Source organism: Bos taurus, chromosome 11, assembly GCF_002263795.3.
Source record: "Bos taurus isolate L1 Dominette 01449 registration number 42190680 breed Hereford chromosome 11, ARS-UCD2.0, whole genome shotgun sequence".
In the NCBI taxonomy this organism is placed as follows: domain Eukaryota; kingdom Metazoa; phylum Chordata; class Mammalia; order Artiodactyla; family Bovidae; genus Bos; species Bos taurus.
Genome location: NC_037338.1, coordinates 64514306 through 64586394, shown reverse-complemented (window position 1 = coordinate 64586394; position 72089 = coordinate 64514306). Strand labels below are relative to the sequence as shown.

The 72089-nt window shown below is 41.6% G+C and overlaps 2 long non-coding RNA genes across 4 annotated transcripts; one reads left to right on the top strand and one right to left on the bottom strand.

The window, feature by feature from the left end:
• Positions 1-7966: 7966 nt before the first annotated feature.
• On the top strand, positions 7967-19988 carry LOC104973403 (uncharacterized). Its single transcript, XR_809815.4, has 3 exons — positions 7967-8135; positions 9451-9555; positions 10372-19988. It is a non-coding gene; the product is annotated as an uncharacterized lncRNA (long non-coding RNA).
• Positions 19989-25950: 5962 nt separating this feature from the next.
• LOC112448878 (uncharacterized) lies at positions 25951-67952 on the bottom strand. 3 transcript variants are annotated; one of them, XR_009496472.1, is made up of 6 exons: positions 67892-67952; positions 63534-63631; positions 60391-60503; positions 40840-40921; positions 33632-33792; positions 25951-26624 (listed from the first exon to the last, which is right to left on the bottom strand). It is a non-coding gene; the product is annotated as an uncharacterized lncRNA (long non-coding RNA). The 3 variants fall into 3 exon arrangements; XR_009496471.1 differs by lacking the exon at positions 60391-60503; XR_009496473.1 differs by lacking the exons at positions 25951-26624; positions 33632-33792 and adding an exon at positions 35960-38343.
• Positions 67953-72089: the final 4137 nt, after the last annotated feature.

Below are 72089 nucleotides of genomic sequence, written 5' to 3'. Positions count from 1 at the left end.
TCTCTCTTCTATAATTCCCTTTGATTGCCTAAATCTTTCAGGTGCTCCCAAAGTCCTGTTAAGAAGGAGGGTGGCATTGCCCTAAGAAGCAAGTGGGCACTGCTTGGGCCCTTTTGAGCAATCTCTACCTTTTGTACTTTTCCAGGCAAGAGAGAAGATAAGAGGCTACCTTACCTACTATCTGGCCTCTAGGATGATTCTAAACATAATATATAAATACTGAATACAAACAACTGAGACCTTTATTGACCACTCGTTTAAGGGATAGCAGATTAGTAAACCAAGGATGAGGAGGCTAAGTGATGGATTTGATATTCAGAGTTTGATTTCCTTCAAAGGTCCCAGGCCTTTGCCTGTCCAGTCCTCTGTAGTCCCTCTACACTCCCTTATTCTTCTCTGAGATGCCCACAACTAGGGCATCTTGAAAAAGGGAAGTCCTCCCAGACTTTGTACAGCACTGCATGGGAGACCACAGCTTCATCCACTACAGTCATGACCTTCTTGTGAATTCGATTTATGTGACCCATAACCAGAGTTCTTTCTGCCCTGAAGAGGGAAACCAACACTACCTATTTCTCATGTGATTTTGGATGTGTCCTTGAACCCTGGGGACTTAGCGTTTGCTTGTTTCTGAGAGTTGAGGTGATTGACAGGATTTGATGACATCATGTATGATAGGGCTTTAGAAATTGTAAAATGCTAAGGGAAGGCCTGACCCTAAACTGAATGGCCTCTGAGGCAAAAGCACTACTAGAGGCCATATTCTACGTGTCTACATGTTTGAAAGTCATAGAAACTGGTAAGTAAAAAGTTCCATCTTTCTGCTTTCATATAAATTAGAGAAGCATGGTTTACACTGATAATTTTAGGATTCCTTGGACTTCTTTACCCCTTCCCACATTCCCTCCCTCTTTCTTTCCACCCCACTGTTACCCTACAACAAAAGACTTTGTGTCAGCCTCTTAGTTCACCGGTTCAAAGCCCTTAACTTCCCCTCCAAGCAGCTGCTTCTTGGCTAACTCCATGGCTTAGAGGTGTGCTAAGGCTCAGAAGAAGGAATTCACAGCAGTTCTGTGTATCATGCCTGTGATGAGCCATGGGGCCTCTTCTTTTCTTTATTTCTGTCCCTTCCCCTTCCCTCTCCACAGCCCACCCCTCCTCTTCTCCCATCTCCCCTGCTTCCCTTCCCTTTGATCATGATCTAAATTTGTCAAAATACAAGGGCCATTGCTCTGAGTCCCAAGAAGTCAATTTATTGAAATCATTATAGCATTTTCCTAGCACAGATAATCATATACCAAAAATATTTAATGGCTGAAGAATGAATGTTGTCTTTGTGATTTTATTTTTTCATACTTCTGGAATTCCCCAAACAAGTTTATATTCTCTGACCTTTCTTTCTTTTCCTAGTTTTTGTTTCAATTTTAAACAAGCTGTTGTTGAGTAATACAACTGAGACCTCTTATAGTCTCAATGCAAAATACTAACCACTGATGTGTGAGTAATAGTACTATTGCTATCAGTTATTATGTTGAGTTAATAAAGTGCCCTGAGAATACACACAAGGTTTGGGGGATGCAATTTTAAATACACCTGGAGACTACTTATTCCCTTATCAAATATTTAAGTGGCTTCCTCTGCACAGCATGATGGTTTAAGATCCAAAAGATACAGGAAGATATTAATATAAGAAAGTATTGATCTGATAAAGTGAATCTTTGACTTTTACACAGGAAATTAACACCACAGTGAGCAAAAGTTGGAAGGCTGGTTTTAAACTAGAGGTCATAACTTTGAATATGAAAAAAGATCATTTGGAATTGATATTTTTAGATGCTTTGACTTAGTAATATTAGTCCCTTGCCTACTTACATTGGAGAAGGCAGTGGCACCCCACTCCAGTACTCTTGTCTAGAAAATCCCATGGATGGAGGAGCCTGGTGGGCTGCAATCCATGGGGTCGCTAAGAGTTGGACACAACTGAGCAACTTCACTTTCACTTCTCACTTTCATGCATTGGAGAAGGAAATGGCAACCCACTCATGTTCTTGCCTGGGGAATCCCAGGGACGGGGGAGCCTGGTGGGTTACTGTCTATGGGGTCCCACAGAGTCGGACATGACTGAAGCGACTTAGCAGCAGCAGCAGGAGCAGCAGCCTACTTACATGGTATCTGGATGCTTACTATAAAAATAAGGCCTAACTTGGAATAGCAGAGGCCATGGCATGACTCACAAAGTCTCCCTTTGGAAGCCTTGTGGCAAATTCACAACCCTGGTTTTGAGTGGGTGAGCATGGAGAATTGTGGGTCTAAGGAGGAGCATCAAGGACAAATCCACCCAGGACTAGAGGAAACCCTGTATGAGAGCCACTGGATACCAAGCAGATGACTTTTAAAGGAAAAAGTTGTAGTATCTCTCAGCAAATATTGTCATCCAGCCTTGTAAGAGTCAGTCAAGGCTGAAATGAAACCAGAAATGGCTTGGTGGGTTACCACCCAGGCTCCCCACCAACTGACTGATATTAAAAATTCCATCAATAGGACTCAAGGTTTTAATATCTGTTAATTCCATTTATCTTTTCTGGTCAAAAGTCTTGAAACCAAGATGGACATTTTGATGCCACTACTTTGTTACAGCTGTATTGTCAACAAGAACCTCTCAAGACACCAGTAAGAATAGCCAACTCTTGTAGAATAACTATTTTATTTGGCCCTATGCTGTTCAGATCAGATCAGATCAGATCAATCGCTCAGTCGTGTCCGACTCTTTGCGACCCCATGAATCGCAGCACGCCAGGCCTCCCTGTCCATCACCAACTCCCAGAGTTCACTCAGACTGACGTCCATCGAGTCAGTGATGCCATCCAGCCATCTCATCCTCTGTCGTCCCCTTCTCCTCCTGTCCCCAATCCCTCCCAGCATCAGAGTCTTTTCCAATGAGTCAACTCTTCGCATGAGGTGGCCAAAGTACTGGAGCTTCAGCTTTAGCATCATTCCTTCCAAAGAACACCCAGGGCTGATCTCCTTCAGAATGGACTGGTTGTATCTCCTTGCAGTCCAAGGGACTCTCAAGAGTCTTCTCCAACACCACACTTCAAAAGCATCAGTTCTTCGGTGCTCAGCCTTCTTCACAGTCCAACTCTCACATCCATACATGACCACAGGAAAAACCATAGCCTTGACTAGACGAACCTTTGTTGGCAAAGTAATGTCTCTGCTTTTCAATATGCTATCTAGGTTGGTCATAACTTTCCTTCCAAAGAGTAAGCGTCTTTTAATTTCATGGCTGCAGTCACCATTTGTAGTGATTTTGGAGCCCAGAAAAATAAAGTCTGACACTGTTTCCACTGTTTCCCCATCTATTTCCCATGAAGTGATGGGACCGGATGCCATGATCTTACTTTTCTGAATGTTGAGCTAAAGCTAAAGCCAACTTTTTCACTCTCCACTTTCACTTTCATCAAGAGGCTTTTGAGTTCCTCTTCACTTTCTGCCATTAAGGGTGGTGTCATCTGCATATCTGAGGTTATTGATATTTCTCCTGGCAATCTTGATTCCAGCTTGTGTTTCTTCCAGTCCAGTGTTTCTCATGGTGTACTCTGCATATAAGTTAAATAAACAGGGTGACAATATACAGCCTTGATGTACTCCTTTTCCTATTTGGAACCAGGCTGTTGTTCCATGTCCAGTTCTAACTGTTGCTTCCTGACCTGCATACAAATTTCTCAAGAGGCAGGTTAGGTGGTCTGGTATTTCCATCTCTTTCAGAATTTTCCACAGTTTATTGTGATCCACACAGTCAAAGGCTTTGGCATAGTCGATAAAGCAGAAATAGATGTTTTCCTGGAACTCTCTTGCTTTTTCCATGATCCAGCGGATGTTGGCAATTTGATCTCTGGTTCCTCTGCCTTTTCTAAAACCAGCTTGAACATCAGGAAGTTCACGGTTCACATATTGCTGAAGCCTGGCTTGGAGAATTTTGAGCATTACTTTACTAGCGTGTGAGATTAAGGGCTTTAACTTCGATGGGGTTTGGAATGTAGATTTGAGCTGATTTCCTGTGGACCCTATGGGATCGGAGACCCAGCTAACATCAGTTCTACACTTGTTAATAAGGAGAAAGGAAAGAGTGAAATTTGATTGATTTCTAGGAAGCAATATAATAGAGTTCTAGGGGCCCTGAGTTTGAGATCCAAGGGAACAAAAGGATCCCCCAAAGTGTCTGCAATCCCAAGAGTGCAAGAGAAGGAAATGATTGTTTCGTCTAAGGATTCAGAATGCTGTTCCTGGTCTGGCAAAAGGAAGTGATGGATGCAGACAGAACAGCAGACATGTCTGTCCTTTACCAAAGCCATGGTTGTTGGTTGCATCATGGGCTGGAAGAGCTCCAGAAGCAGGCTAGTCTCTGCCACTGATTCGCCAGCTCACCCCACCTCCCCCATGACCTGGAGCTTTCGGATTGTATGTCCAGGGAACCTCGTCATATGGGCCTGAAGTTTTCAGTTCTACAAATCTGATCTCTCCCCAAGGCTTACCTTGATGTTGAGTCCAAGTCTAGAGTACAGGGCTATCGATGATGTAAGAGACAAATGCTTGCAAGCTGAACTTGAATCCTTTGGGAGACTGTGGCAGAGGTCTAGGGGGCTGAGTGGATGGTGAGGGGAAAAGTCTCTGGGATGTGTTCCTGCAGACCTGAAAGCATGTGTTGGTTGCTTTTCAAGATCGCCTCTTAATGCAAAATGTGTTTCCTCAAATGCAAAATGTGGGATAACAGTCATGGGTGCTTACAGAGATGCAGACAGTGAACAGACATGTGGACAGAGTTGAGGAAGGAGAGAGTGAGACAAATTGGGAGAGTAGCATTGGAACATAGACCTTACCATATGTAAAATAGTTAGCTAGTGGGAATTTGCTGTATGACACAGGGAGCCCAAACCTGGTGCTCTGTGACAACTTAGAGGGGTGGGATGGGGTGGGAGGTAGAAGGGAGGTTCAAGAGGGAGGGGATATATATATACCTATGGCTGATTCATGTTGATGTATGGCATAAACCAACATGGTATTTTCAAGCAATTATCCTCCAATTAAAGATAAACAGATTAAAAAAATAATCTTAGGTGCTAGAGGGCCAAAAAGAAACTTAGAGGGCCAGTGGTAACAAATAAATTTTCAGACTCTTACTATACATGGTATATTGTAACACTAAATTTCAAAGAATTAAAATTCAATTCATTTAAATAATGTAAGTAAAAGTCATTGTGTTGCACTTAAAATACTGAAAATAGTCTTTACACTATCTTTTAAAAATGTACGATTATTATGGTGATACTTATTAAAAATGACCATTTTTGTGCACTTAATGATGTTGACTGACTATCTGCCTTGATTCAGCCTTAGCACAGTGATGCCCAGAGTTTTACTTTCACAGGCTGGCAAAATTAAATATGAATAACAGCAACAACAGAGCCAAAAACAACAGTTGGTAAATATGCTGCTGCTTAGTCACTTCAATTGTGTGCAACTCTTTGTGACCCTATGAATGTAGCCCTCCAGGCTCCTCTGTCCATGGAATTCTCCAGGTAAGAGTACTGGAGTGGGTTGCCATGCCCTCCCGGAGGGGATCTTCCCAATCCAGGGGTTGAATCCAGGTCCCTTGGATTGCAGGCAGATTCCTTACCACTGAGCAACCAGGGAAGCCCATGGTAAATGTAGTAATAATAAAAGGGGACTGACATCAGATTTGGAACTTGAAAACTTAATTTATTTTCTAATTGCATAAGGAGTAGCTAAACACATTCTTCTCATTAAAAATTGTCTAATAATATGTTAATTTCAGGTGTACAGCAAAGTGATTCAGTTATTATAAATCAACTATACTTCAACTTTAAAAAGTCAAACAATATAGATAAAGCAAATGTCTCTTGTGACGTCTAGCTAAAGCTCAGCATCTTCCACAAAGGCAACCATTGTTGTCAGCTTGCTATGGACTCTTCTAAATCTTTCTCTATACATTACATATATAAATAGGTCCACATAAAGTACATATTTTGGATGCTTTATCTAGATAGATGGTGCTCTACAGTACACTTATTTTCTTTCAGCTTTCTTATCTTAACTTTGGTGATTTCCCTATCTCAGTGTAGCACTATTTCTTTTTTATATTGTTGCACCTAATTCTGTAACGGGAATGGACATTCCTTTCCTGTGCCTCTTTTTGCCCCTGTGTACTTCCCGGTGGCTCAGAGGTTAAAGCGTCTGCCTGCAATGTGGGAGACCTAGGTTCGATCCCTGGGTCGGGAAGATCCCCTGGAGAAGGAAATGGCAACCCACTCCAGTATTCTCGCCTGGAGAATCCCATGGACGGAGGAGCCACTACAGTCCATGGGGTCGCAAAGAGTCCGGCACGACTGAACGACTTCACTTTCACTTTTCAGGCATACTAGACTATTTCAGTTTCACATACCCACAAAGATATGTTGGCAGCTTACCATGATTTTCTAAGTAAAGGTTTCAACAGAAAGCAAATTTTAAAAGACGCAAAATTACAGGTTAAGAAAAATGAAAGTCTCCAAGAAAAGACAAAAGGGACCTTAACATGTTCTCAGTCTAGATCAGGGATGAGCCTAGTGCCAGAGTGTGATCTGGAGGACTTCTGGTTGAGTCTAACCTTAAAAACAAATGAGTCTTTTTCCATCGAGTAACTCTTCCAAAGAAAACAGGGAACGACGACAGCTGAGGATGTCGGGGTATGGTGACTGATTTCCCTTGTCTACGGAGTCGCTTGCTGGGCCCACCTCCCATTCCCGTAGGAGACACCCAAGGGGAGAATGAATTATGGACCAGTCTTCATGTGTGACCGGGGAGGGCTTGCTCATGCCAACGAGTTCTGATCTCTTCTTGCTCTCAAGAACTATTGACTTCTAAGTGTGAGGTGTCTTCCTAAATTGTGGTTGGTGTTCCTAGAAGTCTGGCAGATGAACTTAGGAGGCAGCAAACAGATAAACTTTCTTCACAGTCCATGGGGTCACAAAGAGTCAGACATGACTGAGTGACTTTTCACTTTCACTATATATATATGTATATATAGCACAAGACACATGGGGTGATTGAAAGAAAAATATTTGAAATTGGATCTGCATGTGTTGACATAAAAATAAATCAACAACATTAAGTAAGGTAAGTTCTCTGGTAATCTCCTTAGCATTTTTTGAATCCCAGTCTCATCTTTCAAACGGATTCAGTAACACCTACCTGTCTGTAGGGGCTTCCCTGGTGGCTCAGACGGTAAAGCGTCTGCCTGCAATGTGGGAAACCCCAGTTTGATTCCTGGGTCAGGAAGATCCCCTGGAGAAGGAAATGGCAGTCCACTCCAGCACTCTTGCCTGGAAAATCCCATGGACGGAGGAGCCTGGTAGGCTACAGTCCATGGGGTCACAAAGAGTCGGACACGACTGAGCGACTTCACTTTCACCTGTCTGTAGGCCTTAGGAAGTGCCTGGCACATACAGGATGTGAGTAAATGAGACTTGGTTTCCCTTTTTTCACTTTCTTCTCTATCACCCCTAAGATTCCCTTCTCTGGGTCCTAATCTGGAGTCTCATTCTGACAGAGTTTAAAACTTCTGTTCATCAGAGTCTGACTAAGGTGTTACCTGTCAACAATTCCATCTGCTTTCAGACTGTGCACATTCTTGAAACTCTCAAATCTTCTACACATAAAGGAATGGATCTCTTAGTGATAAAACTGTAGTCCCAGAGATGAAATTCTCAAGGAGGGAGATACTTATAGGCAGGAAAAGAATACCATGCAGATTTCCGGGCCTGAATGGGGTACGTATTTGGCAATATATTTGCCATATTCCAGTGAAGAGTTGTCAATTCCTCTGGGCCACGGTGTTTGCTTTCTGACATACCAGGCCAAGATAAAAATCTATAAAAATCTGAAAAGAAATGTTTGTTGTGCAAAAAAGAAAAATGAAACCAGCTATAGCTACTCATCTAGAAATAATCTAAGGGAAGTAAAAGCTCCCGGTTCAGTTTTGAAACTGGGTTTTATTTTCCAGTGGACTGGAATGCACAAAGAATCCTGGCTTGCAGGAATCTCCCACGGGCCTCCCCAGGATCCTTTGTGAAAATGTAAGTTATACTCATTCTCACTCAGAGTGAGAGCGTTGTGTATTGTCTGGAAACAATTAGAGGTATTTTTCCATCTTGATCTGACAACCTCAGACACATAGGCGATTGGGGGGTGGGGTGGGGAATGGCGGTGGTTTGAAATCCAAGTTCTACTATTAACTATTTCAACAGTTAAAGTATTAAAACTAATTAAGTTGCATGTGCTTGGAGCCTGAAAGGGTGGCCGCTGATGGAACAGGGAGCCTCAGAAAGGTTTAAAAGTCACCAGGAAGAAAAATCCTGGAGCTCTGGAAAATATTTTGTCACTGATAATGATTTTCCAAGAACTTTCAGGAAAATAGTGTGACAATAAAAGGCCATTCAGGGGAACACATGAACTTACATCTGAGGCTGCCTGGGGACCTGAGTGACTGCAGGTGAGCCTGGCATAGCCTGGTTTAAGGTATGACAGCAGAGCAGTGCCCCCTGACCAGGCTGGACAGGGGGATGCCAGAGAAGGAGGCTGCAGAGTGATAGGTCTTTTTTTTTTTTTTTAGTGATAGGTCTTTTTGTCCAGATGTGCCAGTCTCCTTGAGACTGTATTTGGATTATTAGAAAGAGAAATCATGCTGGTTTACCTGTTGGTTTGTTTTGAAAGAAGGCTGGAGTAGAAAGAGTTCAGGGAGGGGTCAGGGCAGTTGGAGAAGGGGCTGGGGGGACGGGGCCAGTGTGGATAAGAGGTCCGTTAGAACCTGGGGCTGCCTCAGCCAGCCAGTTTTGTGAAACACCTTTTAAACCTATTTTAAAACTGAAGCTAGAGGCAAATGTTCCCACCTTCCCCCTGTTTGTCAGCAAAGTCCAAATTGCCAAGCGCTGTGGAGGACAATTGTGTCAACAGCACAAGGCTCTGCATCTGCCAAATGGTAATCAGCAAAGAGGCCTCACATTTGTGTAGAGATCTCACACTCTGCAGCGTGTTTTCACAGCTCTGGTTTAGTGGATCCTTATGGCAAACTCGAAGGGACGCAGGAGGGTGTCGCCATTTCAAAGATGGGAACCTGGGGGCTGGGAGAGGGGAGGATCTCGTACAGTACTGCAGAGCTAGCGAGTGGTGGGGTGAGCGTTCACACATGGTACTCCAGTTGCACTTGGTCCCCCACCATCCCCACGCCAGGTGTGTCTGCCGGGCTGCCTCCAGCCCAGAGCTGGGGATACGCAGTGAGCTCAGGGAGGCGGGGGCAGGCGGAGGTGGAACAGTATCCTGTTAGCACACAGCCGTCTATTTATTTTCCTACATTTCCTCCCCTTCCCTTTCCTCCTCTGCATGTGCCTGCAGCCTCCAGGTGGAACAGAGCAAGAAGGACATGCCTTCAGCCCCGGGGCCGAAGCAGAATATACAAGTGATGATGTGAGATGCCTGGGATCCTGAGGCTAGTCCTGGGTAAGGCAGCATGTTTCAACTGGGCTTCAGAATTACCTTTCTAAAGTATAAAATTCAATAGAAAATCTCTGCAGATCCATAAGAAGGCATCTCATTGTCTCCACTGAGACAGTGACTTAAGACAATCACTTAAGACCTTAAGAATCCTTGAGAATATACCCTCTTCTTTAAAAATACCAGCTTCTTGTTTTCAAGGATAGAATGAATATTTTTCTTGTGCAATAAGAAGCAAAGTAGCAATAAAGAGTCAACCTAGTAATGACATTGATTCTATGCCGAAGAAAGCTAGTCAGTCTTTTCTTAGAAGATGGATTTATATCTAGTCACAGAATCTCTTAAGTTTGACTAGAGGTGAACCTTGAAATTCATAATATTTGTGCCTGTGATTTGGGGTCAGGTTGATAATAGACCCAGGTCTCTGTTATCCACAATTCTGGAACTGGCAACACTGCCCATGTTGGCCCCATGGATATCTGGATGATGGTAAGCAGAGCAGGCTTCTGAGAAGAGAAATGCAGGAGTGCCCAGACCAGGTTCTGAAGCTGAAGTGAGGGAATTCCCTGGCCGTCCAGTGGTTAGGATTCTGCGCTTTCACTGCAGCAGGCACAGGTTCGATCTCTGGTTGGGGAACTAAGATCCCTCAAGTCGCATGGCATGCCCAAAAGAGAAAAGAAACTATTGAAGCTCAAGTGATTAGCACATTTTTTGTTCCTGATCCTTGATTCTGCACATTTTTATGCTCATTTTATGTAGAACTGAATTAATGTTTCTAACACATTTTCTCATTTCCTTGACAAATTTGGGATTGGCCCACAGAAAAGAAAGCAGAGTTCGGAGATTGACAACAAAACCAGCGTAAAACCCACAAGACACAGGCATGGGAACCACAGATATTCATCATTCCTGAGCCATTTGTCTAGTGGCAAGTAGACAAAGGCTTTGAAGTCAACACCACTCTGCTACCCTTTGTAAAATTTGAACTTCCAAAGGAGTCAGTCAAATTAGATTTGGCACACACTTCTTGGGAAAATAGGAAATGTTTAATATTACTGAAAAATTATTTTTATCTAAATGACAATAAATCTGTCAGACTCTCTTTAGTTTTTTCATTGTGAAAAATAGATAACATGAAATGTACCAGCATAACCATTCTTAAGTATACAGTTCAGTTGTTGCTGTTGTTCAGTCACTCAGTCATGTCCATGTCTTTGCAACCCCAAGGACTGCAGCATACCAGGCTTCCTTGTCCTTCACCATCTCCTGGAACTTGCTCAAACTCATGTCCATTGAGGTGGTGATGCCATTCAAGTATATTCATATTATTTTGCAACAAGTGTCAGAACTCTTTCCTTTTGCACAAATGAAACTCTTATGGCCCACAACTCCTCATCTTCCCCTCTCCCCAGCTTCTGGTAACCACCATTCTACTTTCTATTTCTATGTATTGGACTACTCTCAGTGTCTCACGCAAGCAGAATCACACTATGTTTGTCTTTGGGGACTAATATTTCACTTAGCAGAGTGTCCTCAAGGTTCATCCATGCTATGGCATGGAACAGGATTGCCTTCCTATTTTGTGCGTGGGTGCTCAGTTGTGTCCGACTCTCTTGATACCCCATGGACTGTAGCCTGCCAGGCTCCTCTGTCCATAGGATTTTCCAGGCAAAAATATTGGAGTGAGTTGCCATTTCCTTTTCCAGGGGATCTTCCCAACCCAGGGATTGAATCTGAGTCTCCTGAATTGGTAGGCGGATTCTTTACCACTGAGCCATCATGTATATAAACCACATTTTGTTTATCCATTTATCCCCTGATGGACACTTGGGTTGCTTCCACCTCTTGGCTGTTGTGGATAGTGGTGCTATGAATGTGGGTGTGCAAGTGTCTCTTTGAGACTCTACTTTTGTTGTTTTTTAAAGAGGTAATTCTTCTCCTAGTCAGAAAACATAACTATCAAAAATAACTAAAATGAGCCTCTTTGTATTTGTTTTATTTAACTTTTATTTAATATATTTACAGAGATCTAAGTTTTCTATAGAATAAATGCTTTTGTGCAGGTGCCCAATAGGTGGGTTGTGGATATCCCAGGACTGCCAATCTTAATCTCCGTCTCTGAACAAGGATCTCATTCTTAGCCATGACTGACTTGTCTTTTTTTTTCCTGTGCAGAAGTTTTAAGCATGACCACTTCATTCTTTCCTTTCCACGTGCCTCCGCTTCCACCCTATGACCTTCTTTTCCCTAAACAGAGAGAAGTCCTGACCTGTCCAGGGCCCACCCCCATCCTTACCTGGAGGGGACCACCCCCCACCTCACCTCATTGGTTATCATTATTATGTCACCCAGATCAATCACTGGGCACTCGCACTGTTGTAACTGTCGCTTTGATCATTCGTTACGCTTTGTTAGTCCTCATCAGATCCAGGCCCCTCTAATCGGAAACAGCGGCCTTCCAAAAGCCAGGCAACCGGGTGACCAGGGGCAATTACCACATTGTTTGGTTTTTAAATTAGTCCCTTCTTGGTGCTCTGATCACCATCAGGAGGCTGGTGATTCAGAAAACCAGGGGGTGCCCATTGCTCGTGCCGCCCCAGCTGGCCTGGATTCCCAAGTCCTGCTGGCGGTTCCAAGTTAAGGGTGACCCCAGTGAGCTGAAAAACAGTCCATGACCCAGAGGCACAGCCCCCTCATGAAAGGGAGTCCTTGCCGGGTATACTCACCCATGGGCGTTTACACAGAAGACAGTCCCCGCGGTAATGTACTTCCTCTGTCAGGAGCTAGGGGACCCTACCAGGGGAACCAAGACCCACAGCAGCAGAGCTCAGGGCTCAGCAGAATTCTGTTCTCTTTTTGCCTCCACCCAGGAAGCTGCCTGACTTGGCAGTGAGGTGGATGGAGGCAGGTATCTCTTGGGTTTCCATATAACTGAGTAGGAGCTCCAGCCTCCAACTCAAACGCCTGGGGCTGACACTACAGAAAGGTGTGAGGAGGGTCATTTGGCAAGAAATTAAAGGTCAACCTATGTATATTTTAGTGCATCATTTTCCTTAATGCCAATTAAGTTTAATTCCCCAAACTTCAGGCACTTATGTACTACTTTCATGATTTATTGCCATGCACAAGATTTTAAAAATAAAATCTTTTTATTTTAAATAATTATTTCAAAGGAACTATTTTATACTTTGAATGGAAAGCAAGTATTTCTTGTCTTCCTTTCAGCAATGACCTTTAAAAATGTCATTTATTCCCCCTCCTGCTCTCTCTATGGGACATCAGCCCCACCGGTTAGCCCACAGGTGAATACTCTTCTTCCCCTTGCTGATCCCAGTATAGCGTCTGTCATGATTATGGTGGGACAGCTTGGTGGCCTTTGAATAGTACAGATTGGGTGTGGTGGATTACTATTGTTAGTGGGAAACTGTAGTGTATTCCTGGCAAAGATTTCTCATAGGTAGGTGTAGTAATGCCTTGTCTTGGAGAAATGACTCTGATGGCTCACTGACAGGCTGTGTGGAATAATAGGGGTCTTTGGAGTCAGGGCATTTCCTTAGCTCTCCTTGGCTCATCTTGGACCATATCTTTCTTGTGCCTGATGGGCACTCAGCAGAGCTAATGTCCATCCTGCTCATCCTCTCTCTACAGACTGTGCCCACTCTCTCCTGGGACATTCATCAGCTCTCATATTTTATTAGCCAGAAGAGTGGCATTCTTCTATAACAAAGCTTTTACTCCCAAGGTGTCCACTTGAGGACCTTCACAGTGTGTCCCTACCACATCTCTTAGATTTCACATGGTGCAAATGTGGTCAAAATTGGAGAATTCTTAAGCTACTGTTGATGAATCCTTGGGTGGAGGGACTTAAATTCCTTAACAGCAAATTTTATAGGAAGCACATAAGAAGAAATGCATACAGCTCCTGCTTTCCCTCCTCCATCTCAAAATCTTCAGTTATCAGGAGGGACACAGCTCAAGCATGCCCTTTGATTTAAGGTAAAAAGGAGATATTTTGTTTTTCAGTAAGGCAGAATATATCTTAATGTAGTAATTGAATTTAGTTCTATTTAGTCTAGTTTGATGGGGGTAGAGATCTAGAGTGGGGAGGGAAGAATTGACATTGTTTAATACTTAACAGATGGATAGAAAACAAAAAGTTTAGGGGATAAGAAAGTCAGAAGGTTACCAGCTGCTGTTGGGATAGAGTAAAACGGAATTTATTTGAAAGGTTAGGCTTGTGTCTGTTAACACATGTCTCTCTTTCTACTACACTTTAGATTTACAAATTATTCAGAGGGAGAACCATCATGTTGGCTAAATCTTGAGTGGATTGCTGTGTTCAAAAAAGGCATCTTTGTGTTTCATGTGAGCTGTAGCTTATCATGGAAGATGCTTCTGCTCTGAATGGTGGAGAATTTGGAGTAGTAATTTGTTAGCACGTTGTCTTCATGAAATAGGTGTTTTTCCCTTCTATTCTCAAATTTGGATGTCTGAATGCAGACATAGAGAATGGACTAATGGACAAGGGTGGGGACGGGAAGGAGAGGGTGAGAAGAATGGAGAGAGTAGCATGGAAGCATATACACTACCACATGTAAAATAGGTAGCCAATGGAAATTTGCTCTATGATTCAGGGGACTCAAACGGGGGCTCTGTAACCACAGAGGGGTGGGAAAGGATGGGAGGTGGGAGGGAGGTTACGAGGGAGGGGACATATGTATACCTATAACTAATACATGTTGATGCATGGCAGAAGTCAAACCAATATTGTAATTATCCTTCAATTAAAAATAACTACATTTAAAAAATTGGATGTCTGAAGATCATTAAATAATTATAGGAAGAGGAGTAAACTCCTCAACATATGCATTAATTTTCATGCCATGAGACAAGAAATTCTACTTCTAAGAGAGCTCATTAGGCAAGGGCCACACCCTTATACTCTGGAAAGGTATAAATTCACCACTGAAAGTGGAGGGAATTACTCCATTCAAAGTTTCCTAATAGAAGCCTCTGGGCATCACGTACTCTTGCATTGTGTCTTATCTCTAATATAGAGTCAAGTCAAAATGACCACAGGTGCTGAGAGATGACGCAAGCCTGACAGGAGGGGCTTGGCATCTGAGGCTTCACAGAGTCTGGGACATTGACTTCCTCAGGGATGTTGGTCAAAACTTAACACATGGATTCAGTCTCCAAGTTTCTGGTGGAGACTCAGTTGCTTAACTATTTAGCAGGCGTTCTTTAAAAAGCAGTGAACTAGTTATTACTTGAAAAGCAGATTGAAGATATACTAGCTACTATTAAGATGAACTTGAGCAAGGCTACTTTTATGCACACCTTCTGTAAAAGCCATTAGATAATTCTTTGGGTCAAGAGGACAATGCATTAGGATAAATAAGTAGGAAATAAGAGAAGTCCTTGAATAGAAAGTGGAACTCTTGACAGGAACTCCACGTGTGGTAGGATGGATTGGTTCTAGGGTTACATGGGATTGCCAAAGGAAAAGAGATTTGTGGCGAAGGCTGTATGATGGGGAAGGATGGGCAGGCTATTGATGAGAAACTGGCTAAATAACTGAAGATCTAGAAACTTAAATATAAAACCAAACATGATATTTCCTTAAAGCATTAGCTTTTTCTGTCTTGGAAGCAAGACATATTCAATGAACAATTATTAATATTTGTTGGGTGTCTGCTATACATTTATTACTATGTTAGGATTTGTGAGAAAAACTAAAGGGTAAGAGATAGAGTTCCAGACCTCAAGGAGTTTGTAACTCATTAGTGGAGTCAAGGGTTAGATAGAGTAGGAGACTCTAAGAAGGAAAACAATCAAGCAGTGTAATGAAGGGCAAATGCTAAGTTTTGTAGGAAAGGTCCACCGGTGAAGGCCAGGGCTCTTATTAATAGAGACTTTGGGATAATTGCCAAAGGCTTTACAGGGAGGTGCTGTTTGATCTAGGTCTTGAAGTGTTTTATTGCTCACAAATTTTAGATGGGAAACCCACTTCAAGCTACTTCCATTTCAGATCAGTGTTGTTATTCTCACTCTTTCTTTGCAGATTCTTCTACTATTTCCCCCTTACATGTTGGTATCTTTCAAGTTTTGTATTTGGCCAAAATGCTTTTCTACTCAGAAAACCAAACACAATATAATGAGTTGAAAACTTGAATAAGAACAGGAAATGAATAGGTAACACACAAAAATATGAGTCTAGTATAGGGTACAAAAAAGATTATGAGACTTGTGAGAAACGAAGAGCTTATATAATCTTATATAAGCATGCATTCATGTGAAGTCACTTCAGTCAGGTCTGACACTTTGTGACCCCATGGACTGTAGCCTGCCAGGCTCCTCTCTGTCCATGGGATTCTCCAGGCAAGAGTACTAGAGTGGGTTGCAATGCCCTCCTCCAGGGGATTTTCCTGACCCAGGGATTGAAACCACGTCTCTTATGTATCCCGCACTGGCAGGTGGGTTCTTTACCACTAGCACCCCAAGGGTATTCTTAAGGCTTGGAGAATCCCCATGGACAGAGAAGCCTGGTGGGTTATAGTACGTGGGGTTGCAAAGAGCCGGACAGGGACTAAACCACAACTATATATGTTGTTTTTGCTCAATAAATTACTTCTATTAGTGGGAATTTGGTTTGCCAGTGGGTGGGCTATGAGCCATCTACTGACTTCTAAACTTTGCTAAACCTGAGCTCTTTTCCTGAGTTTCAGTTTTATTGTTCTGAGTATCTTATGGTCACTCACATGGAAGTCCCTGTGCATGGAATATCTTAAACCAAGGGTTGACCCCTTTGGACCAAACCCAACCCATACTCCCACCCTGTTCCACTGAAACACAGCCACACTCCTTTATGTATTATCTATGGCTGCCTTGGTGCTACAGAGGTAGAGTTGAACAGTAGTGACAGAGAGCCTAAAATATTTACTATCTGACCATTTTTAGAAGAAGTTTCCCAAACTTTACTTTAACCAACATGCTCCCAAATGAACTCATCCTTTTCTCCCCCAAACCCACCATCCATTTACTCTGGAGTCCCTCTCATTCCTTCCTCTACCTCACTTCCCTCATTTAAGATGCCCCGAGACCTTACATTGCTCATACTTCTCCTCCCTCAACATTTCTCCCACCACAGCCCTGACCCAGCCCTTCCTAGTCTCACCCATCTTAGATCAGGCATTTCTACCTCAACACCTGTTATATTTTTGTAAAAACAAATCTGGTCATGTTACTTCCTACCTAGAATGACACCCATTTCCTCCTGAATGAAACATTTCTTCCCAGTAAGACAATGATGCAATACCCTTGCCCACTCACATCCCTTCCTACGTATTTTATATCCTGTCTTCCATTCTCTCACTTGTTCTCCTAAGTCTATCTTGCTAATGTCTTAATATTTATCATTGATTTGAAGGAATTATCCTCTGCTTCATGCCTCTAAGAGATGTACATACTGTTCTTGTAACTCTTGGTTTCAAACCTAAGAAACTTAATTGTCAAAATTCAACCTGAGCATCACTGCTTTTGTAGCACTGTCCCACCCATGATCTTTCCTCCCTTTGCTCTGCACCCCCGGCCCACCAGAGTTAGGATCCTTTCTTCTGATTCTGTAGTGTATTTTGTATAACTTGTTAGAGCACATCTCAAATTACATTTATTTCTAGTTATATTTTGTTCTCTCCCTCTCTACTTTAGGTGTGAACTCCCTGAGGAATCCTATGTTATATATTTATATCCCTAGTAGCTATAATAAAGCTTGCCAAAGATTAGATGCTCCACGAATGTTCAGTGAATTCCTGAAGCTTATTATAAGTCACCAAGTCTTTAATAAACAAGGTCTAATCCCTTGTTGAAACACAGGACATTTGCTGGAGGACTACCAACTTTGGACATAAATTGTAAATACAGGTTTATGATTGATTAAATGATGGGTTAACTCAGATGCAGGGAGGCTGTGTTGAAATGCAAACCATGCCATGTTGTTTTCACCCTTAAAATCTTTCCATGAAAAAAACCCAAAACAAAAACCTTCCATGGCTTCCCACTAAGAATAAAGCTCAATCTTTGATTTGGCAGTCCAGCCTCTTACCACCTCTCTCTTGATTTACTGCCTTCTGGGAACACTGACCTTTCTTCTCCAGTTCCTCAAATGCATCACCCTTTTCTGCCTTGAGGTTTTGCACGTTCTTTCCATCTTCTGGAAAGACTCCCTTACTCTTCCCCTGACCCAATCCTGTTCACTCTGCCTTTCACAGTCCTGAAGTCACGTCCTCTGAGGGGCTTCTCCGATCTAGTTTCTGTCCATAATGCCTAGTCTTTTCCATTAAAGCATTGCCATTTATAATAGTGTGCCTGTTTCTTGGGTGGTGTGCTTAATATCTGTCACCATTCCATGTAGATGGAAAGCTCAAAAGGCAGAAGTCACACTGGTTTTATTCACTACTGGTATTGCCTGACACAAATGGGGTGCCCCATAAGGGTTTTCTAAATAAACAATAATTGAAAAAGGGTATATTCTGGTAATTGTTGAATAGAGAGGTGATTATATCTATCAGCAGTATGTAGGATAGACTGGAGTGAGGAGTCACAGGAGTAGGGAGAAGCATTAGGAAGCCCTTGTGTCTATGCGAGGCAATGCATTTCTGAGCAACTGTGATGAAATACAGATGGGAAGAGGCAAAATTACCACTGTTTTCAGATTCCATTCCACCAGAAAAACTCAGAGAAAAACCTCTAAGAATGAATAAGAAAGGTAAAAAGGTTGGCCACTTTCAAAAATATGTGTACTAAAATCATAGCTTTCTTACACACCAATAACAACTAGTTTTAAAAGATGTAATGGAAGATAGCAAGCAAAATTTTTTTAATTACCAATAAACTAAATAATAAATATGGGAATGACTTATTGTGAAATTACATAGAAAACTTCAATAAATCTTCAAATTACCAAATTCTTTAATGAGAAACCTCAACCTTATTAAAGGTGAATTACACCTATAACTATAAATGTAAGGCAACTATAACAATAACAACAATTCTTTTCAAAGTACTTACGGGAGTTTTATAAAATTTGATAAAGGTGACTTTGAAGTTCATCAGAATGAATAAATGAGAATAGCAAAAACACAAATGACAACAATTTTAAGCTATAATAATTAAAACAGTATAGAATGCAAAAATAGCCAAAGAAACTATTGAACCAAGCAGAAAATCCAAAAATATATCTAACTACTTATAAAAGCTGTTAAGGTGAGAACCAAGATACTTTAAATCATTGAGACAAGAATAAATTATTCAGTAAATGATTTTGATACACTGTAAAAGCAGTAGGAAAATTGAAACCTCTACCCATACCAAAAATCATTTTTAAAAATATTTAAATAATATGGTATATCACATATGCTATACAGTATATGTATTTATTGAGCCATTAAGATATTATGAGAAAACATCCATGTAATCTTTTGGGGGAAAGTATCTTTCATAACAACATTAAAGGCAGAACTTTTACAGGAAAAGACTAATACATTTAAGTACATAAACATTAAAAATTTCTTTGTTAGAAGACAATATTAAGTTTAACATTTTAAATGGTCAAGTTTCTCAAAAATGGATAATAGAAAGAGGCATCTACTATATACACACAAACAAAAAAAGAAATACAGATGCCTTACAGCATAGGAAAAAGTTTAATTTCCCTAGTCATTAAAGAAATGCAAATGATATCAATAACAAGGTGTAATTTTCACCCAGCTACCTGACAAAATTAACATTAAATGATAAATTACCATCCATTAATATCCATACTACTGGGGGTGAGGTAAATTGCCAAAACTTCCTTAGAACATGTCAAAAGTCTTTTAAAAACATATATAGAAAGCATAAGCTTTTTGAATCATAAATTCTCATTTCTAGAATACTTTTCTCCCCAAATTAAAACTATACTCAGAAAGAGAGATCAGATTTGTGGTTACTGGAAGTGAGGGGTGGGGGAAGGGAGAACTGGATGACAGCAGTCAAAGGGTACAAACTTCCAGTTATAGGATAAGCAAGTCCTAGGGCTTGCCTGGTGGTTCAGACCGTAAAGAATCTGCCAGCAATGCAAGAGACCTGGGTTTGATCCCTTGGTTGGGAAGATCCCCTGGAGAAGAGAATGGCTACCCACTGCAGTAGTCTTGCCTGGAGAATCCCATGGACAGAAGACCCTGGTGGGCTCAAAGAGTCTGACACGACTGAGTGACTGAGCATGTTATATATGAAAGCTGTTAAGAAAGTAAATCCTAAGAGTCCTCATTGCAAGGAAAACTTTATGTCTTTAATTTTGTATCTGTATGAAATGATGGATGTTCATGAAATTTATTGTGATAATCACTTCATTATGCTGTACACCTTAAACTTGGTGCTATATGTCAATTATATCTCAATAAAACTGGAAAACATTTTAAACGATATCCAAAGACTTCATAAATAAATTATTTTAAACCATTTATATTCACATTATTGGGAGGTGTGGATACAACTAGGATTGTATCAGCGTTAGACGGGGTGGCAACTGGTTCCACCGACTACTGCCTGTCTGTCTGCATTCCCACCATCCCCCCAGCAAAGAAGGCTGTACATACAGACACACTTTCCCACAGTCATTTTCTTCCACATACTCGTGCATAAATTCTTTCTTCCCCCTTGCAGTCTCAGCTTGTCTCTAACAAGTACACACTAGATTTTCTTCTTTTAATATTCCTTTGCTTTCCTACATCCTCCCAGACTAAACCATCAACTGTCTTTTCAAAAAGCTACACACACAAATATTTGAATGCAAATGTTTATAGAAGATTTATTCATAAATTCCTCCAAATGGAAACAACCCGCATGTTCACAAATGGGTAAATGAGTACTACAAATACATCAGTGCATGTGTGTCCATAACATGGAATTGTATGTGGGGATATGAAAGAATTGGTATGTGGAGCAACATGGATGAATCTGGAAAGTATTATGCTGAATGAAAGAAGTCAGATTCAAAGGGTTGAATACTGTATGATTCCACCTATATGACATTGCAAAAAGGCAAAAATAAGAAACTGCAAAACAAGTTAGTTGGTTCTGGGGCTGGGGAGAGGGGATTGACTACACAGGAACATAAAGAAAATTCGAAGGGTGATTTAAATACTCTATATCTCTATCGGTACATGTATATGTTTTTCAAAATTCAGTAACCTATATATCAAGAAAGGATGCATTTTACTGTATGGCAATTAACCTGAATAAACTGAAAACTTCTGGCAGATTGGTTTTCATTTTTCTACAAACACACCCCCCCACCACAATACATACACACATACACACACTCACAGAAAGCAAGAGAAGACACAAGAGAAGGGGAGAAGAAAAGAGACTACTAAGATGGAAAAGGAAGGGAGATTTTTTTGTTCAGATTCTTTGGTAAAGCAATATAATTCCTAGTTGACCATAAGAGAAATATGGTGTTTAACTGCCTAAAATTGTCAGCTACGTGTCAAGAACATATCAGCAGAATAAAAGATCTCTCATAAAATTTGAGAGGGTCCCTAAAATAAGAGTAAATAAAGTATATTCAAAATAAAAATTATATCATTATAAAATAAAACAAAACATCAATGCCTCTTTCCACTTACGACAACCCTATTCTGAATTCCTTCCAGACCAGAAGGCTTGTGCTTTGCTGTATAGCTGTCTTAGGATAAAGACTGATATACTCAGACCTCCCCCCTTGCCAGTCATAACCTGAAAGCCAAGGAGTCAGCAGTGGGTAACTGTTTCCAGCACCACCGTCTTCAGAGAACCAGTCATTATCCAGTTCAGGTCATGGTCAATGAAATAGAGGGAGTGACTTGTGTTTTTGCCATCTAGAGAGTGTGAGTAAAATTAATACACAGGATTACACTGGAAATCTACATTTGGCATGAGATTTATTTTCCAGCAGAATGGGGAGCCCACTTGCAAAATATTTGGGCCAGGTAGTATGTGTGTGTCCAAAGACAGCGTGGAAAATCCTGGCCTTGAGGCGAATAATGGTAATGTAGCTCACAGAAGGAGGCTGGCTAAATTATGGGAAAAGTGACTTCTGGAAGGCCAAGTCTAACTGTGTAAAATCCATCCCTGTTCAATCCCATCTCCCCCTGCCCCCCACTCCGGGAAACCCCAAGCCTATCTTTTGAACACTCATATTAGTGTTCTGGCTTCTTGCCCGAGAACTTGAAAATGAAAGGATAAAAAGTGAGCTTGATGCTCTCTGCTAGGCATAAGTAAGTCCCCTTTTTTCTTCAACACAGGCCTGGATCTCCACTGGGGATTACAGAGTAAGAATCCAGTATTTTTAGTAGAATGATTTGAAGGCAGCATCATATGAATTTAGTGGGAGCCAAAGGATAGGGGCCCCCTTTGGTCCCTGGGGTCTGTTTCCCAGACTTTGGCCATGCTGTTTTCACATATGGGAAAATCAGGTGGAGTTTTCTTTCCAGTCTTAACATCCTCTGGTTAAACCATATGCTTGCCTTTCTCAGCCACTTCTGTTCAAATATGTTTTCCTAATGAGGCATTATATTCCTATAAAATCAAGCTGTTTTCCTTCCAAAAGAATATTTTGTTTAAAAAAACCCCCAAAACCCTATTAGTGTGTGGACAATAACATTACATTATTTTAAGAAATAGTCTGTGATGATACTGCCAAACACTGGCAATAATAAATCGCCAACTACAGTTGTATCACCAGCTACAATTTATTTGTGTTCCCCAAACAGATCTTTGGAACACATTTTCCCACAGAATTGACTACATGTGATAGGTTTCCAGGCTAGCCCTTACAATTGTGCCTAATTAAATGAAAAAAAAAAAAAAAAAAGTTTGTAATACTGTTGTAATAGTCAAAGAAAAATAAAACCAAAAGCTTTGGAAATTATTAAGATAAAATGCCAGTGCAAGAGAACAAAGCCCAAAAAGCTTACAGAAAAAAACCCAATAAGTAAACACATGAAAACGAACAAAAATCATAGTTACAGAGAACAGATGGATGGTTATCAGAGAGAAGGGGGTTGGGCAAATGGGTGAAGGGGATTAAGAAGTACCAACGTTCAGTTATAAACTAAGTTAAGTCCCAGAGATGTGATGTATGGCCGTGGGTGATACAGTGAATAATACTGCATTCACTTTGTAAGGTGACAGACAGTAGCTAAGTTTGCTGTGGGGACCGCTTCACAATGCATACACATGTTGAATCGCTATGCTGTACACCTGAAACTAAACTATTGATGGTCAATCATCCCTCTGTTAAAACATAACAAAAAACCGAAAAGTCATTTATCTCAAATATGGGTAAGTCAAGAAAAAGTGAGTAAACTGGAGAAAAGCTTTTGCCTTGAGTTTTAGGAAGATTTTGAGGGGGATTTCCAGGCACTTTGAGGGCTTGAAAAATTTACGTTTTTTCTTATTAGATTACATTCCTATCAAGATGAACAGATTTTATTATCCTTGGTGTTGCAGTTTGCTAATATTAGGCTTCATTTGGGGTGTGAAGTTGATAGGAAGAAAAAACTGAAGAGCAGTGCTTTTCCTGAGGCAGGAGGAAACAGTGGATGTTTTGCAGTCTCCTTTCACTATGGGAGAAACAATGTCCCTTTCCACCCTCCCTACACATTTCCCTCTGGTGGCCCATTTTTCATCTATGGAGAGACCTTCACATATATCTCATGACTCCCATTAAGTTGTCCCACATATTAAATAAGTGATATTTGTCCAACACGTACAATCACTTCCCTAAGATTTCCTTCCCAATCCCACTCACCTCCAGAAAACAAAAAGAAGCCCTCCTTTTAATAAGAGCACCCCCCACCTCTCTAATCCCCTGCGCCAAGAGTACTAAGGGCCCTTCACCCCGGAGCCCATATGTGACCAGCCCTCACACCCTCTCAGATGCCCCTACCCACTGCTTCTCAGCTTTGTTCCCTCTGTCTCACTCCCAGCATGGCAGCAAGAATTCAGTTATTACAATAACTGCTCTCCCTGCCAGCCAACTTCCTGTTGCAGTCCATTTTCCAGACAGCCAACGAAGCGATCATTGCTCTGTTCAAAATCCTTCAGGGCTGCTCAAAGGGAGATTGCATGCCTCAGAATAAGTGCAGGGGTGGAGGCAGGTGCTTGCAAGAGAGTGCTGGATAAAATGCAAGCTCCTGGGCCCTGCCCTGGGCCCAGCAATCTGAATTTTTGAAGGAAGGGAATCTGATAAGACCTAGAAGTTTGCATTATAAGGAAGTTGAGGTGGATAAAGAAAATGTGGTACGTATATATAATGAAGTACTACTCAGTCATAAAAAGAAATGAAGTTGTGCCATTTGTAGAGATGTGGATGGACCTAGAGTTATACAGAGTGAAGTAAGTCAAAAAGAGAAAAACATATATTAATGCATATATACAGAATCTAGAAAAATGGTATAATCTTATTTGTAAAGTAGAAATAGAGACATAGAAGTAGAGAACAAAGTGTGCAGATAACAAGTGGGGAGTGGGGGGTGAGATGAATTGGGAGGCTGGGATATACACTACTAATACTACATATAAAATAGATAACTAATGAGACCCTATTATAGCACCGGGAACTTAGTGCTCTGTGGAGACCTAAAAGAGAAGCAAATCTAAAAATGAGGGGATATATGTATACTTACAGCTGACTGACTTTGTTGCACAGCAGAAACTAACACAACATTGTAAAGCAGCTAGACCCCAACAAAAATTAATAAAAAAACAAGTAAGTTGGGGTAATTTTTCCAGTGCACTTCGGCTTGAAAATCGTGGATTTAGGAGGAGACATCCATTGCTTGGAACAGAGTGAAAGGTCATCTGTGCTCTTCGGTTGGTCCACTTGGAAGCCTCATCTCATCTCAGGCACTCCTCTGTCTCCTCCACAGAGCGCCATCTCCCAGACTCCTTTGCAAGAATCTCTGCCTGCCTAGAATGCCCCCTCTGGTCCCCATTTCCTTGGTGAGCATGATTCACCTTTCAGTTTCCAGCAGGAGCTGGGAAACTGCAGTAGAAGAAAAGCAATAATTTGTCCCAAGGTTTCTGAGGGTGCTCATGGGTACATTTCTTAGGGTACATTTCAGTAGCCATTTTCTATGTCTCCTTTGGTTACCGTTAAAGGTATCTCCAGAAATCCTCCCCCAATCCTCATTTAAGAATAGAACCAACTATTCCATTAAAAATAGGACATAAAAATAAGCTCATGCTTGCCCCAAATGACACTTATACCAGGCCCATGTCTGAACCACACAGAAACAGGCTTTTTTTTTTTTTTTTTTTCATGGCTGTATAAAATGAAAGACTCTCAAAAAGCAAGAATAATCATTATTATTTGTTCTAAAATCCAAATGTATATTTTCCATCCTTTTTATTTACAATATAAAGTGCTTTTCTCAGTAAATCAACAAATATGAGTATTCATGTCACCAAGAGCTGATGATTAAAAATAATTACTTTAATGGTTGCTGGCCCGATGCCAAACATGATCAGGTTTTGCATTTCAAGCATGATCATGGATAATTTACATCTCCTTTTGCACCAGTACCCCACTATTCTTAATGGATTCTATTTTAGTTTTTATGAATTAGTAGAAATTTAGTGCCTAGTATTATAGTCCACCATTTGCTTTTAGAATCCACAGAACTATCTTTTTTTTTTTTTTTTTAAGTAGGATGGTTCAACATCATATAATTCTTCAAGTTACTTATTTAAAATGTTTAGGTTTCTGCTTTCTGTGAATTCTGAATGGAGGCACAGGAATGGGGTAAAATAGGAGGGGAAAAACAGAACCAGGTCTCATGCCTCCGGTGGCCTCTTCCTTACTCAGGAGAATCTTTGTGGCCATGTTGGCAGGCAGTGTCCTTTACAAAGCACAGGACCCCTCCAAAGGGCCTGTCCCAGCCTGAGGGCCTGGAGTCTTCACCACACAGGAGGCTGCCGCTCAGTGTGAGAAGATGGGGCTGTCTTGCTCCCTTTCTTTTTCTTACTCCTTTGAGCTTTCATAAGTAATGAAAACATGTCACAAGAGGGTTACAAAGAACTGTAGCAAGTTTTTAAATGTTGGTATGCATCTCAGTTTGTGTCCTGTCTGACTGTTTGCTACCTATTGGACTATAGCCCACCAGGCTTCTCTGTCCATGGGATTTCCCAGGCAAGAATACTGGAGTGGGTTGCCATGCCCTTCTCCAGGGGATTTCCTGACCCCGGGATCCAACCTGTATCTCCTGCACTGGCAGGCGGATTCTTTACCACTGTACCACCTGAGAAGCCTGTTTTAAATGTTTACACTGAACAAATTAACACTTTCACCAAAAATGTAATGTAACTGTATTATTCAGAAGATGATTATAGGATTTATTAACAAGAACTGTATTAATATGTGGTATCCTAAAGGCAGTGTGGCCCAGTAATAGGAATACAGTTTAAATCTGTATAATGCTTTTCAATCCTATCTATTTATCTCTGTGACACTATATGGACAAATGACAGCATCGAGTCATTTGAATTTAATGTCAAAAGTAAAGATTTGATGTCCCCAGTGAATGCACGTTCTGTCAAACGGCCCTTTGGCTTCCCCACTAGATAGATTTGTAAATATGTGTCAAGTAAATGCACTTTAAAATGTATTCACTGCTGGTAAGATCAGGGGAGAGAGAGATGCATGCCCCAGAATTTGGTTCAAAAGATAAGCAGATAAGCAGAGAAGACTCAGAAATGTTACCAGGTCAAGAGGAGTCTCTACTGGTGCTGGGGAGAGGAAGCAGAAGGGTTAAATGAGCAAAAATTCTCCAGGTATACAAGCCGGGGGCAACCTATCATAAACATTGAGCATAACTTGAGTCATGCTAGCCAATGGCAAGCGAGGAGAGGACAGGGCTTTATTTGCTTATTCTTATATATGTGTTACCTGAACCAGTGCCTTTTGACAGTGGGGAAATGAACAGTAGGTTGGATAGTGACTTCGTTTGTAGTATCTCCTTTGACCATCCTTAGGAAGACTCATGATGATGCTAAAGGAAAAAACATTGGTACCATTTTGCAGGACGACTTGATTCCAATTCAAACTGTTCAGTTCAGTTCAGTCGCTCAGTTGTGTCTGACCCTTTGTGACCCCATGGACTGCAGCATGCCAGGCTTCCCTGTCCATCACCAGCTCCCAGAGCCTACTCAAACTCATGTCTATTGAGTGGGTGATGCCATCCAATGATCTCATCCTCTGTTATCCCCTTTTCCTCCCATTTTCAATCTTGCCCAGCAACAGGGTCTTTTCAAATGAATCAGTTCTTCACATCAGGGGGCCAAAGTATTGGAGTTTCAGCTTCAGCACCAGGCCTTCCAATGAATACTCAAGATTGATCTCCTTTAGAATGGACTGGTTGGATCTCCTTGCTGTCCAAGGGACTCTCAAAAGTCTTCTTCAACAAAATAGTTTAAAAGCATCAGCTCTTTGGCACTCAGCTTTCTTTATAGTCCAACACACACATCTATACATGACCACTGGAAAAACCATAATTTTGACTAGAAGGACCTTTGGTGGCAAAGTAATGTCTCTGCTTTTTAACATGCAATCTAGGTTGGTAATAATTTTTCTTCCAAGGAGTAATTCAGTTCAGTTCAGTTCAGGTGCTCAGTTGTGTCCGACTCTTTGCTACCCCATAAACCGCAGCATGCCAGGCCTCCCTGTCCATCACCAACTCCCGGAGTTCACTCAGACTCACGTCCATCGAGTCAGTGATGCCATCCAGCCATCTCATCCTCTGTCGTCCCCTTCTCCTCATGCCCCCAATCCCTCCCAGCATCAGAGTCTTTTCCAATGAGTGAACTCTTCGCATGAGGTGGCCAAAGTACTGGAGTTTCAGCTTTAGCATCATTCCTTCCAAAGAATACCCAGGACTGACCTCCTTTAGAATGGACTGGTTGGATCTCCTTCCAGTCCAAGGGACTCTCAAGAGTCTTCTCCAACACCACAGTTCAAAAGCATCAATTCTTCAGCGCTCAGCTTTCTTTATAGTCCAACTCTCACATCCATACATGACTACTGGAAAAACCATAGCCTTGACTAGATGGACCTTTGTTGGCAAAGTAATGTCTCTGCTTTTGAATATGCTGTCTAGGTTGGTCATAAATTTCCTTCCAAGGAGTAAGCGTCTTTTAATTTCATGGCTGCGATCACCATCTGCCATGATTTTGGAGCCCTCCAAAATAAATCTGACACTGTTTCCAATGTTCCCCCATCTATTTCCCATGAAGTGATGGGACCAGATGCCATGATCTTACTTTTCTGAATGTTGAGCTTTAATCCAACTTTTTCACTCTCCTCTTTCACTTTCATCAAGAGGCTTTTTAGTTCCTCTTCACTTTCTGCCATAAGGGTGGTGTCATCTGCATATCTGAGGTTATTGATATTTCTCCCGGCAATCTTGATTCCAGCTTGTGCTGCTTCCAGCCTGGCATTTCTCATGATGTACTCTGCATAGAAGTTAAATAAGCAGGGTGACAATATACAGCCTTGATGTACTCCTTTTCCTATTTGGAACCAGTCTGTTGTTCCATGTCCAGTTCTAACTGTTGCTTCCTGACCTGCATTCAGGTTTCTCAAGAGGCAGGTCAGGTGGTCTGGTATTCCCATCTCTTTCAGAATTTTCCACAGTTTATTGTGATCCACATAGTCAAAGGCTTTGGCATAGTCAATAAAGCAGAAGTAGATGTTTTTCTGGAACTCTCTTGATTTTTTGATGATCCAACAGATATTGGCAATTTGATCTCTGGTTCCTCTGCCTTCTCTAAATCCAGCTTGAACATCTGGAAGTTCATGGTTCACATACTGTTGAAGCCTGGCTTGGAGAATTTTGAACATTACTTTGCTAGCGTGTGAGATGAGGGCAATTGTGCAGTAGTTTGAGCATTCTTTGGCATTGCTTTTCTTTGGGACTGGAATGAAAACTGACCTTTTCCAGTCCTGTGACCACTGCTGAGTTTTCCAAATTTGCTGGCATATTGAGTGCAGCACTTTCACAGTATCATCTTTCAGGATTTGAAATAGCTCCACTGGAATTCCATCACCACTACTAGCTTTGTTCATAGTGATGCTTCCTAAGGCCCACTTGACATTTATTTTATAATAGTAGGAAGAAATGACCAAAGATGTTCCATCTGCTTTGGGAAGATAAACTAATGCATGCCAGTTTACTAAGTTGGACAGTAGGGAAAGAAGCCTTTTACCACAGTCAGATCAGATCAGATCAGATCAGTTGCTCAGTCATGTTCGACTCTTTGCGACCCCATGAATCGCAGCACGCCAGGCCTCCCTGTCCATCACCAACTCCCGGAGTTCACTCAGACTCATGTCCATCGAGTCAGTGATGCCATCCAGCCATCTCATCCTCTGTCGTCCCCTTCTCCTCTTGCCCCCAATCCCTCCCAGCATCAGAGTCTTTTCCAATGAGTGAACTCTTCGCATGAGGTGGCCAAAGTACTGGAGTTTCAGCTTTAGCGTCATTCCTTCCAAAGAACACCCAGGGCTGATCTCCTTCAGAATGGACTGGTTGGATCTCCTTGCAGTCCAAGGGACTCTCAAGAGTCTTCTCCAACACCACAGTTCAAAAGCATCAATTCTCCGGCGCTCAGCCTTCTTCACAGTCCAACTCTCACATCCGTACATTACCACTCCTTTTCCTATTTGGAGTGGTAATGGAAAAACCATAGCCTTGACTAGACCGACCTTTGTTAGCAAAGTAATGTCTCTGCTTTTGAATATGCTACCTAGGTTGGTCATAACTTTCCTTCCAAGGAGTAGGCGTCTTTTAACTTCATGGCTGCAGTCACCATCTGTAGTGATTTTGGAGCCCAGTAATTACCCAAAAAAGGGCTTCCCAGTTGGCTCAGTAGGTAAAGAATTTGTTGCAATAAGGGAGACACAGGAGACATGGGTTTGATCCCTGGGTTGGGAAGATCCTCTGGAGAAGGAAATGGCAACCCATTCCAGTATTCTTTCCTGGAGAACCCCATGGACAGAGGAGCCTGGTGGCCTGCAGTCCACAGGGTAGTAAAAAGTCAGACATGACTGAAGCAACTGAGCACACACCCCAAAACAGAAAAAGTTGCCCTGTCTCTGAGGATCAGTGGCTTCTCCCACTTTGCGTGGCCTAGAATGAATCTCTTGGTATGAAACTGGCCTTGGACAGTGACACTCCTTGTCCCCCAGCCTAGCCAAGTTGCAGGGCTGGTGGCCTCTCTGTAGTGGACAGTCAAATATGTAGGAAAGAGCCCTTACATTCATGCCAGTCAAGGTGAGATAGGTGTAGAGACCCAAGCCAAAGCCAGCTACCTGTACCTTCTACCAAGGAATCTGTACCATCTATATAAACCTCTCTGTGTATGCTCAATCATGTCCAACTCTGTGTGACCCCATGGACTGTAGCCCTCCTGGCTCCTTTGTCCATGGGATTCTCTAGGCAAGAATACTGGAGTGGGTTGCCACTTCCTTCTTGAGGGGATCTTCCTGACCCAGGGATAAAACCCACATCTTCACCTGGGAAGCCCACAAAAACTTCCCTGGTCTCTAGAAAACCAAGAACACACATCACACACACACACACACACACACACACACACACACACGCACAGAAAAGAAAGAGAGATGTGTGTGAGGGGGGGAGAGAGAGAGGCTACAATTACAGTATTATCTAGTCGAGTTTCCTGTGGATTCTCAAATTACCTCAGATCAAAACAGCAGGATGCATAGCTCACTTGTAAGAATGTTCTAAGAAATATATCTTATGCAAAAATAGCGCTTAATTTTTATTTATTTACATTTCACTCAATAAACATTTATTTACCCTCTTGATCCATAAAACAATCTTTACTCTCAAAGAGATGGCAACAGTGGGGAAATGGTTCAGATGTTAAAACAGACTAAAACAGGACAGGGTGGAAGCTGTTACATGCCCAGTTCTGTGCAGGGCAGGAAGGGGAGGGCTAAGGGAGTGAGGGTGGGGTTGGGCAGGGAGGGAGTGATCAGCAGAGGCAATACTCATGACCTTTGTCTGGGAAGACCTCACAGTCCTTTTGAGAGAAGGATTTAATTCATTGATGAGCAAAGAAGCATTAGATAAGTACATCCTGTGCCCCTAAAGTGAAACAGGAATTGTAGTGGTTCAGGCTGTGAGCAGAACGGGCCACGCTGAGAAGAAAGACTCAGCCGAAGCCACTGCCTCCCTCTCAGCAGAGAGCCCTGCACTTTTTCTTCATGATGATAACAAGAGTTGAGATAAATTGAGTGGCCTAGCACTTTAAATTTATTATCCCATTTAATCCCTACAATCAAAACTGAAGGTAGCACAATGATTACTGCCATTTTAGGAAAGGCTAGTGAGGTTTGCAGATGCGTTAACAGCTGGAAGTGATGGTGCTGGGATTGGAACAGGAACAATCAGACATTACAACCCACGAGCCCCTTTTCTCTAGTCCCATGTGATTGTAAGCCCACATCCCTGGTGGTTTTCCAGCTATTCCCTGTAGTTGTGAAATAGAGTCCCTTGGACTGCAAGGAGATCCAACCAGTCCATCCTAAAGGAGATCAGTCCTGGGTGTTCATTGGAAGGACTGATGCTGAAGCTGAAACTCCAATACTTTGGCCACCTGATGCAAAGAGTTGACTCACTGGAAAAGACCCTGATGCTGGGAGGGATTAGGGGCAGGAGGAGAAGGGGATGACAGAGGATGAGATGGCTGGATGGCTCACTGACTCGATGGACATGAGTCTGAGTGAACTCCGGGAGTTGGTGATGGACAGGGAGGCCTGGCGTGCTGCAATTCATGGGGTTACAGAGTCGGACATGACTGAGTGACTGAACTGAACTGAACCTGGCTCGGTGGCTCAGGGATGAGGACTCAGAGAGTGACCATTCCTCTTGTGCATGCGTGAGGGTGGGTCACTGGAGTTTCCTGAGCTTGCGGCACGATCTGATGGTGCATGGACAATAATTCTACTCTCCAGCCTCCTCCCTTGCTGTGTGTGTGTGTGTGTGTGTGTGTGTGTGTGTGTGTGTGTGTGTATGTGTGTGTGTCTGGCACACCACGGGACTTGCTCTTGGAGCCAACACTGCTGCTGACTATACACACCCCTCCCAGTTCACAACTGGGCTCGAAAAGCCCGACCATCTGTGGTCCCCAAGCTCTGCCTCCTCAGAGGACCTTTCCCCAGCTCACCAGGATAAACCTCCACATTCCCTAAAATCTCCCTCTCCTCTGCCTTTTGGTCTGGTTGCATCAAGGTTGGCAGAGTATTTCTGATCCAAAGGTCAGCTTTCAGGTTACCCGGGTAATGATAGGAAAAGGAGTATGTCAAGGCTGTATATTGTCACCCTGCTTATTTAACTTACATCCCGAGTACATCATGAGAAACACTGGGCTGGAGGAAGCACAAGCTGGAATCAAGATTGCTGGGAGAAATAGCAATAACCTCAGATATGCAGATGACACCACCCTTATGGCAGAAAGTGAAGAAAAACTAAAGAGCGTCTTGATGAAAGTGAAGGGTGGAGTGAAAAAGTTGGCTTAAAGCTCAACATTCAGAAAAGTAAGATTATGGCATCTGGTCCCATCGCTTCATGGGAAATAGGTGGGGAAACAATGTCAGACTTTATTTTTTGGGGGCTCCAAAATCACTGCAGATGGTGACTGCAGCCATGAAATTAAAAGATGCTTACTCCTTGGAAGGAAAGTTATGACCAACCTAGACAGCATATTCAAAAGCAGAGACATTACTTTGCCAACAAAGCTCCATCTAGTCAAAGCTCTGTTTTTTCCAGTAGTCATGTGTGGATGTGAGTGTTGGACTATAAAGAAAGCTGAGCACCAAAGAATTGATGTTTTTGAACTGTGGTGTTGAACAAGACTCTCGAGAGTCCCTTGGACTGCAAGGAGATCCAACCAGTCCATCCTAAAGGAGATCAGTCGTAGGTGTTCATTGGAAAGACTGATGTTGAAGCTGAAACTCCAATACTTTGGCCCCCTGATGTGAAGAGCTGACTCATTTGAAAAGACCCTGATGCTGGGAAAGATTGGGGGCAGGAGGAGAAGGGGATGACAGAGGATGAGATGGTTGGGTGGCATCACTGACACAATGGACATGGGTTTGGGTGGACTCTGGGAGTTGGTGATGGACAGGGAGGCCTGGTGTGCTGCGGTTCATGGGGTCACAGAGTCGGACAGGACTGAGTGACTGAACTGAACTGAAAGAAAGGAAACCACAAACTGACTTGGTAAGCAAGTGTGAATACACAGTAGCAGAGAAGCGAGGGTTGTGAGCACCCTGAAACCTACCATGACTTAGCGTAGGTCAGTGTCAATACCTTGGGCATAAAATGGTTAACTTTTATGATGTGTGAGGCATCCAATTAAAGTGGATGGTTCAACACGCTTAATTGTGGTTCCAGCCAACTTTTGATTGAGAAAAAGACACAGAGATTGGGGTGGCAACTGAACCTCATTCCTCTTTGGTGTAAAAGAAATCCTTGAGATCACTCAGACTTCCTAGGAGTGCAAATTTTGCCAGAAATTCAATGTCCCCTTGGGTACTTTGCAACAGGGAGAAGCTTGTGGTCTGAACAGTTGAGTATAACAAATACATGGTTCATTGGAAGAGAACTGACCATGCTTCATTTTTAATAGTCTAACTTATCAGTAGCTACAATTATTAATCTATTAACTTATTAGTATTACAATTATTAATCTATTTTAAAGTATATTCAGATTCAAAAATGTAGTTACGTTTTGGGCTTGCCCCAAGGGGCACCTTCCAGGGCTGCTGCTGCAGTGCCCCCATCCCCAGAGCAAGCCACCAGTGTCCCACATCTCCACGGGAGACTCTCCAACACCAGCAGGAGCTCATCAGGCAGGACTTTCCTGTCCAGTACAGCCCTGCAATGGCCACCACCACCACAGGCTGAGACATCTGGTCAAGAATCTTCAGTGCTTTTGCATTTACTGTCAACTGATTGTTGTGGTTTCTCACCAGACAGATGGAGTCCATTATGGTGGATCCAGATGCCATGGGAAGCTGTAACCCAGAGGAACAACTCAGCAGAACAGAAGATCTGGACATCATCTCTCATGGTGCACATCAGCCTTCTGCTTGTGGAGCTCCTAGATCAATTCTCTATGATTTGTATGTTTCTAAAAGTGGATTGGGAGCAGAGATGGGAGAGTAAAATGACCTTTTACTGCTGTGTTATGTGAAAATTAATAAAGTGAAACAATTCATATGGCGTTAGCAGGCCAGAAAGAAGAGCTCTCATGCAGTACAACTGGAGTTCCATTACAAGAAGAATTGTCAATTACAGACCCCAAGGAAAAAGTTTTCAACAAGGGAGTCATCAGTGACAGTCCCCAACAGGAAAAGGTGTACGTTGCATCTCTTAGAAGAACTGACTACCCCAACAACTCAGTTAATGAGAAAGAGTCATCACCCTGATCCCTCACTTTTCTCCAGTGGACTTGCTTTCAAAATAATCTTTCCCAACTCCTTTCTTTTCTCTGTAAAATAATGTTCTTTCTTTGTTGGTCTTGCCCACGGATTTTTCTATAGCTTGCTTCTCCCAAATTACAATTCCTCTGCTATTCCTGAGTAAATTCACTTTTACTTGAAAAAAAAAAGATATAGTTAAGTTTTACTGATCAGTAATGTATTTGCCAATTGTTTATTCATTGTTTGATAATATTGTTGTTTTATATAAGCCAGTATGGAGCATGTCTTTCAGCCCATCATTCATATCCAAGCAAAATCAAAACCTTTTCCAGAGGTATTTCTCTTAAACTTCAATCGATGGCAATAGCTTCCTATAGGTTCAGACACTAGTTCCTGATGCTGATAGTATAAAAGGAATCCAAAGTCTGTATATCATATTGCTCAGAATCATACTGAATTTAGTGTTGGCTGTTGCCTTGCTTCTCTGACTTTCCCTGAACAGCCCATACTTGGCTACTTCCCCTTACTCTTGTCCCCAGGTATGTCCTGTTTGTGTGACAGTTCCTGACAAGGGTCATTTGCTAATGTTTGGCTCTAGTTGTTAATCTGGTGTCTGGGCCCTAACCTACCCTGCAGAGAAGTAACTGACTGTTTGAGGGACTCTTGCTATGATTATCTGGGTACCTACCTCCTAGATGAATTGTACTCTTTTCCAATTTCCCTTATGCCTGTCTGAAAATTCCAGTTTTCTGGATATCCACACTGGGTGTGACAGAGATAGAAAATATGTCAAGTGACGTGATGTTACTGATTCCCCACCTGCCCATCTCTCATCTTTGCCCTTGGAAAATTTAACTTAATTATACTGATGAATTTACATTACATGTTCCTGTAGTACTCATCATTTTTACAGCTTTCTTTGGGAAGTCTCTTTACCCTGCTTTAATTTTCTTGGTAACATTTACCACTACCTGACACTAAACTTTATATTTATTATCTATTCCTACCATGAAATTAAGTTTCATGAGAGCAGGATTACAACTTTGGTGCTTAGAACAGTGCTGGCATGTAGCTTTCAGGCAATATTTATAAATTTTTTCAGTAAATGTTGAGTGGATAAATTAGCCATATGCAAGGAGAGTTTGTAACACCGAGGAGACAATATTGCTGATTATCAACATAATGTACCTTCTACAGGAATCTTTAGGACTAAGATGTCTAGGATGTTTTGTTATGATATTAGGAGATGGATGAGACATTGTGCCATACTGCTTAAGAGCACAGATTCTAGATTCAGACTGCCTAGACTTGAATCTGGTTTCAACTCTTACCATCTGCTCAAAATTTCTTGCAACTTACTTAATTTGTGACTCAATTTTGCCTTTTTAGAATGGGGGTTATAACAGTGCCCTTTAAGGGCTGTCAAAGGATTGTGGTGAAGATGAAATAATGTATCTAAAGGTCTGGCGATAATGACTTGCTCATAGTAAGCACACAATACGTGCCATGTATTATAAGTTGAACGTGATTACAAACAACAGAAAACTCAGTTCAAGTTGACTTAGTTGACAATGATAAAGGGAATTTACTGGTTCATATAACTGGTTCAAAATTGCTTCAGAGGCAAAATGTGATTCAAGCATGTATTGATAAAGACTGCTCATATTTTTCTGCAATCCACTCATTTCTACCCTTCTCTCTTTGGAGATGTTTTTCTTCATGGCTGGAAGGTATTGCACTAATTTTTGACTTTTACCAAAACATAGTGCACTACTAAAAGACAGAGAGGTTCTCTTTAGATAAGTGTGGAAGGTTGGGCAAGTTCCTGCCTACGAGCAGTGTCTCTGAGAGTCTCCTGACATCTCCTTGGGAAACTGCATTGCATGCCCATCTTGACCCAATCACTGGGACCTCTGGAATTGGATATATTGATTGGCACAAGCTAATCATGTGTAACTTCTTGGACTGGAGATGGGGTCAGCTTGTACTGAAACCCAATCAAAATTGGGGCACTATTAATTAAAAAAAGGGAAAATGGATGCCCAAAACAGCCAACATATTTTATTGATGAATAAACCATAGAGAACTTCTTCATTCCCATTGGTGCTATAAAACATGCAGAAGGGGAAGAAATTTCATCACCATCACCATAACTTTCACAAAACATTTATTTTGGAGAAATAGTTTACCAATACACTGTAATAGACAGTGTTCTTCAAACTCATGGCTTGCTGAAATTTTTTTTCACTCCAATTTCTCCCTAGTCAACAGTCCCTCTACCATAAAGATACATTCTGTTATTTTATATTTTCTGGACTCTTTTGAATGTCTTAGTGCACAATATGAATGAGAAACCTTAATCCCTTATAATCCTGGATTGCATTTTTTCATTTTTTATTGCAATATATATATATATATAACCATTTTAACCATTTTAAATGTACAATTTAATAGTATTAAGTACATTCACAGTGTTGTACAAAGACGAGCACTATCCATTACTAGAACCTTTTCATCATCCCAAACAATACCTCTGTATCAACTAAACAATAACTCCATCTCCCACCTTGCCCTCAGTCCCTGGTAACCTATATTCTACTTTATGTCTCTACGAATTGTGTCTCTATGAATACCTATTCTAGGTATCTCATAGAAATGGAATCATGTAATATTTGTCCTTTTGTGTATGGCTTAACTCACTTAGCATAATGTTTCTAAGGTTGATCTATATTGTAGCCTGTGCAGAATTTGGATTGTATTCTTAATTGTATAAAAGAAAAGCATCTTTTGCAGTTAATTCTCTTATGTGAAATAAAAAAAATAGTGAATTTAAAGTGGGATGATGATGTTTTATGTGATTTTTTTCCTTATACATCTTATGTGACTGTTGATTTGCAGAGGATAATGAGATATAATCCTCATTTTATCCTAGTGACAAAGGTTCATGGGACAGTGTCAAGTATCTAGTTTTGGAAAATGTTCAGGCCATTTCTTATTCTTGCTCTGTTGTTGTTTTGTTTAAATAATATGCACAAAAGACACTGCTTTCATTGTAACCTTCTGTATGAAACACTATTATTGACATCTGAGGATTAAGTTCTAATTGAAGTAAGATTTCAAATGGTCTATTATCTGTGATCCCTATATAATGATCACAAAGACATCCTAGAGCAGGCAATGAAACAGATAAATATGTTGAAAAGACAGCTAACAGCTCCATTTAGCTCACCCACGCTTGCCAAACTTGACACACACAATTTATCCCAGACTGATGGAAAGGGAGCATAAAATATAGCCAGATTGTAATACTGTATGCTTCTCAGATGGTGTTTCCTTGGGCTGAAAATCAGGTGTCTCATATGCCCAGATATTGTATTCAGATAGCTGTGGATGGGCTTTTTGCCCAAACTTATCGTAGTATTAATGTGTTAGTTTGGAACTTCCTTGAAAGCAAGGTCAATAGTGAGTCTCTCATCCATGTAACATCTTGGATGAAACAAGTGCTCCAGCACAAGGAAAGAATTGAGAATGTCCACAAAACCCAAGCTAACCCTTAGGGGAGAAGTGAGAAGTGACTCCAGCAAATATTCAACAAATAATAATAACTTGAGATTATTCTTGTAAAGGATAGGAAGTAGAAGCTTTGCTGTAAAAGTGACTCTAGTGATTTTTTTTTAAGTCTCTAGATTTTTAAAGATCTTCACTCCATAGTTTTGCCAGAAGAACATGCCAAAGGGAATCTGCTCCAGGAATTTGAATCTCTTCCGAAAAGTGATTCAGTAGCCTGGATTCCAATGGCCTAAACACAAAACCTGGGCAAGCCTTAGACTGTGGTTTCATATAGGGTGGGAACTAGGCCATAGCTGTGGCGTTATCCATTTTTATTAGGAACCACACCCCTCTTGCACGTGTGTCTCACTTTCTGATTCTTGTTCAACCAGCCACTTGCTTCATCTGGGCTAAAGTGAACCCAAAAATGTATAGACACACTCTACTAGAAAGAAGCCAGTGAAGGAAACCTCTTGTGGACATGGATTTCATGGGAAGTAACCTGCTGCTTCTCACCATCTGTGTCCCCAGCAAGAGTTGAGAGTATGGATGAGGAGGTCAGAGAACATGGTGCCTCTGCACTCCAGTGTGGGTTTTGGGGAATCAGCCTAGCAGCCGAGGATGTTCTTGTTGCCATCATTTGTCCCCTTGCTTCTACTTCTCCTCTGGTCCAAACATTTCATCTTCCAAGCTCACCTGGATGAGTCAGACTGGAGGTGCAATTTGCCATGTGAAAAACAGATGCAGATGGACTTAGAGTTTGTCATATAGAATGAATTAAGTCAGAAGGAGAAAAACACATATCATATATTAACACATATATGTGGAACCTAGACAAATAATATAGATGAACCTATTTGCAGGGCAGGAATAGAGACACAGAGGTAGAGCGTGGACGTGTGGACAGTTGGGGGAAGGGGAGAGTGGGACAAATTAGGAACCTGCTGTATAATGCAAGGAGCTCAGCTTGGTGTTCTCTGATGACCTGGATGGGTGGGATCGGGGAAGGGGAGGTCCAAGAGGGAGGGGATATTGGTATACGTATAGCTGATTCACTTTATTGTAAAGCAGAAACACAACATTGTAAAGCAATTATGCACTGATATAAAATAAATAAATAAAATTAAAAACAACAATGAAAACACCCAGCAATTGCCAAACTTCCTCTTCAAGTAACCAATTTTAACCAGCGATAAGTCTTGGCTTTTGCTTTCCAAAACAGCACATGATGAAAAGGGTAACAGACATAGAGATGTTATTAACAGGCAATACCCCACAGATGACAAGAAAAAGTGACTATTTGGTATTACTTTCAAAGGGATCTATTTGGTATGAGGACTTGCACCAGGACCAGAATACACCAGTTCTGCTCAGGGGTGGCAGAATTGGGTGACTTCCCTGGTGGCTCAGACGGTAAAGCATCTGTCTTCAATGCCGCAGGCCTGGGTTCGATCCCTGGGTGGGGAAAATTCCCGGGAGAAGGATCCCATGGACGGAGAAGCCTGGTGTCCATGGGGTCGCAAAGAGTCGGACACAACTGAGCGACTTCACTTTAACTTTGAGACATAAGAGAGAAAAAAAAATGTTTTGCTCTCTTTTTTCCATTTGCTTTCCTGGAGGAAGCTCACCCGCCCTCTAAAGCAATCGGTTTCACCACTTTCTCGGAGAAGCACTGCTGCCTCTCCTCCTCTCTTGGCGGACTCACCCTTTCTGGGAATGAGGCTCTGCTCTCTGAGCTCTGCAGTGCTCCAGGATGCCCCCAGGAGAGCTCTCCAGGACTGTCCAGTTGGCTGGAAGAGTCCGTAGCATGTAGCCAAGAGCCAGGGCAGAGCGGAAAGAGCAGGCTTCAGCTGAACAGAAGGGAGTGAAGCCAACATTAGGAAGACAGTGTCTGGATTACAAACCAGAGAGGATGCATCCTTCAGCCTGGAACCACTCTAACCCTTCTCTACCTGGAAAACGACCCCTGAGTTGCCAAAACTCAGCTCAGAATCCTACTTCTCATCTTCCCTTTCCAGACTCTCCTGGTCAGAGTTGGTGACACCTTTTCCCATTAGTTACTCCCTCTTTCTCTTGCACTGCTTACTTGTATGCTTTCTCTAGTCAGACTGTGCATCCTGAAGGAAAGTGGTCCTGGCCTATTTTGTTGTATGTTCCCCAAACCTGGAATCACAATAGTACTGATGACAATGATGAAAGCTAACACTCAATACAGCACTAACTATATGCCAGCCATTGTTCTAAGCTGTTCAAATACTTTCACCCATTAACTTTGATAACAATCTTATGAGGCAGCTTCTTTTATACCACTCATTTTATAAATGACAAAACCAAAACCTCGAATGATTAAATAGCACTCTAAAGGTAACAGGGACATGCAGCCTCTGAGTGTGGGGACTGCTGGTAGACAGACTCAAGCATTTTGACTCTGTCCTTTCTCTACTGCCAGAGCAAATGGTAGGCATTCGACAATTTTCTCATGAATGAATGAACAGACTGGGGAAGGAACCTGAAACAATGCCACCTACCAATGCTTTAGATGATTTTTTATCAGTCCGTGAAATACAAGAGACCAAATCTTGTTCTCAAATCTTAGTTTAACAAAAAATTAATTTTTGGATTAATACATTTCTTGAATTTTTTAACAAGTGTGTCCCCCATATCTGATTTTGATGTAGATGGCCTTTGGCCCAGGCTTTATGCCTGGAATGAATAAGGTAAATGGAAACACTGTTTTTCTACATGGCTCATCATTCTTAATCATCACAGTCAAAGATGTCAATTAAGTGGTGAGCATATTTTGTAGGGGCTGGTAATGAAGGCTCAGAGCCACACTGGTTGGTCAAACTACTCTGTCACAGCCACAAGGACATGACCCAAGAAAGCCTCCAGGACTGGAGAATCCAGTCCATATGCTTCTATTACAGGAAAGCTGCAACAGATAATAATATTTGGAGGGCAAATGATGTGGTGCACATATGAACACCACTAATGATCAAGGTTTCTAAGCCAAGGTGCCATCGATCTGAGTTCTACCTCTTCACAAATGGCATCTTCATAAAATGAAATGGTGTTCCAAAGCTTCTGCCAAATGAGTAGCATTCTGGTTTTTTAATGTGGATGGTTAGAAAATCATCCAGCTCCCACAGGGCCCAGAAGAAAATTAGCTACATTTGAAAGTATTATACCCAAGCCCACAGACTCACAGCTCTGCTTTTCCAATCTGTTTTCTTCCCAGAGGATGCGCAGGGAGCATGTCAGAGAGGTCAGCATTCTCCACTAAGCTACCTGGAAATAAACCGTCCAGGGGTTACCTGTCAGGAGCAGTGAGGACTGGTGAGGTATGTGGTCTCTGCATAAGGAAACTTGCAGGTTGATATCCTGAGATGCTGGCAGGTGGGTAGAATTCTGCCATAAATATTTCTTAGGAAACCAAGAATCCAATTTGTTTCTGCTCAAATAAGGCAAAACGTCACTGAGCTCCAGTGTATCAATACCAGGGAAAGCAGGTGAGTGGAATGTGACCTTTTTTATTCTTCTACCACGTGTGTATCACCAGTGCTCTTGGCCCATCCACACGTGCTCATATAATCATTCTTTCGTGACCCCATTGTGTTGAAATATTGGTTAAGGTTCTGGTGAGATGATGAAATGAAATCTGTGCTGCCTGGGGGGAAACACTAAGGAAACACAAATTTTAAATGTGGATGGTGTGTGTGCACACATTTTTGTGCTGACTGTGTGTTGGAACAACGTGACTTTTGCTATCGGGATGACTGGCAACATGCCAGTAATGTCTGAGATATAATATTGCTAGGGCATTATTGCAAAATGCAGATGTGCATGCAGGAATCTTTGATATGCACATCCACACATCAGCAGAGTTTTTATTCTTTTCACTCCCGAGTCCTCACCAATGAGGCAGGCTGATGGGATATGGTGATAGGGGATCAAAGGAGTTTGGGGGATGGCCACCCTCTGACCTTCGCAAAGTAGACAAACACTCAGAGTTGCACAGAGACATAACAACATATGGTGACATGGAAACTTTTGTAACCAGACACAGATGTAAACAACCCAAACTGTGCCCAACCTTGCCCCCTTGATTAGTGGTGGCTTCATCCTTTTTTTTCCTCCAAATGAATTGATAGTCCTCGCTCTTATAAGAATCAGTAGGCTTCCTAAGAAAGATCTTCCTTATCATTGACATTTTGGGACCATAAAGGAAATGGCAACCACTCCAGTGTTCTTGCCTGGGAAATCCCACGGACAGGAGCCTGGTGGGCTACAGTCCATGAGGTCACAAGAGTCAGACATGACTTAGTGACTAAACCACCAGTCTGACCCTCACAGTTAAGATAGCTAAGTGGCCTATTCAAAATTCACATTCAGGTGGATGACTGCCAACCCCGGAAGCTGAGCATTAAGGCTCTAGGTCCTTCTACAGCTGGCTCCTGCCCTGCCCCACCATCTAAGAACAGAAATATGCAGGATGTCTCCTCCTGGTTATTTAACCTTGACACATTTATTTGGATGATGATTTTTCTAACTTGCATCACCTACCTCCTCTGGTCTGGAAGAAAGTAGTCAGAAAACACATCTTATAATATTTGCTGAATGAATGAATGAGTCATATACCAATCATCTTTACCATTTTTAGTGTATTTTTGTACCAATGTATTCTTTTTTAATCTAAACTGTGATTTTTTAAAAATATAAACTGTCATTTACATTTCTGTTTTTTACACACACTGCAGTTAGCAAAAGCATCTTCTATGGCACCATCTAAGGAATGATGCTAAAGCTGAAACTCCAGTACTTTGGCCACCTCATGTGAAGAGTTGACTCATTGGAAAAGACTCTGATGCTGGGAGGGATTGGGGGCAGGAGAAGGGGACGACAGAGGATGAGATGGCTGGATGGCATCACTGACTCGATGGACGTGAGTCTGAGTGAACTCCGGGAGTTGGTGATGGACAGGGAGGCCTGACGTGTTGCGATTCATGGGGTCGCAAAGAGTCGGACACGACTGAGCGACTGATCTGATCTGATCTGATGGCACCATCACAGTAACTCATCCTTAACAACAGCAAAGTCTACATTCAAAGCCACTCACATCCAGTTTTCCATTCCAAAGGTCTGCTTCTCAGGAGGGCCAATTACAAATGGCAAGTAAATATAAATATTTATTTAGAGACCTTAAAATCCATTTTCTCCAAAAGTAGTCTTTCTGATTGGATTATTACTTACGGCTGTGGCTACAATCAATCACAAATGATGTGAAACCTTTTATCTTTCTCATGCTGTACACACACACGTACAAGCACACACACACACGCACACAGCACAAAACATGCCTATGTGCTTTCTATTCCTTGTTTTGTTTCTCTTCTTCTTAAAACATATGTATTGTTTGAACAACACAAGACTGTCTCCTGCTGCTTTTTCAGATGCCTGTCTAGTGCTCCTGGTTGTTAGGTGCCAGTGCTGGCTACTCTATCATCCAGGGCCTTTCTGGATTTCCCTCACTCGTGGATAGGTGTGCAAAGGCACAGTTTTAAGATGGAAAGCTAATGCAGGCAGTTTTTTTTTTTTTCCCTCTGAGCTCAGAGAAGCCAATTCTGAATTGAACTGGAAAGTCTTTAGCTGCCTCTTTTGATTGCTATTGGTCCAGGGCATTGGGAGTGCTGTCCCCAAATGAGCACATTAATACTGTGGATAAGACTGTATGGAGAGTGGGCCCCTGGAGAGGAAGACATCTGGTTCCCCCTCCTCCCAGCCAAAGTGCTGCCCTGTGTTAACAGTGTGTGTGTGTGTGTGTGTGTGCATGTGTAAGTATTGACGCAAAAGGGAAGTATATGTGCTTAGTCGCTCAGTTGTGTCTGACTCTTTGCGACCCCATGGACTTTAGCCTGCCAGACTCCTTTCTTCATGGAATTCTCCAGGCAAGAATATTAGAGTAGGTAGTCGTTCCTTCTCCAGGGGATCTTCCCGATCCAGGGATGGGACCCCAGTCTCCTATACCACAGTTGGATTCTTTACCATATGAGTTACCAGGGAAGCCCATTTGTTAATACTGTTTTGACCAGAATTGCCTGATTGGTGGAAAGTGATTTTGTGGCCTGAAAACTTCCTTTACCAGGATGATACCTTTTATCTAATCTGAGTCAGATGCACTATCTGAGGATGTGCTTGTAAATCCTGCATGAGGCTGATCAGAAAAACCAATAGGAAAACAAAACCTGCAGTCCCTATGGATCCCAAGAAAAATAACCCAAGAGCTAGATTTGAAACATTACAAATATTTTAAGTTAATCGACTTGGTCTCTATAACCATATGTCATGTACTGTATGATTACAAGTGGGTCTGCAACTCTGAAAATCTATGCTCATCTCTGTGGTGATATCACATCAGTTTTCACTTATCTGTCGACAAGCGAGCATTCTCAATATCCCAGTGCAGGTTCTGATATAGAAAGCAGAGTGCAGAACGGGAGAAATATGTGGTCAGGGGCCCAGCAGGTCTGATGTGGTACAACTCTCGGCATGCAGGGGAGCCAAGGCCTGATGAAATCTGAGAGCTCTTCCTACTCAGCTTCCTTGAAGTGCTTCCTCCGAACCATCTCACAGGATCCGTGAACCAAAAAGAGATGGCCTTGACTCCCACCTACCTCCGCTTTGAAAATGTAAACCTGTCCCAGCTGGCTCAGCTCTGGGGGCCTGCTTCTGGGTTTCCTTACTTTCTTTTGATGCCAAGCACGATAAAAGAAATGGTAAAAGGACACAGCGTTGTTTGATAGGCTAGCATATTCAGGTCAGGACAAGCAGTTTGTGAAATACTCTGCCCGCCCCTCGGAGGCACTGTCTCCACCCTCAGCAGAGGCCTCAGGACGCTTCAGGTGCACAACTTTAGCTAATTTCACCGCTGGTCTTGACTCCTTTGCCTGGAGAGGACAGATGAGGCAATCGTTGCTCCCGTCATGATGAGCCAGTGCCCTGAGAACATTTCCTAACCCAGCTCCACCCTCCCCAAGAATGAGTTTAACCTACAAAGCTCTGTGAAGAGGCCCCAGGGGAGTCCTGAAAAAGAACTCACATGGAAGGGATTCTGGCCTGTTGATGGAAGAACACAGGGAAGGAACAGATGGATAGAAACATTCATGTTGATATATGGGAAGACCAAAACAATATTGTAAAGTTAAAAAATAAAATAAAAAATATATATATATAAAAAGAAAGAAACACTCCTTTACCTTTATGGATGACAAACAGATGCCTTTTAAAAATAAACATACATTTTTGATGCCTCCTTTCCTATCCCCTGTCCCAGGGACACACATATTTTTTTTTCTGTTTTATACACCACTACCATGACCACCAGTATAATCACATGTCATGTAATCGGGTCCAAATTGGAATTCTGCTGTGTGCATGTGAGAGCTGATGGCCGCAGACGTGTTATTCGACCTCCCATGCCTCAGTTTCCTTAGATGGTAAGAAGAAATACTGACAGCTCCCTCATCTGGGAGGTTGCTGGAATTGGTAAGGATGACATTTCCCCCCTGGAATCCTGCCCAGTGCCTGGAGCTCCGTAAAGGTAAACAGCAGTGGGAAGGACTCACTGCCCCAGTGAGTCCTAGACACTACCCTCATGACCTTTCACTTTTCAGATGGCTTCACAGTCATAAAACATCCCTCTGTCTTCACATCAGAAGGGATTTCTGCCTCCTGGGACCTTAATACTCACCATATCCCCTCAAATGCCTGTTTCTCCACCTGACAGCCAGACACTCGGGACATTTTCTTCCATCTCCCTTCCATCTCTCCTGCTTCACTTAAAAGGTAGCTAGATGAACATGGCACAGAGCTGGAAGCACTTTCCTCAGCAGGACAGCTCTCTCTCCAGATCTCTGTGCAGCCGTCTAAACAGAGGCTTCACAGATTGAGCACCACCGAGGAGCGTTCCCAGCAACCACTCAGCTGCTTCCCTCTTTGGGGTTTGGGGTCTGTGTTCCCTGAACGAAGATCCCTGTGACTTCCACAAATTGGAATAACACCTATTTCAAATATATTATTTGATGAAAGCAGATGTCAGCAGATACTGCCTATGTAATTGATATTTGATTTATTCAAGATTTATGCATGCTGTGCCTTAGATTTATTAATGATAATCCCCGGCTCTTGTGTTTAATATAGTGGAACCAAAACATAATTTGCTGGGATCAGTCAGAAATGCATCAAAGTGATTAACTCTACATGCAAACCATTACCCAGTGACATCCCTACTGTGCACAGTGCAAAAGGAGGCAATAATACAGTAATTGGCTTCACTTATGCAAGTGAGATATTTGCTGTGATTGCTAGTAAAATTTGGTCTCTTTTATCTCATTCTGCATCTCTGTATCCCTTGTCATCCTTTGATGCTCCTTTCCCAGGCAGGATTCGGCTGAAACGAGTTGGCATGCACCACATGCTCATATACAACACCCCACCCCAGCAGTTATGTGTGAAGGCAGGCGCAGAATCTGACTAAAACAGACGGGAGGGTAACTGCCTACTCAGGAGGCCCCCTGGGGGTCATCGCCTCTGGTGGGGATGAGGGGCCACCCCCCTCTTCCAGGGGAAGGCCAGCAAATGGAAATCACATCCCGCCATCACTCTCTAGCCACATCTGTCACCTTTATCAACACCCAGACAGGCTGCAAAACCATTGCCATTTTGGAGTGGACATTTGGGACTATGCAAATAATCACTAAGATAACTTTTTTGGGGGGAAATGCCTACTCATTTATGTTTGTTTTCTGTTTTGTTTCAGCTAATTAAAACTTAATTAGATGGACAACCCTTTATTATAAGACTACACCCTTCCCACTACTTTGTTTTAAAATATCTTTTCTTTTTTTAAAATTTATTTATTTTTTAATTTTATTTTATTTAACTTTACAATATTGTATTGGTTTTACCATATATCAAAATGAATCTGCCACAGGTATACATGTGTTCCCCATCCTGAACCCTCCTCCCTCCTCCTTCCCCATACCATCCCTCTGGGTCATCCAAGTGCACCAGCCCCAAGCATCCAGTATCGTGCATCGAAACTGGACTGGCGACTCATTTCATATATGATATTATACATATTTCAATGCCATTCTCCCAAATCATCTCACCCTCTCCATCTCCCACAGAGTCCAAAAGACTGTTCTATACATCAGTGTCTCTTTTGCTGTCTCGTATACAGGGTTATTGTTACCATCTTTCTAAATTCCATATATATGCATTAGTATACTGTATTGGTGTTTTTCTTTCTGGCTTACTTCATTCAGTATAATAGGCTCCAGTTTCATCCACCTCATTAGAACTGATTCAAATGTATTCTTTTTAATGGCTGAGTTATTGATGATAGTAGATGAGAGCAGTTTTGATTTTAACAATTCAAAAGTAAAAATAATATATGCGGGGGTGGGGGCAAAATATTCAAAGCCTATGAAAATGTGTGAAATGAAAAATAGAAATTCCCCTTCTTTGTTCTATCCTCTGTCCTTCTCCCCAAAAGTAGTCATTGTCATAGCTTCTAGAGTAGCTTTCTAGAAAATGCAAGCCTAGTATACCTACTTAAATATGCTCACATAAAAATATAAGCCTAGTATATCTATGTAAATTTGCTCACATAAAAATATAGGCCTCATATACCTATGCTTTTCATTTAATACTGTATCTCAGATGTTTTCTGGTTTGTACCTGGAGAGCTACCTGATCATCTTTCATGAGTATCTATGGTCATTTTTAATTGTTTAAAGTGCTGCCTGGCCTGGCAGTGCTGTACAATAAGGCTGATACTTGGAAATCATTGCAATGTTCCTGCTTTGGACTTGGGGCTGCAATTTAGAATGAAGTAGCACCTTGTGAGGATTTACAGCAAGACCAAAACACACCTGCATCCCACATTTCACAGCAAAACTTGTAAATGGCCCTTGATTTCTCTGTTGTCTGGAATGTGCCATCTTTCTTCAGGGCATCTGGTGGAACGCATCAGTACATCAGCCTGGCATCTTGATGGGTGAGGGTGGCTCTGACTCCTGCACCTAATGCCAGGTTTAGATCAGGCTTTTAAGCATATTCAGTAACATGTTGGTAAACGTGGCTTATACTATCTACCTCATGAATCTAACAGAGTTCCCCAATCCCTGGGCCACAGATGGGTACTGGTCCATGATTTGTTAGGAACCAGGCAGGAGGTGAGCAGCAGGTGAAACCAAAACCACCCCTCCCCACCAAGTCCATGAAAAAATTGTCTTCCACGAAATTGGTACCCAGTGCCAAAAATGTTGGGAACCACTGATCTAATGTCATTCATAGTTAATTTTAAATGAAGTCCCAGGCTGCTTTCTTTGGCTCCTTCATGGAACAACACTAATTTTTCTGTATCAGTTTTTCTTGATTCCTAAACAGTATTAGAGGTATCATTAGAATACACAGGGACAGCTCACAGGGGCATTCTTTTGCATTTTTAATGCCATCAGGGAATTGCCCTGAGAATCAAATAGGTAACTTTTGACGTTTTCCAGCTCATCTTTTTCCATCCTTCTGAACAATGCCCCAAGTTCTGAAGGGTGTTCTGCATGGGCTGGGCTGGCTAATGCACTTCCCAGGCCTTGGCCGCTAAGTGCACTCTCTGAAGCTCCACCTGGCTCCTGAGCATGGACACAGCTATCCCCTCTCTGGACTGGTTTCCCTTAATTGTTACAGAAGCTATTCCTGCTTCAGCAATCCAAGTGATCTATTTTTCCTGTCCTAAAAGTTAATTGATTCCTGCTTCCGAGTGCCATGGACAATGAAGAACTATGTCTTCCCTGGGCAGCAGTCAACTAGACGAGGTCCAGCTTGACCCACTTACAAAGGCTGCTGCGGCCCCAGCTCAGCCTGGCCTGAGGACCCTTGGCCTGAAGTCTGAAAGAAATCAGCAAGGGGTTAGAAGCAGCCTGAGGGAGTGATCTCCAATGTGAAACATGGCTGTCAGTCTTCAGAGTGTAAATCTTCAGATTCTCAGGAAACAAGGGGATGGGCAGGCCATTTGAAAGCTGATAACTGTTCTGGTGGGCTGAGTCTTGAGCAAGGCTCTCCTGGGCTTCCCCAGTGGCTCAGTGTCAAAAGAATCCACCTGCAGTGCAGGCTCACAGGAGACTCTGGTTCTATTCCTGGGTCGGGAAGATCCCCTGGAGAAATGAATGGCAACCCACTCCAGTATTCTTCCCTGGAGAATCCCATGGACAGGGGAGCCTGGCAGGCTACAGTCCTTGGGATCGCAAATAGTCAGACACGACTGATGCGATTTAGCACACCCCTGGGTGCAACTTCCAACTACACATGCTTCTTCTAACTAAGAGACCTCAGAAATGACGTTGAACCACTCCGGGCCTCCGTTTCTTCTTTTTGGGGAAAAATGCTTACCTCGGGTGTTATGGAGAGAACTAGAAGAATGTGTGTGAGGAAATGTACATTAGGAAAATGACGTGATGATAGTGGAGTGTTTGAAACCAATACCTGATGGACAATAACATCAATAATAGTAATATTTATTACTATTTAACAAGGTCTTAACATTCAGGCCACTAGCAGTTTTCTCAGTGACTTCAGAAACCTAAACAATGCTCCGGTGGACTTCTGAAGTTCACCAAGTCACCACCTGCTCACCATCTACTGCCATGATCTTCAGGTTCACTCCCCTCAGAACTCTTCCTGTGTCCCGTGAGCTACTGATATTGACAATCCCAAAGGGGTTATTCTGCTGGTGTTTATTAAATGCAGGTTCAACACCTAGACCACAGGAGTAAAATGAGGAAACAAATGGAGACTCTGAAGCAGCAAATGTTTAATTAACATCAAAGTACCAGGGGAAAGGCTGGCTGGCTACTTAAATTTCAAAAAACGTTAGCTCCCCTCCTGGAAGTGAGTCCTCTCCTTCCTCAGAGCAGTGTTGACATTCAAGTTATTGAGATGACAAATGATGCTGAGCTTGGGAGATTTAGGCTTATGAAACCTCCTTTATATCTTAGTCCAGTTGCTCAGTCGTGTCTGACTCTTTGTGACCCCATGGACTGAGCATGCCAGGCTTCCCTGTCCTTCACTATCTTGTTGATTTTGCTCAGACTCATGTCCATTGAGTTGGTGATGCCATCCAACCATCCCATCCTCTGTCATCCCCTTCTCCTCTTTGACTTCAATCTTTCTCAGCATCAGGATCTTTTCCAATGAGTTGGCTTTTCACATCAGGTGGCCAAAGTATCGGAGCTTCAGCTTTACTTCTTAGCCACTCTTAAAGTTGAGGCAAACTAGTAATTTGGGGATTATTCATGACATTCTATTGGGTTTGCACAATACCAGGATATCACAATGAAAAGATGTTCAAGGTTCTTCTTTATTACCAAGTGACAGATATTTGTAGAAGGTTAGGGTCTGAAGAGAGCTTAGAAATCTTCCAATTATAGTGTCTTGGCTTTCAAACATATTTGGGATGGGTATGGAACATGTTTTATCAAATAAATTCCCATGCAAGTAACCAATCAATGCAATTGATAAAAATGCAGTTACTCTCATAGGGGGAGGAAAAGAAAATTCCCCTCTGGGCAACTCAGGAATGGGAAACACCTTTGAAAACCACATCTGTCCAATTTTATTTTCACTTAATAGAAGTGAACTATAAAGTGAAGCTATCTGAAAGCATGGTTTCCTGAGCACGGCACCAGCCTCACCTGGGAATTTGTTAGTAATTCAGATTCTCAGGTCCATCCCAGACCTACTGGTGGTAAAGTCCAAGCATTTGTGCCTTTACAATTCATTGAGATGATTCCAATGTATGTTCACTCAAGTTTAAGAAATAAGAGCCTTTAAGTGAATACTGCAAGCTCACTGAATGAGATTCACTTTGGTAAGTGGCAAGGCATCTACAAATCTCACCCAGATTCCAGGGTGCGCATGCTATCTTGTAAATGGTTCTCTTCCATTCCATACACTTTGCTGTTGTTCAGTCACTAAGTCATGTCCAACTTTTTGTATCCCCATGGACTGCAGCATGCCAGGCTTCCTTGTCCTTCATCATCTCCCAGAGCTTTCTCAAATTCATGTTCATTGAGTTGGTCATGCTATCCGCCATCTCATCCTTTGTTGCCCCCTTCTCCTCTTGTCCTCAATATTTCCTAACATCAGGCTCTTTTCCAACGAGTCTGTTTTTCTCATCAGATGGCCAAATTATTGGAGATTCAGCTTCAGCATCAGTACTTCCAATGAATATTCAGGGTTGATTTCCTTTAGAATTGACCAATTTCATCTCCATACTGTCCAAGGGACTCTCAAGAGTCTTCTCCAGCATTACAATGTGAAAGCATCGAATCTTCAGTGCTCAGCTATTTTTGTGGTTCAACTCTCACATTCGTACATGACTACTGAAAAAAACCACGGCTTTGACTATACAGACCTTTGTCAGCAAAGTGATGTCTCTGCTTTTTAGTACATTGTCTAGGTTTGTCATAGCTTTTCTTCCAAGGAGTAAATGTCTTTCAATTTCGTGGCTGCTTCACCGTCTACAGTGATTTTGGAAACCAAGAAAATAAAATCTATCTACCACTATTTCCATTTCCCCCCCATCTATTAGCTATGAAGTGATGGGACTAGATGCCATGATCTTAATTTTCTGACTGCTGAGTTTCAAGCCAACTTTTTCACTCTCCTCTTTTACCCTCATCAAGAGGGTGAAAATTACTCTTCACTTTCTGCCATTAGAGTGGTATCATCTGCATACATTTTAGGAACATCAAACAGAACTGTGTGTCTATTGTACTTTGGAAACTATTCAGTGATTCTCTTAGACAAATGGCTTACAATCAAGAGATGTTGATCCCCACCACAGATTAATTTAAATGGATTTGACCAATAGCGCAAATTGTTGCGAGGGTTTACACCCAAATACATACTATTCTACAAAGAATGTAATTTGTCAGTTATAAAGACTGGACACACCTTGAATTTAAAGAGTGACTTTTAAGATATGTTTCCCATGCACTAAGATTTAATAATGCCCTCTCCCTACATCTTCCCCCTTCTCATTTTAGGAGTGAAAAAATGAAGAACAGCAATGTTAGTCAAGCTTGCCTAGGCCACATACCTCCATAGTGGTACAATAAATATTTAAATCATGTTCTCCTGATACTTGAGTGAGAGTGAGTGAAATTCACTCAGCTGTGTCCAACTCTTTGTGACCCCATGGACTATAGCCTGCCAGGCTCCACTGTCCATGGAATTCTCCAGGCAAGAATATTGGAGTGGGTAGCCATTCTCTTCTCCAGGGAATCTTCCCAACCCAAGGATCAAACCTGGGTCTCCTGCATTGCAGGCAGATTCTTTACCATCTGAACCACCAGGGAAGCCTTTCTGATACTCAGTTTATTATTTTCTCTGACATTCCAGGAGGTATATTGGACAATTTTCTAAGATGTAGCTATTCAACCAGATCAGTTTCCTCTAAGGATTTTATATTCATCTCTCTTCTGCTGCTCATAATTGATCCTAGTAAACTTCATAAAGGACCTGAAATTGTTGAATCCTAACTTCAATAATTCGGAGAAGGCAATGGCAACCCACTCCAGTGTTCTTGCCTGGAGAATCCCAGGGACGGGGGAGCCTGGTGGGCTGCCGTCTATGGGGTCGCACAGAGTCGGACATGACTGAAGCGACTTAGCAGCAGCAGCAGCAGCAGCAACTTCAGTAATTAATTAAGAAGGTCCCTGCCCCATCCTGGTGATGGCTGAGATGAGAGATGTCATAACTAAAGCAACTATTCCCTTCTGATCCTACTGGTGGGCATCTGTTTCTAGTTGTAACTGACCAAACGTTCCCTTTGCAGGGAAACTAATAACATCTTAACATATGGTCTTGAATCTGGGCCACCTAATGACTTTGCATGGAGATTAATTGAAGGTGTTAATGGCATCATTCCCAGCCAGGAATGTCAAAATACTGGCTTGGCCTCCTGTGTACATGTTTTAAGAGGATTTGCTATTGATACTGAACTGGATTAACTTTAAATATAAAGAAAAATACTGTAACTTCAGCAACCACCTGTGAAGCAAGTTTCTGTCGCTGAGGAGTCTGGATTAGTGCTCTAAGCAGGGTGCAGGATAATGAATTTGACATCCCATTTTGACTCCCTGGGAAAAATTCCCAGGTTACAATCTTCTTAAGTGGGGGTATTACAGAAAGCAAAATTCTGTTGAGGGTGAAAAATTCATTCTATGACCTTCTATAAGACTGTGCATGGAAAATACCATTAGAGATTAGAGTTGATTTATGGATGTTCTGTGCTATTACCGCCCCCTCCCCATCTCACCCAGGGAGGAGAAATGGGCAAAAGACCAGTGAAAAGAACTATAGTGTGAACCGTATTCCCTCAAGTATTTACACAGAAATGTATTCAACTTCCAGGAAGCTTTAAGCTTAGTTATCGTAATTATCTCACGCGTTGATCCTGGTACAACTGCCCTTCTATTGGTTCTATTTTCTTTTTTAAATTTCTATTTTAACCACCCTAGCACTTGTGTGCTTACGTATGTGTGTGTTTATTATGATTCACCTTAAAGGCTTCTTGAGGAATATAAATTATAAAGACATAAAAGTAAACACAGAATAATCTCCTTTCATGCATATATTTACAAACCCGTAAACTCTAAGGAAGAGTGAACTGGATTTTAAAAACATTTTGAGAATTGCTTTTACTGGGTTGTTCTTTGCCTAGTTTGTTCAAGTGATTTTGGCCAAAGGAATCATATAAAATACGTCAAAACCAGATCCACTGCTGGCTACACAACTGGCTAGAGAGTAAAAATTATTGTCTCACACAGAGCACCACCAATTCAATCACGCCTCAGGGAACGGACCCTCGAAATTACAATTTCACAAGTCTTTTTTGAGGAATTACTCAGTGCCTAGTTCTTGGAGTATTTCCTCTCTGTGCTCCTGCAGCACTGTACACACAGCTCTCTTACATCACTGTGTGGACTTGTGTGTATCTTCTCTCTTCCCATTTGTCCTGACTGGGAGCTTCCTGAAGGGAGACTTGTCTCTTACTTATTGTTTTTGTACCCAGTTTCCAACATAGCTGACATACGATAGGCAAGTAGTCGGGGACAGATTTTTGTGCATGAATAATTCTGAGAGATACGCAAAAAGGTCTGAGACACCATCCTGACTACAAACAGGTTATCATATTTTTGTGGTTTTAGTACTCATTGTCCTGAAACAAGCAGAATGGAATTCTTCCATAGTATTACTGGCCACATTACACATTTGGTTTCATAATCTCACCGAAGCCAATAAGATAGTTTTATTTAGGTCACACAGTAACACACATTTGTGCTTATGGAGAAACACTCTGGAGCACATGAAAAAGTTCTAAATGCTTAATTAATCATTCTTACAAATTTAGCACATTTTGTGCTCATGTACTTGTGCCAACAAGATTTCACATGTGCATTTTTATTTTCTCCTAAATAAAAAAATTACAAATTCTTTAAAAAAAAAAAAGAAAGCTTAACCCCTTATATTCAGATGAAAGCAGTAAAGCATGGAGTGGGCCGGCTTTATCTAATTTTCCAAATTGAAGACAATGAAAAACAAACAAATGGATCACAAAAAGCAATGTATGTCTGATTTATTTGACTTTCCTATTGGTCAAACCACTCAGGGAATTCAGTTGGCAGGCTGAAATTCCTTGCACATTTGACTTTAAATATCAAGCAGGATAGCACACTGTCCACTGTGATCAGTTCAGTTCAGTTCAGTCTCAGTTGTGTTTGACCCCATATTGTGACCTCATGGACTGAGGCACACCAGGCTTCCCTGTCCATCACTAACTCCTGAAGCTTACTCAAACTCATGTCCATCGAGTTGGTGATGCCATCCAACCATCTCATCCTCTGTAGTCCCCTTCTCCTCCTGTCTTCAATCTTTACTAGCATCAGAGTCTTTTCAAATGAGTCAGTTCTTTGCATCAGGTGGCCAAGGTATCGGAGTTTCAGCTTCAGCATCAGTCCTTCCAATGAATATTCAGGACTGATTTCCTTTAGGACTGAAACTGGTTGGATTTCCTTGCTGTCCAAGGAAAGTCTTCTACAACAGTTCAAAAGCATCAATTCTTTGGCGCTCAGCTTTCTTTATAGTCCAACTCTCACATCCTTACATGACTACTGGAAAAACCATCTCTTTGACTAGATGGACTTTCGTTGGCAAAGTAAAGTCTCTACATTTTAATGTGCTGTCTAGGTTGGTCATAGTTTTCTTTCAAGGAGCAAGCATCTTTTAATTTCATGGCTGCAGTCACCATCTGCAGTGATTTTGGAGCCCAATAAAATAAAGTCAGCCACTGTTTCCATTATTTCCCCATCTATTTGCCATGAACTGATGGGACAGAATGCCATGATCTTATTTTTCTGAATGTTGAGTATTAAGTCAACTTTTTCACTCTCCTCTTTCACTTTCATTAAGAGGCTCTTTAGTTCTTCTTCACTTTCTGCCATAAGGGTGGTGTCATCTGCATACCTGAGGTTATTGACATTTCTCCTGGCAATCTTGATTCCAGCTTGTGCTTCATGCAGCCTGGCATTTCACATGATGTACTCCGCATATAGGTTAAATAAACAGGGTGACAATATACAGCCTTGATGTACTCCTTTCCTGATTTGGAACCAGTCTGTTGTTCATGTTCAGTTCTAACTGTTGCTTCTTGACTTGCATAAAGATTTATCAGGAGGCCGGTCAGGTGGTCTGGTATTCCCATCTCTTTCAGAATTTTCCACAGTTTGTGGTGATCCACACAGTCAAAGGCTTTGGCATAGTCAATAAAGCAGAAGTAGATGTTTTTCTGGAACTCTCATGCTTTTTTGATGATCCAACAGATGTTGGCAATTTGATCTCTGGTTCCTCTGCCTTTTCTAAATCCAGCTTGAACATCTGGAAGTTCATGGTTCACATACTGTTGAAGCCTGGCTTGGAGAAGTTTGAGTTATTACTTTGCTAGTGTGTAAGATGAGTGCAATTGTGAGGTAGTTTGAACATTCTTAGGCACAGCCTTTCTTTGGGATTTGGATGAAAACTGACCTTTTCTGGTCCTGTGACCACTGCTGAGTCTTCCAAATTTGCTGGCATATTGAATGCAGCACTTAACAGCATCATCTTTTAGGATTTGAAATAGTTCAGATGGAGTTCCATCACCTCCCCTAGATTTGTTCATAGTGATGCTTCCTAAGGCCCACTTACTTTGCATTCCAGGATGTCTGGCTCTAGATGAGTGATCACACCATCATGATTATCTGGGTCATGAAGATCTTTTTGTATAGTTCTTCTGTGTATTTTTATCACCTCTTCTTAATATCTTCTTCTGTTAGGTCCATACCATTTCTGTCCTTAATTGTGCCCATCTTTGCACAAAATGTTCCCTTGGTATCCACTGGGTAGCCCACAGCAAAGACAGCCACACAAACCAAAAGGGAAGGAATGTTAAGCTGAACTGTCATTGACCTGCCAGACTCAGGTACCCATGAGCTGTGAAACATATGTAGAATTATGAAAAGATTATGTGGCCCTGGATGTTGTAAATGCACTATAGACTGTTTCCCCTTACTAAAATAAAGTGATGGAGTGATGCCTCCATAGAAAGAGCAATTAGTGGTAGGGAATGAAGTTCCTTACCTTTCTTTCCCCATCCTCTCCCTCCCAATCCTTTCAAGTCTCCCATGGGTCCAGTTTGGGAATTCTTGCAGAATCCGAAGTCCAGCAGTTTAACAGCTATTAAACACGGTCATAAAGTGAAGATGCAGCCCTCGAGTTGGGCTCTTGGCAGCGTCAGAGGAATATGGCAAACCGCATAGCTCTTTCACTGACAGGAAATAATGGAAAGGATGAGGGAGGAGGTATGGACAGACCAGATTGGGACTCGGAGACGATGAGCCATGGAGCATACTAACCCACTCTGGTATTGCTATTTAGTACCTGTGAAGTCTACCATTATGCATTATTAAATTCATGTATTATTGAATCATGAATCCTTGTTCCCTGATAAGAAATGGAGATGATTTCTTAGTTTAAATGAAAGCCCTGCCTCCTTATTTAAATAAAACTGCATTACTGGCTGCCTAGCATGCTAATCAGAAAGCTGCATTAAACAGGTAGGACTATATGAATTAAAAAATAATGAAACAAGACTTTTCAGCCAGACATTGTTCCCTCGCCTGCTTTTCATGACAGCGGATTTCCTACTTGGAGTTGATAAGACAACGGCAAATGAAGATAACAACATGAGAGGGAAATCACTCACTCTAATGGGCTCCACCTGTGCAGACTTCAGCTCATTTACATGGCTGCAGAAAAATTAGAAATCATGCAGCAATTAGTCTGTTCTAGATTATGCAGTGTGTCAACTGATACCACTCAGGAGAGCACTAGTGCTAAAATGGTTTCAGAAGATAAATCTGCTCTCCTATACAAACAGTTTTAATTACCTGGAAAACGGCATTGCCTGTTGAGAAATCTCCATTGTGAACCTGGGCTGCTCTCCTGCTATTGGAATCAGATGTCGGGAAATTCCAATGTTTATGTAATTGACTCATATAATATTTGATGACTTGTTGAAACTGAAATTGGGTCTTTTGGTCGGCTCCCCAATTGTTCATCAAAGGCCCCTTTAATGTTTCTGTTAGAGTTGGTCAGGGAAGGGAATTTAGATTTTTTTAAGAGTGTATGTTTACTGGTACCCTTTGCTTCTTGAACCTTAACTTTTGTAAGTCTATACAAATCTGATAATTTTTCATAAATCATTTCGAATATGAAGCTGGAGTCAACAGATCAAGCAAATATGAACAATTCCTTATGAATAAAATGTTAAAACCATTAAGGTTTTGGAGTCTTACTTGAGATAGGGGGAGAAACTCTTCTATTCATTTTGGCCTTGAGGTATAACTTTCCTAAAAACCAAGGAAGTGTCTAGGGAACAGTTATGAAAATTCAGCTTTTGTATTTATATCATCATCAATTCAGTCACTCAGTTGTGTCTGACTCTTTGTGACCCATGAACCCCAGCACACCAGGCTTCCCTGTCCATTACCAACCTCCCTCGTTTACCCAAGCTCATGTCCATTGAGTCGGTGATGCCATCCAACCATCTCATCCTCTGTCGTCCCCTTTTCCTCCTGCCCTCAATCTTTCCCAGCATCAGGGTCTTTTCAAATCATTTAAAGATTTTACTTTGATATGCTTATAGAAATGTTTATGTATTTACCCACTTTATTTATTCTTTTTTTGTTTGTTTTTTTAATTGTTTTATTGGATTTGAAAGTAATGCATTAAAGTCTGAGGTTAATGGAGGCATTCTTCAAGAGAATGTTTTGGTCCTTGGGTAGCAATAACTTCTTGGGATATTGGTAGAAAGCATTCTGTCTGTGCTTTTAGGGAAGACAGAATTAAGGGCTCTTATGGAAAAGAGCAAGTAAATACTTAGCATTGTCCACTAGAGTTTTCTCCCAAAGCAAACCTTAAAAATGGCTTCTGGTTGGTGGATGGGAGTAGGAGTGAAGCATGTCTTGAAAGGCAGGCTGTGTGTTCCTTCAGTGGTGAAAGCAGGGCCAACCTTACCTACAGGTAAAGAAGGCAATCCCCCTAATATAGATGGGATTTCAGTCAGCAAACCTCTACTGGCCAAGAGATTTTTTTCTAAACTTGCTCTCCAAAACTGAGTTCAAGATTCTAATAAAGATATGGAATAGCCAGGGACACTTCATATGGAACTTCATTGGTTTCCACCTTTCGTCCCAGAAGCTGTAGTCTAATGAAGGTTCTCTTGACAAAAGATTTGCAAAGACTATCAATGTAACATATGTGCTGTAGCCCCTTCCTTAGTAACAAAATGAATAAAGTAATGCTCAAAATTCTCCAAGCCAGGCTTCAGCAATATGTGAACCGTGAACTTCCTGATGTTCAAGCTGGTTTTAGAAAAGGCAGAGGAACCAGAGATCAAATTGCCAACATCCACTGGATCATCGAAAAAGCTAGAGAGTTCCAGAAAAGCATCTATTTCTGCTTTATTGACTATGCCAAAGCCTTTGACTGTGTGGATCACAATAAACTGTGGAAAATTCTGAAAGAGAGGGGAATGCCAGACCACCTGACCTGCCTCTTGAGAAATCTGTATGCAGGTCAGGAAGCAACAGTTAGAACTGGACATGGAACAACAGATTGGTTCCAAATAGGAAAAGGAGTATGTCAAGGCTGTATATTGTCACCCTGTTTATTTCACTTATATGCAGAGTACATCATGAGAAACGCTGGACTGGAGGAAGCACAAGCTGGAATCAAGATTGCCGGGAGAAATATCAATAACCTCAGATATGCAGATGACACCACCCTTATGGCAGAAAGTGAAGAGGAACTCAAAAGCCTCTTGAAGAAAGTGAAAGAGGAGAGTGAAAAAGTTGGCTTAAAGCTCAACATTCATAAAAAAAAAGATCATGGCATCCGGTCCCATCACTTCATGGGAAATAGATGGGGAAACAGTGGAAACAGTGTAAGACTTTATTTTTCTGGGCTCCAAAATCACTATAGATGGTGACTGCAGCCATGAAATTAAAAGATGCTTACTCCTTGGAAGGAAAGTTACGACCAACCTAGATAGCATATTCAAAAGCAGAGACATTACTTTGCCAACAAAGGTTCGTCTAGTCAAGGCTATGGTTTTTCCTGCGGTCATGTATGGATGTGAGAGTTGGACTGTGAAGAAGGCTGAGTGCTGAAGAATTGATACTTTTGAACTGTGGTGTTGGATAAGACTCTTGAGAGTCCCTTGGACTGCAAGGAGATCCAACCAGTCCATTCTGAAGGAGATCAGCCCTGGGATTTCTTTGGAAGGAATGATGCTAAAGCTGAAACTCCAGTACTTTGGCCACCTCATGCGAAGAGTTGACTCATTGGAAAAGACTCTGATGCTGGGAGGGATTGGGGGCAGGAGGAGAAGGGGATGACAGAGGATGAGATGGCTGGATGGCTCACTGACTCAATGGACGTGAGTCTGAGTGAACTCCGGGAGTTGGTGATGGACAGGGAGGCCTGGCGTGCTGCAATTCATGGGGTCGAAAAGAGTCGGACACGACTGAGTGACTGATCTCTGATCTCTGAAGGCACTGAAATGTTCTGCAGTAAAGAAATTCATTGAACACAGCATTTTCCAGACTGATCTGAAAGAAGTCAAATGCTCCTCCACACCCCTTTATAATGGAGTGGTCCTTTACATCCAGTATCCAAGAGAAGAAATTTGGGTCATACCCCTGCAGTTCAGGGGTGGGGGAAATGGCAAGAGCAGACTTTGCCTATGGACAGGAGGACACAGGACTTTAGGGTCATAGTTTATGGCGCTAGAGAGTGCAGAGGCCAACTTCATTGGCTGTGTGGATTTCTTTGGATTATTTCAAGGGCAATTTCCTCCCGTCTCAGCTCTTACACGCACAACATGTATACACAGGCACACACACAGACACACACACAGCCCCAGCCACATAATGTCCATCAAAGTCTAACACAGTTTTGCAACTTAGTTTCCTTACATGAGCCACTGAACACAAACAAAGGTTTTCACTGTCTTTTCTCTGATTCTCTCAAGGCTGGTAGGTACCAGTACCATTCTGGGTGCCCAGGAGAGGAGTTAATTCATTACACACAGTGCATACTTTACAGCATTAGCAGGTAATTCTCTCCTAGAACCAGAGCACAATGACACTCCAGCAATGTTTTTAGGATAATCCATTCTTTTCTGGCAATACCTTTTCTTACTCCACCTTCCCTGAAAGAGAACATAAAGTGCCACGTGATACTGCATCAAAGAATGATGGACTCTTTAATCTGGGAAGGATCTTAAAGATGGTGCATTAAAGGTGAGGACAGTGAGGCCCAGATGGATGGCCCTTGTTGCCCTGTGTGACACACTAAACCAAGACAGAACAGGATTATTGTTCTGGTCTTCAGAGACTTCAGTTTGTTCAACCACATCCCTGTGCTCTGCTATCACCCAGGGCCCCTCAGCAGAGGAGACAGCAGGCCCCATTCAAGAGTTCTAACCACAGCATGTGAATTTATCACTTTGAAAAAGTAGGTCATGCAGGACCCTGAAACTCAAAGAGACATGGACAGCACTGAGAATAACAAGAGATGGAAAGTCATCAGGGCAACTGGGAGTGTCCTGGAGAGAACAGGAATCTGGGTGTAAGGTGACTAAGTCTGTACTTTCTAGAGTCATAGCCCTCTCATGGGTGTGCCAACTCACCCCCTTCCACAGTGCCAACACAGCAGCGGTCATTCTGTTTCTAGAAGGATGCTAATAAAGAGAGGTCCAGGTGTGTACAGGGTGGGGGAGACTGAGCTCAGGATGGGGACCCCAGTTGGTCCTTCATATACCCAAGGACTGTCCTTACAGCCAAAGGGGGAATTCAGGATTAAAAAGCAACAACAACATAACTCAACTTTCTGCTTCTTGATCCATCTGCTTGAATAAATATGGAATATTTGCTAAAAATAATGGTGATTCTTAAAAATACTAGAAATAAATTGGATTTAGAAATATTCTAAGCATAAGTACAATGAAGAAATGAAACTATGGATTTGATGATATAAAACACAAAAGATTTGTACATTAGGGAATGGAACAAAGTCAAAGGTAACCTGGTAAGGTGGTCTGGCGTCACTGTGATCGGCACATGTTTCCACACTCTGTTTGAGGTGGGAGTAAATGTACCTCGGGATTTGAGAATAGGCAGCACTCACTGCATCAGCCCAACAGCATCCTTGAGAGGTGTGTTCTTGGCCATCACTGTTCTCTGCTCTTTATATCTCTTGAGGTCACAAATGTGTCCTCTCACAGTTCCTCTGAGCCACTGCTGATTACAGTTATGGGACGATCCCTACAGATTGCAGTGGTACTTACAGCACATTTCATAATATCAAAGAGTTTCCCCTTTGCCTGCTAACTTTTATCATTTCCTGTCACTTTAGTGAAGGCACTTATAGTGACCTCATAATTTGCATGTAACACCCAGAATGACATTCTTTGTTTCTTTGCTGCAGGCCTGGTGCCAGTTCTTGCATCCCTTTTATTAGTCATTATAAATCAAAGGGTCTACAGAATACAATAAATCACAGAGGAGACACAACAGATAAAGCCACATTCTTGATGTAGTGAGTACTCTGGAGCAGGATTTGACTGAGGGAGTTCCCAGTATGGTTCCCAGAGTACATATCCCAGATAGTATATTCCACCATACCAGTTTCCATTGACTAAGAGCATAGTGGAGCCCTGGAACATTGGAACAAATTTAACATATGGACTGTTAGCTCTGAGCCAAAGGAGGCTCAGTCCTTCATCTTCTTCTCTATCTCGGCTCACCCCCTTGGTGATCTCATCTTGAATTATGATTCTAAATACCAGTAAGTGTTGACTACTTGGAAATGTATGTCTCCAGCCCAGACTTCTCCCCTGAACTGTAGACTCATATATCCAACTGCCCATTTGACATCTCCACTTGGAAGTCTAATAAACATCACAGGCTGTCACCTTCCACAGGAAACTCCTGATCTTCTCAGGCATGTACCCCTTCCCCATCTCAGAAAATGACAATCTCCTTCTTCCAGTTGCTCAGTTCTTTCTTTTTCTCATCCCCACCTCCGACCAAGTGGGAAATCCTGTTGACCATTATCTTCAAAATATATCTAGAATCTGACCACTTCTCACCACTTACAGGCAATTCCACTGGTCCAAGCCCCCATCATCAATCACCTGAGTGACTGCAGTGGTTTCTAACTGATCTATTTTCCTTTTGACAGCTGCAGCTCAGGCTCCTCATAGCAGCCAGAGCCTGTCATGTCAGACCTTTAACAAAGGCTTCACCTGACTCGGAGGAAAAGCTCAGATCCTCACAACAGCCAGAAGGCCTTACTAGTCTGCCACCCACATCTTACTTCTTTCACATGATCTTGAAGTCACCTCTATTTTTCTCACTCTGCCTAAGCTATTCTGGGCTCCTTGAACGTATGTTTGAACACATCAGGCATTCTTCTGCCTTGGGAATTTTTAAAAATTTGTTTTCTCGTTTGCCTGGGTCATTCTTCCTCCAGATATCTTCACGACTCTCTCATTTCTCTTAAATCTTTGCCTGAATGACACCTTCTCAGTGAGTCCTTCACAGACCATACTATGTAAAATTGTAAACCTCATCCTGATATTCCTTACTTATTTTCTGACTTTATTTTCATCCATAGTCCCTATTCTATGTGATGTTACAACTTTAATGATTTACTGTCAGTATCTCTGCATCAAAATATAAAAACAATAAATGTAGAGATTTTTGTCTCAATTTTCCACTGCTATACCCTTAGTGCCTGGAATAGTGCCTGGAACATAAGAGACAAACAAAAAAAATGTTTGTTGAATGAATGAATAAAGGAAAGAAAAAAGATTTACATATTTTTTGTTTGTGCAAGATTAAATATTTGGGAAAGAATATATTTATGCTAAACTATGCTATGCAATGCAGTTTGTAAGTACGATTGGTCTGTGACATCTCCGAATCTCAGTGCCTTTTTGTAAAGTTTCTTTTTCATTTGTACAAAGTTCACTGTGGGTGTATACCAACTGGGTGGGCCTCCTGAATGGCTCTCTGACAGACAGTAACTCAAGAGATCCAGGTTATTTTCACCTGTAATTCTCTACATCCTCAGAATCCTTGACTTATACCAAATGGGAAAGTGAGGCAAATGGAGTTATTGAATGAAAGTTTGGATGAGATACTGCATAGGATCAGTTGGAAAATGACATACATACTTTTGTTCACTTTCCTTTGATCAGCACTCAGGTCCATGGTCTCATCTAGATGCAAGGATGATAGGGAAGGAATTGAGAAATATAGCTTAGCTGCAAGCCTGGGAAAGAGTAGAAGTAGATATTGGTGAACATTAGCAGTTTTTATGACATGTTATTAAAATCATATAAATTGATAAGATAAACAATAAGTCCCTAGGAAACCCTAAGTAGAGGAGAAAATCTAAAATTCTAAGGAACACATAAAAGCATGTTTAGCCTCAGTATAACAAATCAGTGCAAAAATTTAAATAAGATAACATTTTAGGAAGTTCTTTTCTAGTTTGCTGAGAGTTTATATAATGAATTTTGTAAAAAAAAAAAAATTGTAAATTTTTCCCCTGCATTTATCATGATGTATGTTTTCCTCCTTTAGCTTTTTAATGTTATTAGCTGCATTGGTTGACCTTTGGCTGTCAAAATAACCATGTCTTCCTCAGATAAAATACATTTAGATGTGATGTATTAACCTTTTGGGGCTTCCCAAGTGGTGCTAGTAGGAAAGAACATGCTTTAGACATAAGAGATGCATGTTCAATCCCTGGGTTAGGAAGATCCCCTGGAGGAGGGCATGACAAACTGCTCCAGTATTCTTGCCTGGAGAATCCCATGCGCAGAGGAGCCTTGCGGGGTATAGCCTGTAGGGTTGCAAAGAGTCAGACATAACTGAAGTGACTTAGCACCCACACATTATCCTTTTTGAATCTTGACTGATTAAATTTACTAATGCTTTGTTAAAGATTTTTGTGTCCATGGTTGTGAGATATTTGTCAGTGAATTTCTTTGATGTTAATGTTTCCATCAAATCTGAGTATTAAGGAAATTGAGAAGAGTTCCTTCATAGTCTACTTTCAGAAAGAGTTTGTATACATTAGGTATTATTTCCTCCTTGAATGTTTGCTAGAATTCACCAATGAAGTCATCCAAATTTTAAGTTTTCTTTAAGATAGATTTTAATAAGGAATAAACTTTATAAAATAGATATAGATAAATTCTGATCTTTTACATCTTCTTGTATAAGTTTTGGTACATTGTGTTTCTCTTTTCAAGGAATATGTCTTTTTCACATAAATTCAAGATTTATTTGCATAAAGTGGTTCATAATATTCACAGCTCTTTAATGGATCAAAGCCTTGTCATGGTGAAGGGGCTTGCATAGCTCAATGAAGCTATGAGCCATGCTCTGTAGGGCCATCCAAGATGAATGGGTCCTAGTGAAGAGTTCTGAAAAAATGTAGTCCATTGGAGAAGGAAATGGCAGTCCACTTCAGTAATCTTGCCTGGAAAACCCCATGGACAGTATGAAAAGGCAAAAGCATATGAAATATCAAAGACAACAGAATGATCTCAGTTTGTTTCCAAGGCAAATGGTTCAACATCATAGTAATCCAAGTATATGCCCCAACCATTAATGCCAAAGAAGCTGAAGTTGACAGGTTCTATGAAAAACTAATATCTTCAGGAACTAACACCAAAAAGATGTCCTTTTCATCACAGGGGATTGGAATGCAAAAGTAGAAGTCAAGAGATACCCGGAAAAATAAGCAAGTTTGGCCTTGGAGTACAAAATGAAGCAGGGCAAAGGCTAACAGTTTTTTCAAGAGAACATGCTCATCATAGCAAACACCCTTTTATAACAACCCAAGAGATGACTCTACACATGAACATCACCAGATGGTCAACACCAAAGTCAGACTGATTATGTTCTTTGCAGCCAAAGATGAAGAAACTCTATAAACAGTTATTAAAAACAAGACCTGGATCTGACTGTGGCTCAGATCATGAGTTTCTTATTTCAAAATTCAGGCTTAAATTGAAGAAAAGATGGAAAACCACTAGTCCATTCAGGTATGACCTAAATTAAATCCCTTATGATTGTATGGTAGAGATGATGAATAGATTCAAGGGATTATGTCCGGTAGACAGAATGTCTGAAGAACTATGGATGGATGTTCATAACATAGTACAGGAGGCAGTGACCAAAACCATTCCAAAGAAAAAGAAATATAAGAAGTGAAAGTGGAAGTCTCTCAGTCATGTCTGACTCTTTGTGAACCCATGGACTATACAGTCCAATGGAATTCTCCAGGCCAGAATACTAGAGTGGGTAGCCGTTCCCTTCTCCAGGGTATCTTCCCAACCCAGGAATCAAACTGGGGTCTCCTGCACTGCAGGCAGATTCTTTACCAACTGAGCTATCAGGGAAGCCCAAAGTGGTTGTCTGAGGAGGCTTTACAAATAGCCAAGGAAAGAAGAGACACAAAAGGCAAGGGAGAAAAGGAAATGAATGCAGAGTTCTAGAGAATAGCAAGGAGAGATAAGCAGGTCTTCCTAAATGAACAATGCAAAGAAATAGAGAAATGAGAAAGAATAGAGATTTCTTCAAGAAAATGGAGATATCAAGGGAATATTTTAGGCAAGGATGGGTACAATAAAGGACAGAAATGGTAAGAATCTAAGAGAAGCAAGAAGAGATTAAGAAGAGGTGGCAAGAATACACAGAAGAACTGTACAAAAGAGATCTCAATGACCTGGATAACCATGATGGTGTGATCATTCACCTAGAGCTGGACATCTTGGAGCATGAAGTCAAATGGGCCTTAGGACACATTACTATGAACAAAGCTAGGGGAGGTGATAGAATTCCAACTGAGCTATTTAAAATCCTAAAATATGATGCTGTGAAAGTGCTGCACTCAATAGACCAGCAAATTTGAAAAATTCAGCAGTTGCCACAGGACTGGAAAAGGTCTGTTTTCATTCCAATCCCAAAGAAAGGCAATGACAAAGAATGTTCAAACTGCCACACAATTCCACTCATTTCACATGCTAGCAAAGTAATGCTTGAAATCCTTCATGCTAAGCTTCAACAGTATGTGAACCAAGAACTTCCAGATGCTCAAGCTGGATTTAGAAAAGGCAGAGGAAGCAGAGATCAAATTGTCAACATCCATTGGATCATCGAAAAACCAAGAGAATTCCAGAAAAACACCTACTTCTCTTTCATTGACTATGCTAAAACCTTTGGCTGTGTGGATCACAACAAACTGTGGAAATTCTTAGAGATGGGAATACCAGACCACTTTACCTGTCTACTGAGAAACCTGTATGTGGGTCAAGAAGCAACCATTAGAACCAGACATGAAACAATGGACTGGTTCAAAATTGGGGAAGGAGTACATCAGGGTATATTGTCACCCTGCTTATTTAACTTGTATGCAGTTACATGTGAAATGCTAGGCTGGATGAATCACAATCTGGAATCAAGACTTCTGGGAGAAATATTAGCGACCTCAGATATGCAGATGATACCACTCTAATGGCAAAAAGTAAAGAGGAACTAAAGAATCTCTGGGTGAGGGAGAAAGAAGAAAGTGAAAGAAGTGGCTTAAAATTCAATTAAATTAAGAAAACTAAGATCATGGCACCTGGTCCCATCATTTCATGGCAAATAGAAGAGGAAAAAGTGGAAGTAGTGACAGACTTTATTTTCTTGGGTTCCAAAATCACTGTGGACAGTGACTGCAGCCATGAAATTAAAAGATGCTTGCTCCTTGGAAGGAAAGCTATGACAAACTTAAACAGCATATTAAAAAGCAGAGACATCACTTTGCTGACAAAGGTCCATATAGTCAAGGCTCTGGTTTTTCCAATAGTCATGTACAGATGTAAGAGTTGGACCATAAAGAAGGCTGAGTGATGAAGAATTAATGCTTCTGAATTGTGGTGCCGGAGAAGACTTTTGAGAGTCCCTTGGACAGCAAGGAGATCAAACCAGTCAATCCTAAAGGAAATTAACCTGAATATTCATTGGAAGGACTGAGGCTGAAGCTGAAGTTCCAATACTTTGTCCACCTGATGCGAAGAGCTGACTCATTTGAAAAGACTCTGATGCTGGGAAAGATTGAAGGCAAAAGGAGAAGGGGGTGACAGAGCATGAGCTGGTTAGATAGCATCACCAATTCAATGGATGTGAATTTGAGCAAACTCTGGGAGATGGTGGAGAACAGAGGAGCCTGGCATTCTGCAGTCCAGGCCTGCAAAGTATCGGGCACAACTTACTGACTGAACAATAACAATAACAATATCCACATATTATATTTTTAATGTGAAATACTATCTTAAATCTCCATGTTCATGAATATGAAATGGGACTTACGGTTTTCCTTTCTTAACAGATTTTTTTTTTCCCCTTAACAGATTTTTAAGATCAGTTTTAGGATCACATAAAATTGAGTGGAAACTACAGTCATACACAGATTCCCCCATTATTACCTCCCCACGAGAGTAGCTGTCACATTAGTTACAACTGATGAACCTACCTTGATACATCTTTATCCCCCAGAGTCCATTAGCATACATAGGTTCTCTCCTGGTGTTGTCCAGTAGAATGGACATATATCCATCATTATGACATCATAACACAGTTTCATTGGGCTAAAACTCCTCTATGCTCTACCAATTCATCCCTCCTCCCCACTGCAACCATTGACTTTTTTTTTTTTTTGCTATCTCTAACTTTTTTTTTTTTGTCTTTTCTAGAGGTTCATATGGAGAAGGCAATGGCACCCCACTCCAGTACTCTTGCCTGGAAAATCCCATGGATGGAGGAGCCTGGTAGGCTGTAGTCCATGGGGTCACCAAGAGTCGGACACGACTTCACTTTCACTTTCACTTTCACTTTTCACTTTCATGCATTGGAGAAGGAAATGGCAACCCACTCCAGTGTTCTTGCCTGGAGAATCCCAGGGATGGTGGAGCCTGGTGGGCTGCCATCTATGGGGTCGCACAGAGTTGGACATGACTGAAGTGACTTAGCAGCAGCAGCAGAGGTTTAAATAGTTAGAATCACACAGTATGTAGCTTTTTCAAATTGGCTTTTTTCAGTTAGCAACATGCATTTCAATTTCCTCCATATCTCTTCATGACTAAATAGTTCATATCTTTTTGGTGCTGAATAATATTCCATTGTCTGGATGCAGCACAGTTTATTTATCCATTCACATACTGAAATAAATTCTGGTTGCTTTTAGCTTTGGTAAATAATAAACTGTTATAAATATCCATGTGCTGATTTTCAAATCCTATAGGGATATACCAAAAAGTGAGATTGCTGGACCATACAATAAGTATATGATTAGTTTTAAAAGAAGCTGCCACTATCTTCCAAATTGGTGGTATCATTTTGCATGCCTACCAGCTATGAATGAAACTTCCTGTAGCTCAGCATCTTCACCAGGATACTGTGCTGTTAGTGTCCTGGATTTTGGTCATTCTGTTTGTTCATTTGTTTAATTATTTATTAAATATATTTTGATTGGAGCATAGCTGATTTATAATATTATATTAATTTCAGGTATACAACATGGTGATTCAATATTTCTATAGATTATATCCCATTTAAAGTTACTATAAAATATTGACTATATTCCCTGTACTGCACAATATATCCTATATTTTACTTATTTTATACCCAGTAGTTTGTCTCTTTTAATGTCTTATCCCTCTCTTACCATCTCTCTCTTCCCATTGGTAACTACTAATTTAATCTCTATATCTGTAAGTCTGTTTCTGTTCCAATATATTCATTCCTTTCATTTATTAGATTTCACATACAAGTGATAACATAAAGTATTTGTCTTTCTCTGACTTTTTTAGTTAAGTATAATACCCTTCAGGTCCATCCATGCTGTTGCAAATGGCAAAATTTCATTCCTTTTTGTGGCTGAGTAATATTCCAAAATCACATCTTTTTTATCCATTCAGCTGCTGATGGACACTTAGGTTGATTTCATACCTCGGCCATTGTAAGCAATGCTGCTAGGAACATTGGGGTGCATGCATCTTTTCAAATTAACATATTTCTTTTCTTTTCTTTAGATACAGACCCAGGAGTGGAATTGCTAGATCATATGGTAGTTCCATTTTCACTTTTTTGAGAAACCTCTGAACTGTTTTCCACAGCGACTGCACCAAACTCCATCCACTAATATTTTGTTGAGCAATTCCACATCTATGTTCACCAGGTACATTGTGATTTTCTTTTTTGGTGGCATCTTTGTGTGATTTTGGTCTCAAGTCTTGTAAAATGAGTTTGGAAGTGCTCTCTCCTTTTCCATTTTTTGAAATAATTTGAGAAGGATAGGTATTAACTCTTCTTTAAATGTTTGGTGTAATTCACCTGGGAAGTCATCTGGTCTTGGGCTTTGTTTTGGGGGAATTGACTAATTCAATCTCTTTATAGCAATCAGTCTATTCATTTTGCTTCAAGATTCTTCTGTATCATCTAAACTGCTGTTGATTTCCTTTAGTGTATTTTTTAATATTATTTTTGTTCTCCCTGAAGGCATTTTAAAAAATAACTTTATTTACTTTTGGCTGTTCTGGGCATTCATTGCTACACAGGATTTTGTCTAGTTGGGGTGAGTGGGTGCTGCTCTCTAGTTGCTGTATGTGGGCTTCTCACCGCAGTGGCTTCTCTTGTGTAGCACAGGCTCCAGGGTGCTAAGGCTCACCAACTTGAGTAGCTGCAGCACATGGGCTCAGTACTTGCAGCTCTCGGGCTCTAGAGCACAGGCTCGATAGTCATAGGGCAAGGGCTTAGCTGTTCTGTGGCATGTAGGATATTCCCAGATGAGGGATCAAACCTGTGTCAACTGCATTGGCAGGTGGATTCTTTATCACTGAGCCACCAGGGAAGCCCCATTTTTAGGTTATTTTTTATTTCAGTTATTGTATTCTTAAATTTTGATTGTTTCTTTCTTGTGTTTTCTAAGTCTTCGGTGAAGTCCTCACTGAATCCCTGCATGCTTTTCCTGTGTTTTACGAAGGTTGTTATGAATATTTCTTTGAACTTTTTATCAGGTATATTACTTACCTCCATGTCATTATGGTTTTCTTCTCTGGGATTTTATTTTATTCTTTTGTTTGGAACATTTTCCTTTGTTTCACTTTGATGGGATGGTTGGAGCTGGAGTGGACATGGCTCAGGAGGAGTCCCAGTTCAGTTCAGTCGCTCAATCGTGTCCAATTCTTTGCAACCCCATGAATCGCAGCACGCCAGGCCTCCCTGTTCATCACCAACTCCCAGAGTTTACCCAAACTCATGTCCATTGAGTCAGTGATGCCATCCAGCCATCTCATCCTCTGTCATCCCCTTTTCCTCCTACCCCCAATCCCTCCCAGTATCAGGGTTTTTTCCAATGAGTCAACTCTTCACATGAGGTGGCCAAAGTATTGGAGTTTCAGCTTCAGCATCAGTCCTTCCAATGAACACCTAGGACTGATCTTTAGGATGGACTGATTGTATCTTCTTACAGTCCAAGGGACTCTCAAGAGTCTTATCCAACACCACAGTTTAAAAGCATCAATTCTTCAGTGCTCAGCTTTCTTCACAGTCCAACTCTCACATCCTTACATGACCACTGGAAAAACCATAGCCTTGACTAGATGGACCTTTGTTGGCAAAGTAGTGTCTCTACTTTTTAGTATACTATTTAGGTTGGCGATAACTTTCCTTCCAAGGAGTAAGCGTCTTTTAATTTCATGGGTGCGATCACCATCTGCAGTGATTTTGGAGCCCCCCAAAATAAAGTCTGACACTGTTTCCACTGTTTCCCCATCTATTTGCCATGAAGTGATGGGACCGGATGCCATGATCTTTGTTTTCTGAATGCTGAGCTTTAAGCCAACTTTTTCACTCTCCTCTTTCACTTTCATCAAGAGGCTCTTTAGTTCTTCTTCACTTTCTGCCATAAGAGTGGTGTCATCTGCATATCTGAGGTTACTGATATTTCTCCCGGCAATCTTGATTCCAGTTTGTGCTTCTTCCAGCCCAGTGTTTCTCATGATGTACTCTGCATATAAGTTAAATAAGCAGGGTGACAATATACTGCCTTGAAGGACTCCTTTTCCTATTTGGAACCAGTCTGTTGTTCCATGTCCAGTTCTAACTGTTGCTTCCTGACCTGCATTCAGGTTTCTCAAGAGGCAGGTCAGGTGGTCTGGTATTCCCATCTCTTTCAGAATTTTTCACAGTTTATTGTGATCCACACAGTCAAAGGCTTTGGCATAGTCAATAAAGCAGAAATATATGCTTTTCTGGAACTCTCTAGCTTTTTCGATGATCCAGTGGATGTTGGCAATTTGATCTCTGGTTCCTCTGCCTTTTCTAAAACCAGCTTGAACATCTGGATGCTCACGGTTCAGGTATTGCTGAAGCCTGGCTTGGAGAATTTTGAGCATTACTTTACTAGCATGTGAGATGAGTGCAATTGTGTGGGTCGTTTGAACATTCTTTGGCATTGCCTTTCTTTGGGATTGGAATGAAAACTGACCTTTTCCAGTCCTGTGGCCACTTCTGAGTTTTCCAAATTTGCTGGCATATTGTGTGCAGCACTTTCACAGCATCATCTTTCAGGATTTGGAATAGCTCAACTGGAATTCCATTACCTCCCCTAGCTTTGTTCGTAGTGATGCTTCCTAAGGCCCACTTGACTTCACATTCCAGGATGTCTGGCT